The sequence below is a fragment of the Zalophus californianus genome, chromosome 4 (assembly GCF_009762305.2).
Source record: "Zalophus californianus isolate mZalCal1 chromosome 4, mZalCal1.pri.v2, whole genome shotgun sequence".
Classification (NCBI taxonomy): domain Eukaryota; kingdom Metazoa; phylum Chordata; class Mammalia; order Carnivora; family Otariidae; genus Zalophus; species Zalophus californianus.
This window is the reverse complement of record NC_045598.1, coordinates 106,114,007-106,186,095: the sequence shown is the minus strand read 5'-3', so window position 1 is coordinate 106,186,095 and position 72,089 is coordinate 106,114,007. Positions and strand designations below refer to the sequence as shown.

General features: G+C 41.1%; 1 protein-coding gene and 1 pseudogene across 1 annotated transcript; both read left to right on the top strand.

Annotated features, from left to right (window-relative positions):
• The first annotated feature begins 19,527 nt into the window (after positions 1-19,527).
• On the top strand, positions 19,528-22,746 carry TCHHL1 (trichohyalin like 1). The gene is made up of 2 exons (XM_027588345.2): positions 19,528-19,665; positions 20,173-22,746. Exons 1-2 carry the CDS (start codon positions 19,528-19,530, stop codon positions 22,744-22,746), a joined length of 2,712 nt encoding a protein of 903 aa, XP_027444146.2.
• Positions 22,747-49,360: 26,614 nt separating this feature from the next.
• LOC113914258 lies at positions 49,361-50,485 on the top strand (annotated as a pseudogene).
• Positions 50,486-72,089: the final 21,604 nt, after the last annotated feature.

The following is a 72,089-nucleotide window of genomic DNA, read 5'->3' as shown; positions in this document are numbered from 1 at the left end:
TCCAGAGTTCGAATTTTAAAACTGTCTACTGTAGTCTGTAGTGCTCAGTTCTTTTCCCCCAGTCTTTGATGGGTTTGAGAATATTACTACCTTTGTTCATTTTAACTGAGAGGAAACCTGCTCAGGATCCTGTAAACATCTGTTTAGCTCTAGAACCAATAAGAGATCACAGCATTTTGGGGGAGGGAAAGGGAAAATTTGTGAACAGAAGGGCAAGTTCCTAGAGGCCCTTAGGTGAGAGTCATCAGCCCACAATCCTTTGAGGCCTATTGATACTACTTTGGAGACATTCTTGTTGAAATGATTGGACTGTGTAAAAAATAATAAATGTTTGGCAATTATTTTTGTCTGTTTTGATTATGCATCAAATCATAATTCAAAATCTAATGGTCTGTAACTGATATAAGCTCCCACATAAGGGTATTTGGCTACTATTGTCTATGTCTAAATATGAAAAAGGAAAAATATTTTCCCCAACCATTTTTTCCCTGTTGGTTGAACCCTACATTATTTCCACCTCCAAGCTACAATTCTCTTTCCAAGTGTTTTTATTCTTGACCCCACAGCTTTCTATCCTTCCAGTGACTCACTAGTCATGACATTATACAAAATTATTTGTATAATGTGTTTGTTAATTCTTCCCTCTGAGAATACAGCAGCTTCTTGGTCTCTGGTGTCTGATAAGCCAAGAGTAAAAAATGGCCTGAAAGTTCAGCTCAGTATTACAGAAATTACAGATGACCTGTAGACTTAAGGAACATAATCCATGAGGTGACACAGAAGATGCTTAATACTGGGGCACGTGGGTGACTCAGCCGTTAAGGGTCTGCCTTCGGCTCAGGTCATGATCCCAGGGTCCTGAGATCGAGCCCTGCATTGGGCTCTCTGCTCTGGGGAAGCCTGCTTCTCCCTCTCCCACTCTCCCTGCTTGTGTTCCCTCTCTCGCTGTGTCTCTCTCTGTCAAATAAATAAAATCTTTAAAAAAAAAATGCTTAATACTAATCAGGCCAAAGTATAAAACTGTTATCTAATAATCCAAACACCCCTATGCCACCTGCTGAAGTTTATATTCAGCATTCATATCTTAGTAACGAGGAATAAGTCCAAGAAGGCCCTGATTCAGGAAAGGATCATTTCTAATTATGAGGGTCATGGGAGAGAAGATGTTCTAAATTACAGACACTTAACATTTTGATCAATGGTAGAGACAATAAAGTGAAGCCTATAGCTCCTGAGAATCATTCCGATAGAGTAAGGTGACATTTTCTTCAAGGAGCACCAGCCTCTCACTTTAACACAAATAGCAGATACCCACAAAAGACAGAACCTGGGAACCCCCTGATACTACCTTGGAACTTCATCTCTTTCAAATGATTTCTAACTGCAAAACTATTTTTCTCTTAAAGCAAGTGTAAACTTTTCCTTAATCTTCACAGAAACCCTAAAAGAGCTGCAGTGGCTTTCCCCAGGATCCTCTCAATGGGCACTCGGTTCAGAGCCTCCTTACAAATATCAGCCCCAGGATACTCCTGAAATATACACTCATCTAAGCTACAGTTCAACTGTAATAAAAACGATCAAAGCCCTTCAGACTTCTTGTAGCACGTTACAAGATGAGGAAAGGGCCAATTTCCAAAGAAGAAAGTATGGTTTCATCACAGTTATAATAACATGTAGTTAGAAAAAAAAAAAAAAAGTCAGCCAGTCCATGCCCTGTGGCTCTTCTTTTAGTGGTTGGCAAGAGAACAGGCTGGCAAGCCAACCTTCCTGCTCCATCTGAATAATGTACATGCATGGGCAGAACCTTGAGGCTGTTTGGGCAACTGGCTGCTTAACTATAAACTGGGAGCTCTATTAACATCAACTGGCTGCTACTGCGGAATGGGATTGAGAGTTTAATACATATGATCTATGTTGGAAAAGCTGGTCTCCATGTTATGGGCTGAATTATGTCCCCTCTACAGGTTCATATGTTGACGTTCTAACCCTCAGCACATTATAATGTAGCCATATTTGGAGATGCAGTATTTAAATAGGTAATTAAATTAAAATGAGGTCACTAGGTAGGCCCTAATCCAATACGAATGTTGTCCTTATAAGAGGAGGAAATTTGGACATAGACATGGAGGTAGGAAAAATGATACAAAGACACAGGAAGAAAATGGCCATCTACAAGCCAAGGATAGAGATCCTTGGAACAGATCCTTTTCTCATGGCCCTCAGAAGAAACCAACCATCCCGGCTGGGCGGAGCAAGATGGCGGAGGAGTAGGAGACGCGGATTTCGTCTGGTCTCAGGAATTCAGCTGAATAGGGATCAAACCATTCTGAACACCTACGAACTCAACAGGAGATCAAAGAAGAGAGTAGCAACAACTCTCTGAACAGAAAAGCGACCACTTACTGGAAGGTAGGACGTGCAGAGAAGTGAATCCGAGGCGATATACAGGAGGATAGACGGCGGGGGAGGGGGCCTCCGTCGGCCGCTTTTGGCAAGTGATAGAGCAGCAGAGCACAAAATCGGAACTTTTAGAAGTTGGCTCCACTGAGGGACGTCGCTCCAGTGGCTAAGCTGGGGGTGGAAACCTCGCGGGACAGTGTGGTCTCAGGACCCTCGGGGTCACAGAAACACGGGGGTGCCTGAGTGCGGCAGACCTCCCAGGTATCGGAGCGGGGAAGCTGGGTGCAGAGACGGAGCCGAGGCATGGGCTTTTACCTCAGGGTTGCCATAAACTGTGATCCGCAGCCCAGTCGGGCCACTGCCCCTGCAGCAGGAACCCAACAAGCGGCAGAGCCGGGGAGACTCCCCTTCCTTCCCGGGGAGGAGCGGCACGGAAGCGCACCGCAGGGATCTGCTGGGTTTGGAGACTCCACACGGGGTCAGGTGCCAGAGATAGCAACGCTCGATCACAGGCCGGGTGAGCACGGAGTGCAGCCGGAGACCAGGGACATGGGAGTGACTGCTTTTCTCTGGGGGCGCACTGAGGAGCGGGGCCCGAGTTCTCAGCTCCTCCGGGCAGAGATTGGGAGGCCATCATTTTCACTCTGGTCCTCCAAAGCTGTACCGAGAGCTTGCAGGGAACAAAAGCTCCTGAGAGCAAACCCGAGCAGACTGCTTAGCCCGGACGACAAGGGCGGGGCAGTGCCGCCTCCGGCAAAGACATTTGGGAACCACGGCAACAGGCCCCTCCCCCAGAAGATCAGCACGAACAGCCAGCAAGCCAAGACCAAGTTTTACTGATCAAGGAGAACGAGAGAACTCCAGCGCTAGGGGAATACTGCACATAGAATTCATGACTTTTTTACCATGATTCATTAGTTTTTCAAAGTTAATTTTTTTAACTGTTTTTTTTTTGAATTTTTCTTTTTCCCTTTTTCAACCATCTTATCAATCCCTTTTTTTAAAAAAAACTTATTTTTCATTTTTATAAACATATTTTATCCCTTCATAGTAGTTACCCCTATTTTTGTGATATATATATATATAAGTTGTTCTCTTTTTAAAATTTTGAGATACAGTTTCTTCTAACAGATCAAATTATACCCTAAATCACTAGGGTATGGCTTTGTTCTAGTCTCCTGCCTGATCACATTCTCTCCCTTTTTTTTCTCTTTTTTTAATCTTATTTCTTTTTTCAAACAACTTATCAATTCCTTTTATAAAATCTTTTATAATTTTCGTCTTTACAGTCATCTTCCATCCCTTCATTGTATCAACCCTTATTTTGTACATATATAAGTCTTTCATCCTTTAAAATTTTAGGAGGCACTTTCTTCTAACAGACTAAAATACACCCAAAATCTAGTGTGTGGCACTGATCTATGCACCAGCCTGATCATATTTGATCATATTCTGGGTTTTTTTTGTTTTGTTCAGTTTTTGTTTTTATCTTTTTCTTCTTCTTTTTCTTTTTTTTCTCTTTCTTTTTTCTTTCTTTCCCTTTCTTTTCCCCTGGTTTCAGGTCTTTTCTGATTTCTATAGAGTATATTTGCTGGGGACATTGTTGACGTGTTAGCATTTTGTTCTCTCATTCATCTATTCTCCTCTGGACAAAATGACAAGACGAAAGAATCACCTCAGCAAAAAGAACAAGAGGTAGTACCGTCAGCCAGGGACCTACTCAATACGGACATTAGTACGATGTTGGACCTAGAGTTCAGAATCATGACTTTAAAGATACTAGCTGGGCTTGAAAGAAGCGTGGAAGTTATTAGCGAAACCCTTTCTGGAGAAATAAAAGAACTAAAATCTAACCAAGTCGAAATCAAAAAGGCTATTAATGAGGTGCAATAAAAAATGGGAGCACTAACTGCTAGGATAAATGAGGCAAAAGAGAGAATCAGCGATATAGAAGATCAAATGATGGAAAATAAAGAGGCTGAGAAAAAGAGAGATAAACAACTACTGGATCATGAGGGCAGAATTCGAGAGATAAGCGATACGATAAGACGAAACAACATTAGAATCATTGGGATCCCAGAAGAAGAAGAAAGAGAGGGGAGACGGTATATTGGAGCAAATTATAGCAGAGAACTTCCCTAATATGGGGAAGGAAACAGGCATCAAAATCCAGGAGGCACAGAGAACCCCTCTCAAAATCAATAAAAATAGGTCAACAACCCGACATCTAAGAGTAAAATTTACCAGTCTCAGAGACAAAGAGAAAATCCTGAAAGCAGCTCGGGAGAAGATATCTGTACCTACAATGGTAGAAATATTAGATTGGCAACAGACCTATCCACAGAAACCTGGCAGGCCAGAAAGGACTGGCATGATATCTTCAGAGCACTACATGAGAAAAATATGCAGTCAAGAATACTATATCCAGCTAGGCTGTCATTGAAAATAGAAGGAGAGATAAAAAGCTTCCAGGACAAACAAAAACTAAAGGAATTTGCAAACATGAAACCAGCCCTCCAAGAAATATTGAAAGGGGTCCTCTAAGCAAAGAGAGAACCTAAAGGCAGCATAGATCAGAAAGGAACACAGACAATATACAGTAACAGTCACCTTACAGGCAATACAATGGCACTAAATTCATATCTTTCAATAGTTGCCCTGAATGTAAATGGACTAAATGCTCCAATCAAAAGACACAGGCTATCAGATTGGATTAAAAAACAAGACCCATCGATATGCTGTCTGCAAGAGACTCATTTTAGACCAAAAGACACCCCCACATTGAAAGTGAGGGGGTGGAAAACCATTTACCATGCTAATGGACACCAAAAGAAAGCTGGGGTGGCAATCCTTATATCAGACAAATTAGATTTTAAAACAAAGACTGTAATAAGAGATGAAGAAGGACACTATATCCTATTTAAAGGGTCCATCTAACAAGAAGATCTAACAATTGTAAATATCTATGCCCCTAACATGGGAACAGCCAATTATATAAGGCAATTAATAACAAAAGCAAAGAAACACATTGACAACAATACAATAATAGTGGGGGACTTTAACACACACCCCCCACTGAAATGGACAGATCATCTAAGCAAAAGATCAACAAGGAAATAAAGACTTTAAATGAAACACTAGACCAAATGGACTTCACAGACATATTCAGAACATTCCATCCCAAAGCAACGGAATACATATTCTTCTCTAGTGCCCATGGAACATTCTCCAGAATTGATCACATCCTAGGTCACAAATCAGGTCTCAACCGGTACCAAAAGATTGGGATTATTCCCTGAATATTTTCAGACCACAATGTTTTCAAACTAGAACTCAATCACAAGAGGAAAGTCGGAAAGAACTCAAATACATGGAGGCTAAAGAGCATCCTACTAAAGAATGAATGGGTCAACCAGGAAATTAAAGAAGAATTTAAAAAAATTCATGGAAACCAATGAAAATGAAAACACAACTGTTCAAAATCTTTGGGATGCAGCAAAGGCAGTCCTAAGAGGAAAGTATATACCAATATAAGCCTTTCTCAAGAAACAAGAAAGGTCTCAAATACACAACCTAACCCTACACCTAAAGGAGCTAGAGAAAAAACAGCAAATAAAGCCTAAACCCAGCAGGAGAAGGGAAATAATAAAGATGAGAGCAGAAATCAATGAAATAGAAACCAAAAGAATAGTAGAACAGATCAACGAAACTAGGAGATGGTTCTTTGAAAGAATGAACAAGATTGATAAACCCCTGGCCAGACTGATCAAAAAGAAAAGAGAAATGACCCAAATCAACAAAATCATGAATGAAAGAGGAGAGATCACAACCAACACCAAAGAAATACAAACAATTATAAGAACATATTATGAGCAACTCTATGCCAGCAAATTAGATAACCTGGAAGAAATGGGTGCATTCCTAGAGATGTATCAACTACCAAAATTGAAGCAGAAAGAAATAGAAAACCTGAACAGACTATCACCACTAAGGAAATTGAAGCAGTCATCAAAAATCTCCCAAGAAACAAAAGCCCAGGGCCAGATGGCTTCCCAGGGAAATTCTACCAAACATTTAAAGAAGAAGTAATTCTCCTATTCTCCTGAAACTGTTCCAAAAAATAGAAATGGAAGGAAAACTTCCAAATTCATTTAATGAGGCCACCATTACCTTGATCCCCAAACCAGACAAAGACGCCATCAAAAAGGAGAATTACAGACCAATATCCTTGATGAACACGGATGCAAAAATTCTCACCAAAATACTAGCCAGTAGGATCCAACAGTACATTAAAAGGATTATTCACCACGACCAAGTGGGATTTATCCCTGGGCTGCAAGTTTGGTTAAACATCCGCAAATCAATCAACGGGATACAATACATTAACAAAAGAAAGAACAAGAATCATATGATCCTCTCAATAGATGCAGAAAAAGCATTTGACAAAGTACAGCATCCTTTCTTGATCAAAAGTCTTCAGAGTATAGGGATAGAGGGTACATACCTCAATATCATAAAAGCCATCTACGAAAAACCTACAGCGAATATCATTCTCAATGGGGAAAAGCTGAGAGCTTTTCCCCTAAGGTCAGGAATGTGGCAGGGATGTCCACTCTCACCACTACTATTCAACATAGTATTAGAAGTCCTAGCCACAGCAATCAGACAACAAAAAGAAATCAAAGGCATCCAAATCAGCAAAGAGGAAGTCAAACTCTCACTCTTTGCAGATGACATGATACTGTATGTGGAAAACCCAAAAGACTCCACCCCAAAACTGCTAGAACTCATACAGGAATTCAGTCAAGTAGCAGGCTATAAAATCAATGCACAGAAATCAGTGGCATTCCTATACACCAAAAACAAGACAGAAGAGAGACAAATCAAGGAGTCGATCCCATTTACAACTGCACCCAAAACCATAAGATACCTAGGAATAAATTTAACCAAAGAGGCAAAGGATCTGTACTCAGAAAACTATAAAATACCCATGAAAGAAATTGAAGAAGACACAAAGAAATGGAAAAACATTCCATGCTCATGGATTGGAAGAACCAACATTGTGAAGATGTCAATGCTACCTAGAGCAATCTACACATTCAATGCAATCCCCATCAAAATACCATCCACTTTTTTCAAAGAAATGGAACAAATAATCCTAAAATGTGTTTGGAACCAGAAGAGACCCCGAATAGCCAGACAAATATTGAAAAAGAAAAGCAAAGCTGGCGGCATCACAATTCTGGACTTCCAGCTCTATTACAAAGCTGTCATCAAGACAGTATGGTACTGGCACAAAAACAGACACATAGATCAATGGAACAGAATCGAGAGCCCAGAAATGGACCCTCAACTCTATGGTCAACTCATCTTTGACAAAGCAGGAAAGAATGTCCAATGGAAAAAAGACAGTCTCTTCAACAAATGGTGTTGGGAAAATTGGACAGCCACATGCAGAAGAATGAAACTGGACCATTTCCTTACACCACACACAAAAATAGACTCCAAATGGTTGAAAGACCTAAACGTGAGACAGGAGTCCATCAACATCCTAAAGGAGAACATAGGTAGCAACCTCTTCGACCTCAGCCACAGCAACTTCTTCCTAGAAACATCGCCAAAGGCAAGGGAAGCAAGGGCAAAAATGAACTATTGGGATTTCATCAAGATAAAATGCTTTTGCACAGCAAAAGAAACAGTCCACAAAACCAACAGACACCCGACAGAATGGGAGAAAATATTTGCCAATGACATATCAGATGAAGGGCTAGTATCCAAAATCTATAAAGAACTTATCGAACTCAACACCCAGAGAACAAATCATCCAATCAAGAAATGGGCAGACAATATGAACAGACATTTTTCCAAAGAAGACATCCAAATGGCCAACAGACACATGAAAAAGTTCTCAACATTGCTCAGCATCAGGGAAATCCAAATCAAAACCTCAATGAGATACCACCTCACACCCGTCAGAATGGCTAAAATTAACAAGTCAGGAAACGACCGATGTTGGCAGGGATGCAGAGAAAGGGGAACCCTCCTACACTGTTGGTGGGAATGCAACCTGGTGCAACTCCTCTGGAAAACAGTATGGAGGTTCCTCAAACAGTTGAAAATAGAGCTACCATACGATCCAGCAATTGCACTACTGGGTATTTACCACAAAGATACAAATGTAGGGATCCGAAGGGGTACGTGCACCCCAATGTTTATAGCAGCAATGTCCACAATAGCCAAACTGTGGAAAGAGCCAAGATGTCCATCGACAGATGAATGGATAAAGAAGAGGTGGTATATATACACAATGGAATATTATGCAGCCATCAAAAGGAATGAGATCTTGCCATTTGCAACGACGTGGATGGAACTGGAGGGTGTTATGCTGAGTGAAATAAGTCAATCAGAGAAAGACATGTATCATATGACCTCACTGATATGAAGAATTCTTAATCTCAGAAAGCAAACTGAGGGTTGCTGGAGTGGTGGGAGGTGGGAGGGATGGGGTGGCTGGGTGATAGACATTGGGGAGGGTATATGCTATGGTGAGCGCTGTAAATTGTGCAATACTATTGAATCACAGATCTGTACTTCTGAAACAAATAATGCAATATATGTTAAGGGAAAAAAAGAAGAAGAGGAAGATAGCAGGAGGGGAAGAATGAAGGGAAGTAAGTCGGAGGGGGAGACAAACCATGAGAGACGATGGACTCTGAAAAACAAACTGAGGGTTCTAGAGGGGAGGGGAGTGGGGGGATGGGTTAGCCTGGGGATGGGTATTAAAGAAGGTACGTTCTGCGTGGAGCACTGGGTGTTATGCACAAACAATGAATCATGGAACACAACATCAAAGACTAATGATGTAATGTATGGTGATTAACATAACAATAAAAAATTTTAAAAAAAAGAAACCAACCATCCCAACATCTTGATCTTACACTTCTAACATCCAGAACTGTAAGAAAATAAATTTATGTTGGTTAAACCACCCAGTCTGTGGCACTTTGTTATGATAGCTCTAGCAAACTAATATACCACGTAAGGTGAGGTAATGTTGCTAGGGAAACATCTGTATTATAATGTGATGATCTTTATTTATCCTTTGACATTTTACAAGCAGATCCTGGTGCTTCAAAGACACTTTACCAAATCTGCCATAGTTTCTATGGTGCAGTAGAAAGACTGCTACAAGGAATCAGAAGCTTGGAGTTCATTCATCCATTCAATCAGCAAATATTTATTGAGTTCTTGCTATGTGCAAAGCATTTTAAGGCACTATGCATACAGTAGTGAAATAGTCCTTCTCACCTGTTCCTTCACTTTACTATCTGTGTATCCTTGTGCAAATCACTTAGGCTTTCTGGGCCTCGTTTAGTATTTTGAACTATGAGGTTGAAATAGCTATCACCAAGGTTATTCCTAGAACCAGAAAAAAATTAATTCTTACATTCAGTTTGTTCAACTGAAACTCTAAAAGCAGGTCAAATAATGCCTCACCCCAGTTTCTACCTTGAGCTAAGAGAAAGCAGGAAAAAGAATTAACTGATGGTGATCATCAGAGCCTAGTTCTAGCTTCAAAGATCTTGCCTTTCTAGCCAATCAGATATGAAGTTCCTTCCATTTATCTCCCAAATTCCTCTCCAGAGTGGTTTCCTATCATCCCAGGTTTATTCATTAAGGGAGAAGACCCTAAAACTACCTCATTTTCTACGATCCTTGTTCTACTAAAGACCATTAACCTTCTGATTTATGAACTTCACATATACATTTAATTACTTCTACTCGTTTCAGAGGAGAAATTAAGTCCTGGAACTCGGTTCCACTCAAAGTAAAAGTCAGTGGCCATTAGTTAAGTGTGAACCCATCTCTGTTCCATCTTCTGCACTAATTACATATTGTTAATATTTTCATTCAGTCACAGTAATTAGTCTGTTCAGCAAGTGTACTGGTACTATAAGCCTCTGAAGATTGTGATTTATGTAATATATAATAAGCACATTTCCCTTGTTAGTTAAGAGCTGACAGTGACATGCAATAACCTAAAATTAATGCAAAAGATAGATTTCTGAATAGGTTATCATGTTCTGAACCATCAGGACATCCATGGCAAGCACTAGAATTACAAAAACTTGTAAAATTTTATTTCTATTTGTCATCACTCCCCTTTAAAAGAAAAAATGGGTGTGGCATTTTCTGCAAGATAAAGTCTAAGATCTTCAGTTTGGAATTTAAGGTCCTCCACATTCTCCTGATAATACACCTTTTAACCCTGGCCTCCTCAATATCTCTTGAACCAACCATGTTGTTAAAAGCAAACTAAGTCTATGTTGTCATCAGGACACCTTATGATTGTCTTTCCTTCAAAAACTTATTGGCATAATTTTATCTATTTGGAATGTCTCCTTCCCTATCTACCTGGATACTTTCTACTCAGTTTAAAAGACCCAGGTTGAGTCCCACCTCTTTCCTAAAATCTTCCCTAATCATTTTGACACACATTCATTCACTGAGATTCTAAGATATCTATCATCCTTACTACTCATTAATTGATTACAACATTCTGCCTTAGTTGGCTTTATACTTGCTTCATCTCCCAAATAGATTGTAAAGATCTTGAAAGCAGAGACTACAATTTGGCATTCTTTATTTTGTATATTCTTTCCATGATAAACAATAGGCAATAGAACTCTATGAAATTCTGATGAAATATGTGGACTCACTAGAAAAATATACATACTCAAAAATTTCACCTAGGATTTCAAAAGTTCCTAGTCCCTATGAAGCCAAGGAGTTGTGAGAATGTAGGCATTCAATAAATATTTGTCACATGAATTACTATAACCCTTATATTTCATTTAGTCCAAGGTTTCTACTGTCCATCTAACATATCATCCCTCCCTTCTGAATACTGAAGCCCTAAGTCCCTTCTTGTATTTTGAAAATTCCTCAATGTTGAGCATTACTAAATGTTCATGAAGGGGAGGAGAAAGGCTGGATAGGGTTTTGGGCACAAGGCAGGATTTCATAAAATAGGAGAGACTTGAGCAGATGTAAATGCTGATGGGAAGGAACCAATAAAGAGAGACTGCAGTATAGAAAATAGAGGGAATTATCAATATAGAAGATTTCTTGAAAAGGGAGGAAAAAACAGGATCCAGAGAGAAAGAGAGATTAGGCTTAGATGGATACCCTCTCTAATGTCATAGAAAGAAACCATGCATGTAAATAGATGCCAGTTTGTAGTTTGGTGGAAGAAAGTTAAGGGATTCTCCTCTGATGACTTTTATTTTCTTTATGAAGTAAACAGGCAGGACCATCTTCCAAGAGTGGAGGGGGAGGAGGTTGTCAGATAACTGAAGGGAGTGAAGATGTTTTAAAATAACTGTTGTATTACAAAGCTCTAGTGATCAAAACAATATGGAACTGGCACAAAAATAGACACATAGATCAATGGAACAGAATAGAAAATCCTGATATAAACCCACAATTATATGGTCAATTAATCTTTGACAAAGCAGCAAAGAATATCCAATGGGATAAAGACAGTCTCTTCAACAAATGGTGTTGGGAAAACTGGACAACATGCAAAAGAATGAAACTGGACCACTTTCTTACACCACACAAAAAAAACAAATTCAAAATGGGTTAAAAACCTAAATATGAGATCTGAAACCACAAAAATCCTAGAAGAGAACACAGGCAATAACTTCTTTGACATTAGCCATAGCAACTTCTTTCTAGATATATCTCCTGAGGCAAGGGGAAAAAAAGCAAAAATAAACCCTTGGGACTACATCAAAATAAAAAGCTGCACAGCAAAGGAAACAATCAACAAAGCTGAAAGGCAAACTTCAGAATGGGAGAAGATCTTTGCAAATGACATAGTCGATAAGGGGCTAATATCCAACATATGTAAAGAACTTATAAAACTCAACAGCTCAAAACAAATAATCCAATTTAAAAATGGGTAGAAGATGTGAACAGACATTTTTTCAAAGAAGACATCCAGATGGCTCCAGATCCATGAAAAGATGCTCAATATCACTCATCATCAGGGAAACACAAATCAAAACTGCAATGAGATACCACCTCACTGGTGGTATCTATCAGATACCTGTCAGAATGGCTAAAATCAGTAACACAAGAAACAGTAAGTACTGGCGAGGATGTGGAGAAAAAGGAACACTAGTACACTGTTTGTGGGAATGCAACCTGGTGCAGCCACTGTGGAAAACTGTACAGAGGTTCCTCAAAAAGTTAAAAATAGAACTACCCTAAGATCCAGTAATCTTTTGAACCCCAGTCTCATTCCTCAGAGAAAGACTCTCTTTAAAAAAAATTTTTCTGTTGATCTTCTGGTAGTAACCTCTGGTAGTAAAATTTGTCCATTTAAAATGATATATCCACGATTGGGATGCCTGGGTGGCTCAGTCGGTTAAGCATTAGCCTTTGGCTCAGGTCATGATCCCAGTGTCCTGGTATCACGTTCCACATTCGGCTCCTTGATCAGTGGGGAGCCTGCTTCTCCCTCTGCCTGCCACTCCCCTGATTGTGCTCACTCTCTCTCTGACAAATAAATAAATAAAATCTTTTAAAAAAATAAAATGATATAGCCGCGATGAAAAGGGAGGATTTAAATCACTTACACTGCCTCTCTTCTCCACCCCCTTTCTCAGTGTTTAATGTTTATTATTCTAATCTTCTATTACCTTTCTAACTCAATATACTTTTCCTTTTCCATCAACTTCTGACAGTATCACTTCCACTTTTACATTTCCAACCACACAAATATACCATGCTTTGTACATACACAGACTCTAACACTTGGAAACCAATAAATAGCTACATTGTTATGTTAAGCACATAGGCACAGAAGCAAGATTGCCTAGAAGCAAAAACTGGGTTTACCACTTAATAGATTTGTAGCCTTGGGCAAGACACTTGACCTTTCTTTTCCTTATCCTTGATGCTCTGAAATTTCCAAGGATATATCTAGATGAACATTTTGTGGACCTTTTAAAATATGAAGTCTCTAGGAAACCTTCATTTAATATTTTGATAAATTAATCTTTTATCTCTCTGTTTTATCTTTCTGATGTTCCTATTAGTAGGCTTTCCTAAGTTGACTATATATGTTTCTTACCTCTTCTCCCACTTTCTCTTTTTGCTTTATATTCTAAAATTGTACTATCCAAAGAGGTAGCCACTAGGTGAATGTGGCTATTTGCATTTAAGTTAAATTAATACATATTAAATAAAATTTAAAATTTAGTTTCTCAGCCACACTAGCCACATTTCATGCCACATAAATAGCTAGTGGCCATAACACTGGACAGTGCAAATATCTAAAGTTCTATTGGATAATGCCATTCTAAAGGACTTTGTCAACATTGTGAGGTTTTTTTAAATTCTATTGTTCTTTTTTTATTTCATTTCACTTTTTATTTAATTTAATCTATAAATACCATTTTATTCTCTGATTTTTGTTCTCTGATTGCTCTTTTAGAGCATCCTGGTCTTGCTTCAATTAATCTCTTTGGAGTATATTAATTAGCATTTTTTTTTAATTTCTCTTCTGCTTCCTGAATTATATCTATTTCCTCTGGGGTCAGTTTGTCTGTTTATCTTGTTCTTTTTTTTTTATGCTGCTGATTTATTAATATGCCTGAATATTCTTAGTTGCCCCTTTATATCAATGAAAAGATCTGAGTTTCTTCTGATTTGAATAAATAGGTCTGTTTTCACACCAACTCTCTTACTTAGATGGGAACTTGTGGCAGACTAGAGGAAAAACCTGTCAATTTGCAGAGAAATGGCTGTCAGGCTGCAGACCTGCCCTTTCCCCGCCCCCCAACTAATGTCATATGGAGAGGCTTTTCCTGGAGCATTAATATCTATACTAGATGCCTTAGCTTTCAGTCCATCTATTAATCAACAAATATGACAGAGCACCTACTATAGTACAGATACTCATACAGCTTCTGAGGATAATATGGAAAATAAGATACAGAGTTTACTCTTAGCACTTCTAGGAATTTTGTTCAATATATTTAGGGAAGAGCCATTTGGGGTTTTGCTACGAAGGTTAGGCAGTATATGCTCAGATGTCTATATTCTATGCTCCAAAGTAGAGGAGGGATATGGGAATGGCTGCTAAGACAGAAGTTTCTCACATAAACTCTCAATTACTCTCTCTATTTAAAGCGCCACTTCCCACTCCCACCTCCATCATATCTGCTAATTCTGAGTCCAGAGCTTCTCCAGGTTTTGATGGCTGGACCTGCCTTCACCTCTGCCCCTCCTTCATAACATATTCTGGGCTGTGCCTTTCTCCAATTGTTTCTATTATGAACATTCAATCATCCATTTTTCAACTTCCATAAATTTCCTAAATCTAAGCCATAATTCTCGAGTTCCATTTATAATTCTGGTTCATCTTTTTCTTCTTGTATATTTTTATTTTAGAAGATTCCCACAGATACATAAGAATATACATTTTTTCAGTCCACCATCATCTTGAACACTTTTATAATAAGAAAAAAGATAACGAAATTATAAATTAAACTGAAGTCTTCTTTTTTGCTTGCCACATTTTCCAGTATTACCAAGAATCATTAAAAATTGCTTTATTAGCAGGGTGCCTGGGTGGCTCCCTCAGTTAAGCATAGGACTCAGTTTCAGCTCAGGTCATGATCTCTGGTCATGAGATCCAGCCCCACGTCTGGGCTGCACACTCAGTGCAGAATCGGCTTGTCTCTCTCCCTCCTTCTCTGCCCCTCCCCCACTCACACGTGGCTCTCTCTCATAAATAAATAAATCTTTTTAAAAATTGCTTTATCAGCCATCTTTTCCAAAGTAGCCATCATACCGGTTTTATTTGGAGCTTTCATTGAAGACTTCGGTTATGACCTTTGAAAAGTAAGAAGCTCTTAAACATAGTTCTTTATTTGTATTTATTTATGTATTTATGTATTTATTTATTTATTTAAGAGAGAGAGATAGCATGCACATGAGAGGGGAGGGGCAGAGAGAGAAAGAGAGAATCTCAAGCAGGCTTCAGCTAAGCTGGGGCTGCATTCCAGGACCCTGAGATCATTACCAACCCAAAATCAAGAGTTCAGTGGTATCGTTTCTCAGCCTTTTGGCTAAGATCAAGTGAAGAGTCCAGCGCTTAAGGGACTGAGCCACCCAGGCACCCCAGACATAGTTCTTTATTAATCCATTTCTTTTCACTCTGTCTCTCTCCCTTTCTTCATTATCCCTATGCTAAATTAGGAGGGAGAGGACATCATGGAGGGACTATTAGAGATAACTTTTTAGAAGAAGAAAGGGCAGCCCCGGTCTTTTCTTTGGTAATAGTAGAAGAGTTTGTGGTTTATTGTATAGCAATCTAAAGAATTTGTTTAAACAAAAAAATTAGGGGCGCCTGGGTGGCTCAGTTATTAACGGTCTGCCTTTGGCTCAGGTCATGATCTCAGGGTCCTGGGATCGAGCCCCACATGGGGCTCCCTGCTCTGCGGGAGGCCTGCTTCTCCCTCTCCCACTCCCCCTGCTTGTGTTCTCTCTCTTGCTGTCAAATAAATAAAATCTTAAAAAAAAATTATTCTTATCTTCTCCCATCTCTCTCTTGCTTCTGCCATCCCTTGAGTCACTACCCACCCTGAAGAATGGGTATTAATTAAATGGTCTTAAGTAAGCTCTGAAAGAGTAGGAATGCCTGTAAAAAGGCTGGGGAGCCAGCCCTTACATTGTTCAAGATCCAAACCGGACCTTCCAAATAGAAACTATAACCTAAAAACATAGACATTTAGGGTTGAAAGAGTTCAATGCTCTTGCCTGTAAGCCACTCTGGCCTTGCCTCCTGCTGTGGCAGGACTCCCCCATAACCTAGCCCGTGGATTGTGATTCTGCCCCTATTTGACAGTTCCAGTAACAGGGGTCTTGTTACCTTAGGAATAGTCTGCATCGTTGTCAGACAACACTGTTCTTTAAAGAGTTCTTAATAAAAACTAAAGACTTCTTTTAGAAATTGTCAATCACTGATTCTAGCTCTATTCTCTGGCATTACACGGAATAAGGAATTCAACATAATGGAGATACCCATGAGCTCAGAGATATTCTTGAGGAATTTCAATTCTAAATCCAGGCTTGCCATTTACTGGGCACATGGCCATAGGCAAGCTATTTAACAGCTAAGAGGCTTAACTTCCTTATCTGCTAAAAGAGGATAATAACTACCTAAAAGGTCTATGAGGATTAAGTAAGAAAGCCCATGTAAAGTACCTGACATGTCTTAAGTGTTCAATGAATGTAAGTTCCTTTCTCTTCTCATCCCATTCCTTATCCCCATGAAAACTCTTCAAATATTTGAAAAACAGCTGTTATCTTTCCCCTAAGTCTTTCTTTCTAATACAACCTTGACGATTCTCAGTTTCCTTCAACCATTTCTCATGAAACTGGCCTGTGACCTCCAAGGCAGGGAGACAGAATTTATTCAACTTTAAACACTCCAGTGCCGGGCATAGTGGCTGAGAAATAGTTGGTACTCAGGAGATCTTGACTGATCAGAATTAAGATGACCTTCACATGCCAATCCCAATTCTCAGGAGGAAGCTTCTGCTTTTTAGGACAATGTTGAGAAATTTTTTTACAGGTGGGAACTATCAACATGGATTCCCCCCAACCCCAACATTCAGTTCGCCTGTACTTGCTTTGATTATCAGGAAGATCAGAACAAGGTTTTGCTCCATATCAATGCTGCCCTTAGCCTCAGTCTTCTTGTAAAATTAGCTCTCCATCTCCACCCCTCCATTCTCTTGGTCTTTGCCTTTTACAGTTGTTTTTATGGGTCTATTTCTTACATGCTTTTACAAGCAGGCAAGAATGTTTTAAAACATACCCTGTTCTCTTTTTAAATATCTAATAAAACAATTAATCTAATTCTCCTGTTAGTTAAATATTCTTTTCCAAAGAGGGACCCAGATCTAGAAGGTAATAAAAACATTTACCAGTTTAGCATCTCAGGATCTCTCTTACCTGTCCTCAGATTGGTGTTTTCTAGGTCTCCCTTTTCCCTTTACAGAAAGAACATAGGAATATGGATGCCCATTTCTAAGCTCCTTGGATTATAAAAGCACCTTTAAAGAGCAGATATCAATCACTATTTTTTAAAATAGCACCTTCTAGGTAAGCAAAGTTCTGCACACCCAGCAAGATTTTATTTTCTAACTCTGCCTCTGGGCAAGGAGAGCAGGCATTGAAACACCTGAATCAACTAGTATCTCCACTCTTGTCACATGACTCAATGGGGCCTCTATTTTTAAACACATGATGACACCCATCTGTCCAGCTGGGTCAAATACAGTCCATCCTGTGGGCAGAGGAAGGAATCAGATGACTTCTGAGGTCCCTGCCAGCCCTATGATTTGCCAAACAGAAATGTAATTGTGTTCTCAGGTTGGAAAAAAAAAGCCAACACCACCCCAAAGATCCTTCAAAACTATAACCTGCAAGTCAGTGAATGAAACAAAATATCCCCTCTTCTTCCCTTGGATGAGGCTGAAGCCAAGACTTAACTGAAGCTGCCTAAAGAAGGAAATAAAAATAAGAGAAGCTGAGAGTAGACAAAGAGGGGAGACTAGGTTTGGTGGTGATGAATCAGGGCATTAGACCCGGAGGGTGTCTCCTTCCTAACTGTGCAATTAGGGACTCAATAAAAGGTTTCAGCGCCTGCTGTCAGCTCACAGCCCGCTGCCAATTTTATTCTACTTGCTCTCATTCGTGAACAAGGTAAGTCTCATAGACCATACGCTTGAGCATACTTGGGATCTCGGTTGTTGTTCTGCTTATATGTGAGATTGTGTAAGGATTCCAGAGAGACATAACCCAAGTCTAAATTGACCACTGTTAATCCCACTAAACTAGGAGCTCCAGCCCCCAGATGCATTCTTTGTTTTGGAACTTCTTTGATCCTTGTCTTCTTTAAAAAATATAAACTGTATGACATAGGCATGAATACTATTTAATAAGACATGGGACTCAGAGCTATAATAAAATGAAAGTACAGAGTCATTTAAATGATGGGTAATGACTGAGGGGTCAGGATTCTATTTGTTTTACCGGTGAGTTCACTGAGCCATGTCTTCTTGGTAAAAACAAGTTGCCTCAGCCTGCATTTATAGGGGTTGATTTTCTTGGCATTACTTTTCTTTCCTCTAGAAGATTTACTAACTTTAAAAATTATACTTTTCTGGGGCACCTGGGTGGCTCAGTCGTTAAGCGTCTGCCTTTGGCTCAGGTCATGATCCCAGTGTCCTGGGATTGAGCCCCACATCATGCTCACCAGGTAGCCTGCTTCTCTCTCTCCCTCTCCCTCTGCCTGCCTGCCTGCCTGTATGCCTACTTGTGATCTCTCTCTCTATCTGTGCCAAATAAATAAATAATCTTAAAAAAAATGTGTTAGGGGCACCTGGGTGGCTCAGTCGTTAGGCATCTGCCTTTGGCTCAGGTCATGATCCCAGGGTCCTGGGATGGAACCCTGCATTGAGCTCCCAGCTGGGCGGGAAGCCTGCTTCTCCCTCTCCCCCTCCCTCTGCTTGTGTTCCTGCTCTCTCTATCTCTCTCTGTGTCAAAGAAATAAATAAAATCTTTAAATAAAATAAAAAATAAATAAAAATTATACTTTCCCAAGAAGAGGAGTTAGACTGACCCAAGGTAGGAGAAACAGGTGGACACTCTCAGTTAAGGCTGGAAGGATTGGTCCCATCTGTTGACATCATTTGTGCATTTCAGTACTTACATTTGCATTCTTTTTCCACTTCCTTTTGCAATAAAGCTTTCTCTGAAGACACGAGCGTCATTGTTTTCCACAGGGTGGGATCAAGTGTCGCTTCTAATACCTACCTGTGCCAGGTCTGATCTCACTGACATTATCTGGTACAAAACTAAATCATTGAAATTCAGATGCAATATCTTAATAGAGATAGATAGGCAGAATAGAGCAGATGATGCCAGTGGAACTGTGGGAGGGACAGAAAAAAGGATGACCTCAGTATCTCCTTCCTGAAGGACCCTTCCTAGGAAATGAACTTTGTTTGTTCTTTCTCACAGTCTCCTACGTTGGCAAAGATGCCTAGGCTCCTGAAAGATGTCCTCTGTATAATCAAGACATTCCATAAGTATGCCCAGGAGGATGGTGACAAGGCAACACTGACCTGCACAGAGCTGAAACAGCTCATCCAGGGCGAGTTTGGGGACATTCCTCAGGTGAGGTGTTCACAGAGCTGTGGAAATTCTCCCCCACTTACCCTTTCTCCATAATCTACGCAAGATAGGCGGAGGTGATCCCTGCCTGTTTTACATTTAGCTACCAACTCTCGGCACTCACTGATTTTGAACAACTTTTTTCAGTCTCAGCTCCCTACTCTGTGCAATTGCTTAATCAGTCTTACAAAGGAAAATAAGGTTTTCCTCACTGGGGCTATGCTTCAGCAAAGTAGCTGAAGCATGACTCCTCTCATGCCTCTCCTCCATGAGAGGAGTGATGAGCCAGTATACATCAAAATTCAACTCACAGTGATGTAAAACTTCCTTCTTAGCATACCTTTCTGATGAAAAATAGCATCCAGAATCACAAATTCTTACTGTTTGGGGAAATTCCACTAGTTCCTGAGGAATAAGGTTAAAAAAAAAAGGATTCTTGGGAGACATGCAGACACTCAGGGTGCTTGACCACATATAAATAGGCTGATTCCTCACTGTGTTTTCATGCAGCCATGTGCCATTCACACTGTGGAGAGAAACTTGAACCTTCTGGATATTGACAGCAAGGGCACCATCAGTTTTGATGAATTTGTTCTTGCAATCTTCAATTTGTTGAACCTCTGCTATCTTGATATACAATCATTACTAAAATCAGAACCAAGACAAGTGTCTAAGCCAGAGGAGAAACCAGATGATATGGATTTTCAGGTGACCAGTGGCACTGGCCAGTGGACAGAGCAAACTCCACCAACTCAAGACAGAGTGGTGCCTCCTCCTTCAGGAATGACATCATCAGCTCAGCTCAGCCCTATGGAAAGGGAAGCAGTTGGACACAATGGGGTTGAAAACACCAAGACTTGCAAACTGCCAGTAGAAGCACCTGGGCACAATGACCCTAAGAACCAACACCTAGTTGGAGATCAACAAGATGTACCAGCAACAGGAGACAATGGGACTCAACTTGAGACAAATAAGCCAACAGCAGAATCAGAACAGATCGACAGTCCCACAAAGCAGGAGGGACAGGATAAGGAGAGTCCCATGGAGGGAGATAAGCCAGTTAAGGAGCAAAGTGGCACTAAGACAAGGGATCGATTTGGAGAACAGGAAGGGAACCTAAGAACCCAAAGTTCTCCACCAGAAAAAACAACACAGAGACCTTCCAAAGATCAAGAAGTTGCAGCAGTAAAGGGTATTAAGGAACATTCTAAAACACAAGAACTATCGCTGCCAGGAAAATATGAGCCCGGTTCAGAGCACCCTGACCTGCCAAAACAAGCTACTGTCCAGAAACCATTGCAGACAGAGAAACCAACTGATCCTGAGGATGATGGTAGAACATCTGAGACCCAAGGACAAGGAGAGGATGTCAACAGGACACTACCTGAGACAAAGAATCCAGCTGAACCTGGAGATGACTTTAGAGCATCTGAGACCCAAGAACCACCAGCACAAGAAAAAGAACAGGAAACAAAAGACCTGCCTGTCCAAGGTGATAGCAGAAATGTTTCAGAAACACCTGATATTAGGGCTGTAAGGAAACAGAGGCGAGGCCCTGAGGCCCATGGAACAGCAGGGCAGAAAGAAAATGGGAGAAAAATTCAGCTACTAACCCTGGAAGATCAACCACAGGATGGGAAGTATCAGGAACTCCAAGAGTCATCAAAAGAAAGGGACGCTGAAGAAGGTTCTAAAACACAAGAGTTAAGCTCAGAAGGAGGAGATCAGAATCATCCTGAAATTGAAAGAGCAGTCACCCCAGGAGATGAGGCAAGACATGCTAAGGAAAGCACAGCAAAAGCACTTATGAGCAGCAAAAATGCCCCTGCAGCAGAAGGGACACCAGGAGCAAGAGAAAGAACACAGGAATTAGCACCACTCGAGAACCAGTCTGGAGAAGAAAATAAGAGGGTCACCAAGACTCATAACAAGCCAGTCAAGGATGATGATGGTTACCAGGGAGAGGATCCTGAGCCCACTGTCACACAGAATGATGAGGGTTCTTCCGAAATTCCCAACAGCCTGACTCCAGAGGAGGGTGATAGCAGCTCAGAGACAACCAACCTGCCTGTGCAAGGGGATTCCCAGAATCAAGTAGACCATCTCAGAGAGTCTGTAGAAAGAAGTCACAATAATAACTCAGACACTGAGAAACAGTTAGCACTGGGTGAGGAAAGAAGAACTCAGGAGGCAGTGGTGCTGGCAGCCAGAGGAGAGGATAAGCAGCTCACCAAAGAACCGGAATGGGCTGCCAGAAAAGAGTACTGGAGTCCGGGCTCAGGGACGAAAGGCCCAGTTCCAGCTGTGCAACCCGATGGACATCCAAAGGCACAGGAGTCCACAGCAAGAGGTGAACACAAAAAGTCCCTGGAGACAGAGATCCCTGGTACCCTGGAGGCAGACTTCATTGACCTGTTTTCCATAAAGCAGCTTCCAACAAAGGAAGACAGCAGAAAAAAGCTAAAGGTCCAAGGCCCAAGTACCAAAGGAGAGGAAGGTAGAGCACCAGAGACCCAGGAGGCTCCAGTAAGAAATCTAGATGAGGACAATTCAGTATCCCCCAGAACACACCTTGAAAGAGAGGAATCTACAACATTGGAAGAGGATGAAAGCCCCCAAGAGTTGGCAGAAGTCAATGACCAACAAAATCCAGCCAAGAAAAGATATGATGTTTCAGTCCCCCAGTCCGGCCTTGAAGAGAAGATGCAGACGGATGAAGAGCTTGGTTTTGTGGAGAGGGGTACAGTCTCTTCCAGTCCTTTGTACCAGTACCTGCAAGAGAAGATACTGCAACAAATGGACATGACCCAAGTGGAGCAGCAAAATCAAGCTCAGACAGCTAGATCAAGCCCAGAGCTCCTCAACAACCAGTCAAGTGTATCCCTCACCCGTGAGATCTCAGATTGTCCTGTCATCTTCAGTGACAGACAAGCATTACAACATTACACCAGGGATCATCTGCCTGATGCAGATCCTTCTGAAGCAGAGCAAACATCAGCTCCCCAAGCCTCAGAAGATAAGCAGGGCTACCCTCAGGAAAAGAAACCAGTATTACAAAAGGAGGCAAGCACCAAAAAGCAATGAATCATTATCATGATCCCAGGAGAGTTCCAAGGAACTTCATACATCTCAACATGTCCCAGACTTCTTCCCTCCCAATCACCCTCAAAGCTCACATGCACACATTCAGATGCAAATTGATAATCCTTTAAATTCCCTTCCTAGGGGCACCTGGGTGGTTCAGTCTGCCTTTGGCTCAAGTCATGATCCCAGGGTCCTGGGATCAATCCCCGGGCTCCCTGCTCAGCAGGGAGTCTGCTTCTCCCTTTGCCCTTCCCCCTTCCCCTGCTCATGCTTGTGTGCTCTCTCTCCTCTCTCTCTGAAATAAAAAAATCTTTTTAAAAAAAATTTTAAATTCCCTTCCCAGATTTCTACAAAAGCAAATAAGAAAGTATTCAGCAGTGGGAGCTGCCACCAAAGAAATATCACACCAAACATCCTACCATACAATGCTACTTCCAAGTACCAAAATGGATTTTCTCATGAGACAGTTTTTCACAATTTACCTATCACTAAAAATAGAAAATTTCCTTTCATATCTTTAACAGATGCTAATTTCTTCAATTGATTTGTTGCCTTTTTATAATGTGGCAATAGTGAGTATGAGACTCTGCAATACCACCTTATAATCATAAAATATAATTAATTCATAGATGCAGATTATTCTGTTTCATGACGTACCTAACAGAGTTAAAGTTTATCCTTCAGGATAATCTCAGATATCACCATAACTCAAAATAATTATGACTTTCTAGCACCCAATCAGAGTAGATTCATAATTTTTTGCTAATGTCCAGGTGCAACTAAATCTATGCCATAGATTCATTCATTCGTTGATTCATTCAGCAAATTTCTATTAAACCCCACTCCTTACACAGTGTTTTCAGAGTTTCTGGCTCAAATAAGCAATCAGAATAATTATGACAGAGACACAGAATACAAATCCAATGTATTCTTGATTCCATAAGAAGCTCTTATGATCCACTTATAAGATCATAACTTATGATCTTATAAGTCTACGAAATGTTTACCCATATGGTTTGCTGATAGCATTGCATCAAAAGTAGGAAATAAATAACCTCATGATCAATATCTTTTGTTGGCTCTTGTTGTTCCCCTTTATTCTCCATCTAGCCTTGGAGACACTGATCAGAAACAAAAACAACCTTAGGTGATTTGTGGTTATTTTTAAAGACTGTAATTAGGGGCGCCTAGGTGGTGCAGTCCATTAAGCAGCCCACTTTTGGTTTTGGCTCAGGTCCTGATCTCAGGGTTGTGACAGCAAGCCCCACATGGGGCTTTGTGCTGAGTGTGGAGTCGGCCTAGAGCTTCTTTCTCCCATTCCCTCCAGCCCTCCCCCTGCACTCTCTTGCTCTCTAAAATAAATAAATAAACCTTTTAATAAATAAATAACTGACTCTAATTAAAGGATGATGCCTCAGAGCTAGTAATAACCCAGAAAAGGAATAAAATAGATATCATAAAATGTTTCCTGAAGCCAAAATGCCCCATCTCCCATTGCATTCTGCCTTTGAGGTTCAATATTCTTCCACTTCATTGCACACCTCTTCCAGAATTCTCCTATATATTCTCTCCCTCCACCATTTTCAGCTTTCCTCATTCTACCTTTGATATGAATGAATATCCTTATCTAAATATATATATGTTTTATACATATTTATATTTTTTGTTTTATATAACAACATAACATTTTATATGTTTTATATATATTTATTATACATATATGTTTTATATATATATAAAATCTCTTTAATGACCAGGAGACATAAGACAACTCACAAAAAAGAAAATTATATACTAGAGCTTAAACTCATCAGCCTTTTTCACAAGCAACTGGCAATATATATCAGGAACCACAAAAATGACAAAAGTTATAAATAACAAATTTGCAAGAGAACCTATACAGATAGCCAATAAATATATGAAAACCTCACTAGACTTGAAGGAAATGCAAATTAAAAATAGTTTTTTCACTTACCAAGCTATTAAATGTTACTTGTTTGTTTTTAATAATCACACAGTGATTTGAGTGTGGAGAAACAGAAACTCTGAAATACAGATAACAGACATATAAATGAAGTACAACCTTCCCAGATGGCAATTCAATAAGATTCACAAAAATATTTTTAAATATTTCTCAGATGGCATTATAAGGAAATAATCAGGGATGTATATAAAAGTTCATCTACAAAGATATTAGTCATAGCATATTAAAAACAGCAAAACCCAGAAACAACCTAAATGTTCATCATTACAGGAAATGTTAACTAAATTATGGTCACTGGATACTGTGGAATGCCAAAAATCATTAGAAATTATGAGATTATATTATAATTATAGAACTATAAGATTTTATTTAATTAAGTGAGGAAGGATTAATAAAATACTAAGCTTTGAATGATTATAAAGTGGTATATGGAGTATGATTCCACTTAAAGATTAACAGATAACTAGGCAGAGTATGACAACAAAATCTTAACAGCAGTTATCTCTAAGTAGGGTAACTATAAATGACGTTTATTTCCTGATTTGAGATTTTCTTCATTTTCCAAATGTTCTATAATGAAAGGCAATACATTTGCAACCAGAAAATAAATGTTATTTTTAATAACTAACTCTAACCTCAAGAAATAATGTAAAATAGAAAAAAATTTTTAAAGATGTTCACACCATTATTCATAATAATGAAAAGTGCAGAAAATCAAATTTTAATAGGCTTTGAAAAGCATATTTATCCCCTTGATGTCTATTATATAGTCTCTAAAATGTGCATTTATGAAGCATCTGCACCCATATGGAAAATTCCTTATTTTGAAAAGCATGATACCATTCTGTGCTTACAACAGGATATCAACTATATATGTGATGAAGAGAAAATACACCTAAGTATCTACACTGTTCATCTCTTAGTGATAGAATTATAAGCGACGGGGACATCTGGGTGGCTCAGTCAGTTAAGCATCTGCCTTTGGCTCGGGTCATGATCCCAGGGTCCTGGGATCGAGCCCCACATTGGGCTCCTTGCTTAGCCGGGAGCCTGCTTCTCCCTCTGCCTGCTGCTCCCCTTGCTTGTGTGCTCTCTCTCTGTCAAATAAATTTTTTGAAATTTTTTTAAATAAATAATAGTTTTTAAACATTCTCTTCACATTCAAGCAACCATCCAATTTTTCTCTCCCCCTTTCTGCCCTCTGTTCTATCCTTACCACAAAGCAATGTTTGTTTCATCATCCTATAGAAATTCTTCCTTTGAAGATGACATTGCCCTCTATCTGACAAGACTAGAGACTGCTAACCTCCATGTTTTCAGACCTCTTGTGGCAGTTCATACTGATGACTGCCTCTCACTTCACTGGTCCTTCCCCACCTCTTGTGGATTCCTCTCATCCAGTTCCCTAGACTTCGGGCTCTTTCCAAGGGATCTTTTTTCCTGGACTTTCTCCCCTCTGAGAAACTGTCCTTGGCCCAAGTTACTAGTGTCTCTACAATGGTGAGTCTCAACTCACCTTGTTCAGACTTGAACGTGCACTTCAATCCAGTCTGTGCCATTGCTGACAAGATATGACCCCTGAGACTGCCAATCACTCCCCATTAAACTAGCTTGTCTTCTCAATTTCACTCATTCTGTCCTCCTCTCCATCCCCATTCTATCAGGCTTCAAAGGCACAAATTTTGGAATCATCATTTGCTTTCTCTTATTCTCCATATCTAATCTACTTCAGTAGTTCCATAGTCTTCCATAAGTCCATTTTCCAGATCCATCTTTCATTCTCCACTCCCCATGGGCCTTCAAGTACCCTACACCTAAAATAGTATCTCTCCCTCCCCTTTTATTGAATGTCCAAATCCTACTTATCCTATGGGATCCAACTTCAATGTCATTTCATTCATTTATTCCAAAATTTTTATTAAAAAATTTGTTAGTTCCAAATACTGAGCAAAGAATTAGAAATACAGAACTGACAAGACAAATAAGTACTCTCTATCATGGAGCTGGTGTTCTAATGAGGGAGGGGAAAGACAAACAGCAGACAAGTACAACCATAAATAAACGAGATAATTCCAGATAATAAAGCAAGGAACATGATAGAGAGGGATAAGGGATCAGGAAGGCAGAGGCAGGTAGAAGTGCTGCTATAGAAGACTACGTGAGCCTTCCCTGATGCCCCAGCAAAATGGATGTTGTCCTCCCCTGACTCCACAGTCTTCATTGTGCCTCTTTTTCAAACTTCCTCCCATAAGTTACAGTTGTTTGTGTGCTTGTCTTACCTCTCCTCTCAGACTATAAGCTCCTTGACAGCAAGGATCACGATTTACATATCTTGCTATCCTTCATTAGCATGGAGCTTAGCACCAAATGTGTATTATGTTTTCAATAGGTGTTTGTTGAATAAGTAAATAAATCCTGGTATCATTGCAACAGCCTCTTAGCTGGGCCTCTGCTTCCAGTCCATCCTTCATTTAATCACTCAGGAATTTTGCAAAATATTGTTTTCATTTCATCTCTTTCTGTTCAAGACCTCTCAGTGACACCTTACACTTTCCTCTATGCCACATCAAGTCTAAACTGATCAAACTCGGGGCGCCTGGGTGGCTCAGTCCTTAAGCGTCTGCCTTCGGCTCAGGTCATGATCCCAGGGTCCTGGGATTGAGCCCCGCATCAGGCTCTCTGCTCCGTGGGGAGCCTGCTTCTCCCTCTCCCACTCCCCCTGCTTGTGTTCCCTCTCTTGCTGTGTCTCTCTCTGTCAAATAAATAAATAAAATCTTTTTTAAAAAATAAATAAATAAACTGATCAAACTCTATAATAGTTCCCTCCAATTACAATTTACCACTAGTTTCTTTAGAAATCCTGCTGAGGACATCACGTTGGTCATCTAATTTAAATCCTTACCTGGATCATTTAAATCCTATTCTAAGTTGAAAGGAATATTGTTGGGATTGAATGCATTCTTTCATTTCATTTAAATGTATTTATTAAACACTTGCTATGTGCCAGGCACAGTGGTGGGCCACTGTGGTGGGCACTGGACATGCCCTGGTCCCTGCCCTCATGAAAGATGTAGTCCTACATAAGACAACTGTGAAGTCCTGCAAAGAACTATTCAAAGGCAAGGAGTTAGTCACATTATTTCTTCCATCTCCATGCCTGCCTCTGCTCTTGTGGTTCACCTTCCCTGAAATGTGTTTTCATTTCTTGTACTTCCCCAAGTATACCTGTCCTTAAAGTCCTAGACTAAATCCTACCTCTGCTAGGAAGCTCATTCAGCCTATACCAACCAGATTAATACTTTAATACTTACTTGCTAGTATTACTCACCAATTGTTCTCTGAGTGTTATTTCCCCAACTAAACAGATTATAAGTCCCCAGAGAGAAGCAATAATTCTTACATTCTAATACTTCACATGTCCACCAGCAACTGACTTAACCTCTCTGACCTCTGTATCTGCCTGTGTAAAGTGTCATTATAATAACTCACAGGGCTATTGTGAAGAATTTAAAAAATTCAAAAATACAAAACAACAACAAAAAACAAACCAGAGCCAGTATCTGGAATATACATAGAATCCCTATAAGTCAATGGGTAAAAGATAACCTAACTTCTAAAAAAAAGTAAAAGACATGAACAGGCACTTCAGAAAAGAGGATATCAAAAACGCCAATGAAAAAATACTCCACCTTATTGGATATCACGTAAGTGCCAGTTAAACCACACTGAGAACCACTCAAATCTACCAAATATGTGAAATTAAAAAGTGATAATATCAAGTGTACGCAAAGAGGTAGAGCAACTAGAGCTCTCAGCCTGGTAGCAGGAGCATAAATTGATAAAATAGTCATTGTGGAGAACAGTAGGGCAATATCTACTATAGCTGAATACATGCGACCCTATGACCAGGTAATTCTACTCCAGGTATATAACCCAAGAGAAATGCACCAAAGGACATACATATTTAAAAATATTCATAGCAGCACTGCTTGTAACAGCCCCAAAGAAAAGATAACCCAAAGGTCTACCAACTGAGAATAAAGCAATAATGTGTACTATATTCATATAAAGGAGCACATTTAAAGGATACAGCAAGGAGACTGAAAGAACTACAACCAGCAATGTACAATCAGCATAGTGACTGTAGCTACTAAAACTGTAATGTGTATTTGAAAGTTGCTAAGAGAGTAGATCTTAAAAAAATTGTTAACTAGGGGAAAAAATTGTTAACTGTGTGGTGACTTATGCTAACTACACTTACTGTGGTAATCATTTCACAGCATATACAGATTGAATTACTATGTTGTACACCTGAAACTAATATAACATTATATGTCAATTATATGCCAATTATATCTCAAAAAAAAGAATTATACGGGTGCCTGGGTGGCTCAGTCCATTAAGCATCTGACTCTTGATTTCTGCTCAGGTCATGATCTTAGGGCCATGAGATCGAGCCCCACATCAGGCTCCTCACTCAGTGGGGAATCTGTTTGAGATTCTCTCTCTCTCTCTCTCTCTCTCCCTCTGCCCCTACCCCTGCTCTCTAAAATAAATAAATAAATCTTTAAAAAAAAAGAACTATAGCCACACGCAATAGCATACAAGAATTTCCTAAGCATAATGTTGAGGAAAATAAATCCAGACACAAAAGAATTCATACCAAATGACTGCATTTATATCAAGTTCAAACAGAGAAGAAACTAACCAATGGTATTAGATGTCAGGATAATGGTACCACTGGTCTGGAGGGGGATAGTAGAGTACAGGCAAGAGAGGGACTTCTGGGGCACCAGTTAATGCTCTGTTTCTTGATTTGGGTGGTGGTTACTTGGGAGTGTTCACTATGTGATAATTCATCAAGTGTACACTTATGATTTGCATATTATACTTCAATAAGAAAGTTTATTTTAAAAAAGTAAACAAAATAATATACATAAAAATGCCCAGCAAACTGCCTGACCTTAGTAAGTGTTCAATACATATGTGTTTACTATTTACCAGTGAATTTAGAGTAGTACCAATCCATGGGAGGCATTTTTTTCAACTATTAATTCAACAATTGACCATCTACTGAACTATGTATACAGTGTATATAGTGATGAACAAAACAGATATAATTCTTGACCTCCTAGAATATACAGTTTGATGGAGGAAGAGAGTCATTTAAAAAATTAACACAAAAACTATGCATAATTACAAACTGCTAAGTGCTATGAGAAAAAAAACAACAGGGAGTCCTAATTTAAATTGAGTGGTCACAGAAGACCTCTCTGAGAAAGTGGCGTGTCTTCATGATTGATTTCTGAATCTCTGGACAGCAAGATTGGGAGGATCAACCCTTGGAGGTCAATGTCCCACAAAGCACTTGAAGGTGGGTCTATACCATTCAAGAAGCATTACTCCTACTAGTTATTATGGCAAGGGTAAATAAAAATTCACACTTCTTCCTCAATATGCCAGGAGAGAAGTATCTAAGAAGTGAGGAAATGAAAAATAAAGGATGGAATAGTGGTTAAGAACATGGGCTCAGGAGTCAGCCTATACCCAGGTTATAATCAAGGTCACTCACAGTGTGTCCTTAGGCAAATTACTTAACCTCTCTGTGCTTCTGTTTGTGCATCTGTTAAAAGCAATTCACAAATTCTCAGGAAGTTCATCAATTAGTCTTGGGCATAGGTTAGGAACTCTTTTTAGGGATTCCTGAATTTTAGAAAGAGGAGGTCAGCTCATAGTCTGCAGAAAGGCTGCTTGAGACCCAGAGAAGGGAGGTGACTTGCCCAAGGTCACTCCAGCCCTCTTGGGAAAGGCAGTCTGATACATACAGTCTTTTGATCCCCACTTGACCACATAAGAATGGGTCTTGGACCTGGAACACTTCCTCACCAAAAGATAAAGAGCTCACACAGACTGTACTGTGCTTATCATCTTGTGTGGGAATATCTTTTCCTGTTTCAGATTTAGTATGTACTCTTTTATTCTGCTCAAGCATGTGCATCATATGGCACCTGGCCCACTGCTCTATCTGTCCCCTGTGAAGAAGGGATAGCATCCTCCTTCATTCTCCAGCATAAGTGGGGTACATGCAGGCCAATGGCCCTATGTCAGCTGCCAGAGCCAGGGCTAGTCCACTGGCCTCCTGAGGTCCCAGCCTAGGCTCCTTCCAGACCTCTAACATTGGCCTCTGGGCATGGGATAATATCTGCTCTTACTTCATTGTTACATCCCGGGGAGAACATGCAGGTTCTGGGTCCATAAATCTAAACAAACAAAAAGACAGAGTAGTCTAAAGGAAACAGCTGCACAAATGCCACCTTTTCCTCCAGCACAGCATCCCCGTCCCCTCCCACTGCCCAGGAGATGCCATGCTGAGTCAGCGACTGCACCTGGGTGCAGCCGGGGATTTTTTTTCATTTAAATTTAATTTAGTGGGACGCCCGGGTGGCTCAGTTGGTTAAGCATCTGCCTTCGGCTCCGGTCATGATCCCAGGGTCCTGGGATCAAGTCCCACATTGGGTTCCTCGCTCAGCGGGGAGCCTGCTTCTCCCTCTGCCTCTGCCTGCCGCTCTCCCTGCTTGTAAGAGCTCACTCACTCTCTCTCTCTCTCTCTCTCTCTCTCTTTCTCTGACAAATAAATAAATAAAAGATTTTATTTATTTGACAGAGACACAGCAAGAGAGGGAACACAAGCAGGGGGAGTGGGAGAGGGAGAAGCAGGCTTCCTGTGGAGCAGGGAGCCCGATGCGGGGCTCGATCCCAGGACCCTGGGATCATGACCTGAGCCGAAGGCAGACGCTTAACTGACTGAGCCACCCAGGCGCCCCTACTGGAGCTCCCACTCCCCCTGGTGCTCCCACACCCAGGCGCTCCCACTCCCCCTGCTTGTGTTCCCTCTCGCTGTGTCTCTGTCAAATAAATAAAATCTTTAAGAATAAATAAACAAATTCAATTTAGTTAACATATACTGTATTATTAGTTTCAGAGGTAGAATGTAGTGATTCATCAGTTGCATACAACACCCAGTGCTCATTCCATCAAGCACCCTCCTTAATGCCCATCATCCAGTTACCCCATCCCCCCACCCCCATCCCCTCCAGCAACCCTCAGTTTGGTCCCTATAGTTAAGAGTCTCTTGTGGTTTGCCTCCCTCTCTGTTTTTATCTTATTTTATTTTTCCTTCCCTTCTCCTATGCTCATCTGTTTTGTTTCTTAAATATCACATATGAGTGAATATATGGTATTTGTCTTTCTCTGACTGACTTATTCACTTAGCACAACACCCTCTAGTTCTATCCACGTCATTGCAAATGGTAAGATTTCATTCTTTTTAATGGCTGAATATATTCTACATTTTCTTTATCCATTCACCTGTCATGGACATCTGGGTTCTTTCCATAGTTTGGCTATTTTGGTTATTGCCGGGGATTTTTGACACTATAGGTGCCCTCCGCTGAATAGTGGTGGATAATCAAAGCCTTCAAACAGGGTGGACAGGGTTGGTTTCCCAAAGCCAATCAGAATCACCTCGCCATTAAATGTTATAGTGCTACGTGCCCGGCTGGTCCACACAGAAGTACAGGCTGCTTTCCAGTACTTCTGACACCGATTATGGTAAGGAGTCTATTAATTAAGAGAAAGACTGCCCTTGTGGCCCCTGTCTACACAGAGATGCACGGTCTTTTATGCAGGTGAGAAGACTGCCTCAATTTTCCTAATGTCCCCCTGCCTGACACCTGCTCCTCGGGTTTGTAGAGTATGAACACCCACCCTTCCCCTCAGTGTCGAGGGAGTACCAGCATGCCATGCTCATCAGGGAGGATGCCCAGACACTCCTGCTGAGGAAGTGGTGTTTATGTACCAAGCTTAAATGGCCTTCAACAATGAGTTGTTTTAGAGTCACATACCCAATTTTTTTATACCCATTGAATAGCAACTCCCCATTCACATCCTCAATTTTTGTCAAAACTACAAGAAATAGGGGCACCTGGGTGGCTCTGTCGGTTAAGCCTTCGGCTCAGGTCGTGATCCCAGAGTCCTGAGATCAAGCCCCATGTTGGGCTCCTTGCTCAGCGGGGAGCCTGCTTCTCCCTCTGCCCGCTGCTCCCCCTGTTGTGTTCTCTCTCATCGTCAAATAAATAAATAAAATCTTAAAAAAAAAAAACTACAAGAAATAGATGTGAAATTCATCACTGCTCTGGCTGTCAAAATACTGTTGAAAGTTTTGTCCATTTCATCATGAGGTGTCCACCTTTATAAAGTCCTCCCTGAGATATTCTTTTAGAATTCAATTCTAATAAATGCTTCTTTCCTCATAAAAAGAATGACAGTTCTGCTTTCGATCCTGAGGGCCCTGTAATTGATGGTACTTTCTCTTGAGAACTGCTGCCAGAAAGCTTGAAGTGCAACAACAGTCATGCTGACCCTATTTACATGGTGTATTTGAATTCTTATTTTTCCTAGTTCTATTTTTCCACTCCTCATAAATGTTACTAGTTCATTGTCTATGTATTTTATTGTAAGCGCCTTTCAAATCTAAAGAGGATATCAATAAATAACTTCATTTAAAAGGGAAGAATAGGGGGGCGGAGCAAGATGGCGGAGGAGTAGGAGACCTAGATTTCGTTTGGTCTCAGGAATTCAGCTGAATAGGGATCAAACCATTCTGAACACCTACGAACTCAACAGGAGATCAAAGAGGAGAGTAGCAACAACTCTCTGAACAGAGAAGCGACCACTTACTGGAAGGTAGGACGTGTGGAGAAGTGAATCCAAGGCGATATTCGGGAGGATAGACGGCGGGGGAGGGGGCCTCCGCCGGCCGCTTCTGGCAAGTGATAGAGCCGCGGAACACAAAATCGGACCTTTTAGAAGTCGGCTCCGCTGAGGGACGTCGCTCCAGTGGCTAAGCGGGGGTGGAACCCTCGCGGGACAGTGGGGTCTCAGGACCCTTGCGGTCACAGAAAGACCGGGGGAGCCTGAGTACCCAGAGCTCCCAGGTATCAGAGCGGGGAAGCCAGCTACAGAGACAGAGCTGAGGCGCGGGCTCTCAGCTTGGGGTTGCCATAAACTGTGATCCGCGGCCCAGTCGGGCCACTGCTCCTGCAGCAGGGACCCAACAGGCGGCAGATCCGGGGAGACTCCCCTTCCTTCCCAGGGAGGAGCGGCGCGGGAGCGCACCGCAGGGATCTGATGGGTTTGGAGACTCCACACGGGGTCGGGTGCCAGACATACAAATGCTCGGTCACAGGCCGGGTGAGCACGGAGTGCGGCCGGAGACCAGGGACAAGGGAGTGACTGCTTTTCTCTGGGGGCGCACTGAGGAGCGGGGCCCCGAGTTCTCAGTTCCTCCGGGTGGAGATTGGGAGGCCACCATTTTTGCCCTGGTCCTCCAAGGCTGTACGGAGAGCTTGCAGGGAACAAAAGCTCCTGAGATCAAACCCAAGCAGCTTGCTTAGCCCGGACCGACAAGGGCGGGGCAATTCAGCCTCCGGCAAAGACATTAGGAAACCACAGCAACAGGCCCCTCCCCCAGAAGATCAGCACGAACAGCCAGCAAGCCAAGACCAAGTTTACCGATCAAGGAGAACGGGAGAACTCCAGCGCTAGGGGAATAATGCACATAGATTTCATGGCTTTTTTTTTTACCATGATTCATTAGTTCATCAAAGTTAATTTTTGTTAACTGTTTTTTTTTTCTTTTTTTTTTCTTTTTCCCTTTTTCAACCAACATCTTATCAATCTCTTTTTTAAAAAAAAAAATTTTTTTTTATTTTTCATTTTTAGAGTCATATTTTATCCCTTCATAGTAGTTACCCTTATTTTTGGCATATATATATAAGTTGTTCTCTCTTTAAAATTTTGAGATACAGTTTCTTCTAACAGATAAAAATATACCCTAAATCACTAGTATATGGTTCTTTTCTAGTCTCCTGCCTGATCACATTCTCTCCCTTTTTTCTTTTTTTTTAAATCTTCTTTCTTTTTTCAAACAACTTCTTATCTTATCAAGTCCTTTTATAAAATCTTTTCTAATTTTCATCTTTACAGTCATCTTCCATCCCTTCATCGTATCAACCCTTATTTTGTACATATATGTCTTTCTTCCTTTAAAATTTTAGGAGGCACTTTTTTCTAACAGACCAAAATAAGCCCAAAATCTAGTGTGTGGCACTGATCTATGCACTAGCCTGATCATATTTGATCACATTCTGCTTTTTTTTGTATTGTTCTGTTTTTGTTTTTAACTTATTTTCTTTTTTTTTCTTTTTTTTTTTTTCTCTTTCTTTTTTCTTTCTTTCCCTTTCTTTTGCCCTGGTTTCAGGTCTCTTCTGTTTTGTATACAGTATATTTGCTGGGGATGTTGTAAACCTGTTAGCATTTTGTTCTCTCATTCATCTATTCTCCTCTGGACAAAATGACAAGACGAAAAAAATCACCTCAGCAAAAAGAACAAGAGGTAGTACCGTCAGCCAGGGACCTACTCAATACGGACCTAGAGTTCAGAATCATGACTTTAAAGATACTAGCTGGGCTTGAAAGAAGCGTGGAAGTTATTAGAGAAACCCTTTCTGGAGAAATAAAAGAACTAAAATCTAACCAAGTCGAAATCAAAAAGGCTACTGATGAGGTGCAATCAAAAATGGGGGCACTAACTGCTAGGATAAATGAGGCAGAAGAGAGAATCAGTGATATAGAAGACCAAATGATGGAAAGTAAAGAGGCTGAGAAAAAGAGGGAGAAACAACTACAGGATCACGAGGGCAGAATTCGAGAGATAAGTGATTCGATAAGACGAAACAACATTAGAATAATTGGGATTCCAGAAGAAGAAGAAAGAGAGAGAGGGGCAGAAGGTATATTGGAGCAAATAATAGCAGAGAACTTCCCTAATGTGAGGAAGGAAACAGGCATCAAAATCCAGGAGGCACAGAGAACCCCTCTCAAAATCAATAAAAATAGGTCAACACCCCGACATCTAATAGTAAAACTTACGAGTCTCAGAGACAAAGAGAAAATCCTGAAAGCAGCTCGGGAGAAGAGATATGTAACCTACAAGGGTAAAAATATTAGATTGGCAACAGACCTATCCACAGAGACCTGGCAGGCCAGAAAGGACTGGCAAGATATCTTCAGAGCACTAAACGAGAAAAATATGCAGCCAAGAATACTATATCCAGCTAGGCTGCCATTGAAAATAGAAGGAGAGATAAAAAGCTTCCAGGACAAACAAAAACTAAAGGAATTTGCAAACATGAAACCAGCCCTCCAAGAAATATTGAAAGGGGTCCTCTAAGCAAAGAGAGAGCCTAAAAGCAGCAAAGATCAGAAAAGAACACAGACAACATACAGTAACAGTCACCTTACAGGCAATACAATGGCACTAAATTCGTACCTTTCAATAGTTACCTGAATGTAAATGGGCTCAATGCCCCAATCAAAAGACACAGGCTATCAGATTGGATTAAAAAACAAGACCCATCCATATGCTGTCTGCAAGAGACTCATTTTAGACCCAAAGACACCCCCAGATTGAAAGTGAGGGGGTGGAAAACCATTTACCATGCTAATGGACACCAAAAGAAAGCTGGGGTGGCAATCCTTATATCAGACAAACTAGATTTTAAAACAAAGACTGTAATAAGAGATGAGGAAGGACACTATATCTCACTTAAAGGGTCTATCCAACAAGAAGATCTAACAATTGTAAATATCTATGCCCCGAACATGGGAGCAGCCAATTATATAAGGCAATTAATAACAAAAGCAAAGAAACACATTGACAACAATACAATAATAGTGGGGGACTTTAACACCCCCCTGACTGAAATGGACAGATCATCTAAGCAAAAGATCAACAAGGAAATAAAGACTTTAAATGACACACTGGACCAAATGGACTTCACAGACATATTCAGAACATTCCATCCCAAAGCAACGGAATACATATTCTTCTCTAGTGCCCATGGAACATTCTCCAGAATTGATCACATCCTAGGTCACAAATCAGGTCTCAACCGGTACCAAAAGATTGGGATCATTCCCTGCATACTTTCAGACCACAATGCTTTGAAACTAGAACTCAATCACAAGAGGAAAGTCGGAAAGAACTCAAATACATGGAGGCTAAAGAGCATCCTACTAAAGAATGAATGGGTCAACCAGGAAATTAAAGAAGAATTTAAAAAATTCATGGAAACCAATGAAAATGAAAACACAACTGTTCAAAATCTTTGGGATACAGCAAAGGCAGTCCTGAGAGGAAAGTATATAGCAATACAAGCCTTTCTCAAGAAACAAGAAAGGTCTCAAATACACAATCTAACCCTACACCTAAAGGAGCTGGAGAAAGAACAGCAAATAAAGCCTAAACCCAGCAGGAGAAGAGAAATAATAAAGATCAGAGCAGAAATCAATGAAATAGAAACCAAAAGAACAGTAGAACAGATCAACAAAACTAGGAGCTGGTTCTTTGAAAGAATGAACAAGATTGATAAACCCCTGGCCAGACTGATCAAAAAGAAAAGAGAAATGACCCAAATCAACAAAATCATGAATGAAAGAGGAGAGATCACAACCAACACCAAAGAAATACAAACAATTATAAGAACATATTATGAGCAACTCTATGCCAGCAAATTAGATAACCTGGAAGAAATGGGTGCATTCCTAGAGATGTATCAACTACCAAAACTGAACCAGGAAGAAATAGAAAACCTGAACAGACCTATAACCACTAAGGAAATTGAAGCAGTCATCAAAAATCTCCCAAGAAACAAAAGCCCAGGGCCAGATGGCTTCCCAGGGAAATTCTACCAAACATTTAAAGAAGAAGTAATTCTCCTATTCTCCTGAAACTGTTCCAAAAAATAGAAATGGAAGGAAAACTTCCAAACTCATTTTATGAGGCCAGCATTACCTTGATCCCAAAACCAGACAAAGACCCCATCAAAAAGGAGAACTACAGACCAATATCCTTGATGAACATGGATGCAAAAATTCTCACCAAAATACTAGCCAATAGGATCCAACAGTCCATTAAAAGGATTATTCACCACGACCAAGTGGGATTTATCCCTGGGCTGCAAGGCTGGTTCAACATCCGCAAATCAATCAACGTGATACAATACATTAACAAAAGAAAGAACAAGAATCATATGATCCTCTCAATAGATGCAGAAAAAGCATTTGACAAAGTACAGCATCCTTTCTTGATCAAAACTCTCAGAGTATAGGGATAGAGGGTACATACCTCAATATCATAAAAGCCATCTATGAAAAACCTACAGCGAATATCATTCTCAATGGGGAAAAGCTGAGAGCTTTTCCCCTAAGGTCAGGAATGTGGCAGGGATATCCACTCTCACCACTGCTATTCAACATAGTATTAGAAGTCCTAGCCACAGCAATCAGACAACAAAAAGAAATCAAAGGCATCCAAATCAGCAAAGAGGAAGTCAAACTCTCACTCTTTGCAGATGATATGATACTTTATGTGGAAAACCCAAAAGACTCCACCCCAAAACTGCTAGAACTCATACAGGAATTCAGTCAAGTAGCAGGCTATAAAATCAATGCACAAAAATCAGTGGCATTCCTATACACCAACAACAAGACAGAAGAGAGACAAATCAAGGAGTCGATCCCATTCACAATTGCACCCAAAACCATAAGATACCTAGGAATAAATCTAACCAAAGAGGCAAAGGATCTGTACTCAGAAAACTATAAAATACTCAGGAAAGAAATTGAAGAAGACACAAAGAAATGGAAAAACGTTCCATGCTCATGGATTGGAAGAACCAACATTGTGAAGATGTCAATGCTACCTAGAGCAATCTACACATTCAATGCAATCCCCAACAAAATACCATCCACTTTTTTCAAAGAAATGGAACAAATAATCCTAAAATTTGTATGGAACCAGAAGAGACCCCGAATAGCCAGACAAATATTGAAAAAGAAAGCAAAGCTGGCGGCATCACAATTCCGGACTTCCAGCTCTATTACAAAGCTGTCATCATCAAGACAGTATGGTACTGGCACAAAAACAGACACATAGATCAATGGAACAGAATCGAGAGCCCAGAAATGGACCCTCAACTCTATGGTCAACTTATCTTTGACAAAGCAGGAAAGAATGTCCAGTGGAAAAAAGACAGTCTCTTCAACAAATGGTGTTGGGAAAATTGGACAGCCACATGCAGAAGAATGAAACTGGACCATTTCCTTACACCACACACAAAAATAGACTCCAAATGGTTGAAAGACCTAAACGTGAGACAGGAGTCCATCCAAATCCTAAAGGAGAACACAGGTAGCAACCTCTTCAACCTCAGCCGCAGCAACTTCTTCCTAGAAACATCACCAAAGGCACAGGAAGCCAGGGCAAAAATGAACTATTGGGATTTCATCAAGATAAAAAGCTTTTGCACAGCAAAAGAAACAGTCCACAAAACCAAAAGACAACCGACAGAATGGGAGAAAATATTTGCAAATGACATATCAGATGAAGGGCTAGTATCCAAAATCTATAAAGAACTTATCAAACTCAACACCCAAAGAACAAATAATCCAATCAAGAAATGGGCAGAAGACATGAACAGACATTTTTCCAAAGAAGACATCCAAATGGCCAACAGGCACATGAAAAAGTGCTCAACATCGCTCGGCATCAGGGAAATCCAAATCAAAACCTCAATGAGATACCACTCACACCAGTCAGAATGGCTAAAATTAACAAGTCAGGGAATGACAGATGTTGGCGGGGATGTGGAGAAAGGGGAACCCTCCTACACTGTTGGTGGGAATGCAACCTGGTGCAACCCCTCTGGAAAACAGTGTGGAGGTTCCTCAAACAGTTGAAATTAGAGCTACCATTCGATCCAGCAATTGCACTACTGGGTATTTACCCCAAAGATACAAATGTAGGGACCCAAAGGGGTACATGCACCCCAATGTTTATAGCAGCAATGTCCACAATAGCCAAACTGTGGAAAGAGCCAAGATGTGCATCGACAGATGAATGGATAAAGAAGAGGTGGTATATATACACAATGGAATATTATGCAGCCATCAAAAGGAATGAGATCTTGCCATTTGCAACGACGTGGATGGAACTGGAGGGTGTTATGCTGAGTGAAATAAGTCAATCAGAGAAAGACATGTATCATATGACCTCACTGATATGAGGAATTCTTAATCTCAGGAACAAACTGAGGGTTGCTGGAGTGGTCGGGGGTGGGAGGGATGGGGTGGCTGGGTGATGGACATTGGGGAAGATATGTGCTACGGTGAGGGCTGTGAATTGTGTAAGACTGTTGAATCACAGATCTGTACTTCTGAAACAAATAACGCAACATATTTTAAGAAAAAAGAAAAAGAAGAAGATAGCAGGAGAGGAAGAATGAAGGGGAGTAAGTCAGAGGGGGAGATGAACCAGGAGAGATGATGGACTCTGAAAAACAAACTGAGGTTTCTGGAGGGGAGGAGGGTGGGGGGATGGGTTAGCCTGGTGATGGGTATTGAGGAGGGCACATTCTGCATGGAGCACTGGGTGTTATGAACAAACAATGAATCATGGAACACTACACCAAAACAAATTATGTAATAGATGGTGATTAACATAACAATAAAAAATTAAAAAAAATAAAAAAATAAAAGGGAAGAATAGGTCTTCTCTCAAATATTATAAATAGCAAATAAACACATATGCTGGTTTATTTACAGCAATACATACTACCAGTTTTACAGTCACCCTTAATGACAGGAATATGTTGAACAGAATCTAGATTAGGATGGAGGAAGGAAGATCCAAGGACGTTGAAACATCAGTCAGAGATGTCACACCCCTGCAAGGAGGACTATGAATTTCACATAAAGGACTCAAATGCACCAAATCCACTCTGTCCTTAGGGTCAATGTGACCCCACCAGGGACTGCCATCACTGATTAGTCATCAGTAGCTGTTGCTGACCACACTGGCCTCCACTATGAGAAACCTCTAGTCCTTTCATGGGTATAGATAAACAAACAAATAATTACTAATGGAATCCAACAGCATTTGAAGTGTTAAGTCATTAAAAAATAAAAGTAATAAAATTTGGTCTCTATGACCAAATAGCTTACACTATAATTAAGTAAATAAGACATACTCATGAAAGAGTTGGAGAACATGCGGTTAAGTGATGAAGGCCTAAATAAGGCCTCATCTTTAGCTCTGACAAGTGCCTCAGTACAGGCCTAGTGAGCATGGCACAAGTAAATCAGTGTAGAAACTATTAAAAAGAACAAAATTATGGTAGTTAACATCACTGGTTTATTCACTCAACAAATATTTGCTGCATACCTACAACCTGGTAGGCATTTTCTAGGTATTAGGAATACAACAGTGAACCAAATACACCAAGTCCCTGCCCTCATGGAGCCTACATTCTAGTGGGAAAAATAGAAAATAAATAAGCAATTATATAATATGTCATATGGGATCATCGTTAGGAAGAGTAAAAAGCAGAGTGAGGGGACGAGAGAGGGAGGCAGAGGAAGCAAAAGTGTCGCCCTTTAAGACAGGGAGGTCAGATGATACTTGGGCAGAGAGCCGTAGGAGGTGAGGAAGGGAGCCGTTCAACAGTTACTAGGGGAAAAGCATTCCAGCAGGGGAAAGAGCATGTGCTAAGGCCCTGAGAGAGGTAAGCCTAGCATGTCCGAGGAATAAGGAGGATAGTGTAGCAGGAAGAGGGAGCAATGATGGCACAGTGGAAGAAAACGTGGACAGAAGCTGTTCAAACTCAATCAAATCCCTAGGAAGGCACCTAGGAGAAGATAGTTTCAGCTAGCCGGGAATTTGGCTGGTTCCTCTCAGGCCAAAGGGAACACCATGAACAAAGGCTTGGAGGCATGGTGTGAGAGAGCTCAGAGTATGAAGTCAACCTGATTCCAGATGTGGGCAAACATGAGTGAAGTTTGAATGGTGAGGAGGGGTCTGTGATAAAAATTTCTGGGGAGCTTTTCAGGAAGCACTCAGGCAGAGTAGCAACCCCAGCGATGTCCTTTCCACAGGGACCCAATATGGGCCTCACCCAGGCACCATTTTGAGGAAAGAGGAAAAAAATTAGAAAGAACATAGAAAGATTTAATACAAAGATAGAATCTTTCCATAGGTGTCTGGGGGCACATATGTTGCCTGAAGGAGCAATTAGAGTCAAAAGAATTTTAAAGCTGTTCCAGGAACCTCCAGAAAACATCACAAACATGTTTTCCTGCCCTTTATAAACCACTGAATGAGAAACTAGGAGGGTTTCAGAGCCAGTGCTGAGGTTGGCTGACTAGATACAACTACCCCTGAAGGGGTCTCCATGAAAATGAAGGAAAAGAGTCTTCCTTCATGTCTGCTTCTGGGAAAACAGAACATAATGACAACATCCAAGAGTCATGAGGCGGATGAAGAGACAACAGAAAGACTCTTTCATCAGCAATGTTTCAATTCTTTGAAGAGTGTATGAATAAACGTTAATCCCTTTGTGTCAAGCTGAAAGTTAAAGGTATTGTCAAAAAGCCATAAGAGAATGTTGTGATTTCTCCTGGGTGAGGTGGGGTGGTTTTGAAACACAGAATCCGGAACACTTCCTAGCCATGTTACTAACTCTACTGGAATAAAATGTTGTACAGTTGTTTCTCTCAAACACCAAGGTTTTAGATGACTATTCCTCACCATTCCCCACCAATATACAAACCTCTCTGCCAGGCTTGGGAATGGGGTGGAGAGGGGTGGAGTCAGACCAAGCAGAAGGAGACAAAACTAAAACATGGGGGAAATATGTGGAGACCTGTACACACACATCCTCTTGGTTTTCTCTGTCTATAAAAATGAAAAGGCAAAGAAAAGATATGAAAGCAAAACACCAACTTGATAATGGTTGTGACCTCTTCTGAGAAGAGATAAAAGGGACCAGGAGTCAGTACTCATCAAAGAAGTCTTAGATTTTTATCTGTAATGTTTTAGTTTTTCAAGAATCAAGAATTTAGGGGTGCCTGCGTGGCTTAGTCGGTTAAGCATCTGCCTTTGGCTCAGGTCATGATCCCAGGGTCCTGGGATAGAGCCCCATGTGGGGCTCCCTGCTCAGCGGGGAGTCTGCTTCTCCCTCTCCCTCTGCCCCTCCCCCCTGCTCGTGCTCTCCCTCTCTCAAAGAATTAAATAAAATCTTTTTTAAAAAAGAATCAGGAATTTATACATAATTTGTGTGTAAATAAAAATGACTTTGAGATCCATAATTACAGCAATATGTTTGAATTACAAGAAAGAAAACCATACCCCCTACCAGTCTGGGTCTTATTTAAAATCCTTAACAAGTATAGTTTCAGAAATAAGTCTTGATACATAAAAGAAGTTAAATGTCACGATTCTTTGGTCACTGAGTTTATTATCTTCTTCCAAGAAGATGCAAAGGACTAGAGTTTTCTGTTTCTTTTCCATTTTCTGGTCAAGAAAAGCTTGGCTGGGCTATGCAAGAACATGTCAGGGACCTTGGAGTCCACCTCATGCCCCCATTCATTCAGCTACACCCCTTCCTCATTGTGAACATGGATGGGGGAAGTCTTAAATTTCTGTAATTACTGGCCCAAGTGTATTTAAAGGCACCTTTTTCAGATGGAACAAATGCTTCACTTTTAATCACGCTGAGCCCCATAATAAGGATAATAACTGGGATTTGTAAAGAGCTTTTCCCCAGATGAGTTTAAAACACACCATAATACAGCATTTCCTTGAGCCGCACAATATCCTAGTGATGCACCCGAGACATGATGAGCACCTGATCTGGCTGCTGTGGCTCAGAGAGATTTCATAAGTTGTCTGAGGTTGCCCAGCAGGAGAGTTGGAATGGGCACTGGGTTAGCCACTCCCAGCAGTGACTTCTCCAATCACTAACCTTCTCCCACAGAGGACTCAACACCTTGAAATGACCTGGTAGGCTCCTGTCATCTGAACCATGACTGTGGACACACCTAGGAGTTCCTCCCTCGATGCTGAGGGGCCAAGGCCACACCACCAGCAGGCTGTCACAGCAGAAGTTATTCTAACACCAGTTGGCCATGGACTCTGGGTCAGAAACTGCCCTCTTCATGAAGGCAGCTTGGGTGGTACAGTGGGAAAAGCACCAGCCCTGGCACAAAACAGACCAGGGGTGAAGCCCAGCCTCCTTGCTGTGTGACTGTGGCAGGCTCTCCATCTCCTGGGACAACAGAGTGGATGCTCAGTAAATGTCACTTTCCCTTCTGACTGCAGTAACATGACATATCAGTTTTCAGGGTGCTCTGCTTTTATCTTCCCTGATGGGGAAAAATAAATTTTTGACCAAGAGGATAAAAGAGAAGACCAAAACGAAGATTTTCAGATATTCTGGAACAAATGGGGTAGCAATGCAGGGGCCGGGTTGGAAGACACAAAAGGCAAGAAAAGGCACAGAAAAAAAAGGACAACAAGAAACAGACTGAAATGTTGAACGGAGGGGAAGACAAAAGGAAGACAGAAAAGAGATCATCGGAAAATGAGAGAGCAACCCCAGGGACTAGATAGACCAAACTCAGAAGAGGTCAAGCAGCCCTTGATCACACACAAAACCCTGCGGCAGCTGGTCTGGCTGCCAAAGACTGGTTTACCAAGAGGGTGGGAAGACATTTACACAAAGACAATTCCTCTTGAAAGAAAAGTTTTTCAAAGCAAGAATTATAATTATTTGTATTACTGTTAATGATCACCCCAACAATGGCACTTCTGGCTGCAGGGAGCCCATTCATCAGGCCCCTGCCCCCTAGGCACACAGGGCTCTGGCTTCTCCTGGGTCACAGGGGGTCAGGCCTCCCTCTTCCTCCTCCAGTAGTGGGGAAAATAGTTCAGCCAGTGTCTGGGGACCCTCTGAATATGGGCCCAACAGTTTCCTACACAAACTCAAAAACAGTGGGATATTATTGAGTCACATACCTAGAATACCTCTTTTCAAAAGCTGTTTTTGTTTTCTTTTAATAAATAATATACTTAGGACATTCCCTAAAATCAATTGCCCACAGCCATGGAGATGTTCAGGGGAGAAACTGGGTAGAATTGACATTTCTTGTTTTTGTTACAGACTTTGGGGAAAAAACTCCAGGTGTCTTTATCACACACAATCTTAGAAATCACATAAGAGACTTAAAAACAAACCAACCAAATTAGAGGTAAAAAGATTTGGGACCGAGGTCTGTGATTCACTGTTTCTTTAGGAAAACAACCACCTCTTGTGGCCTCAGTGTTTCTTTCCTTTTTTTTTTAAAGATTTTATTTATTTATTTGACAGAGACACAGTGAGAGAGGGAACACAAGCAAGGGAAGTGGGAGAGGGAAAAGCAGGCCCCCACAGAGCAGGGAGCTGGATACAAGGCTCGATCCCAGGACCCTGGGATCATGACCTGAGCCGAAGGCAGACTCGATGTTTCTTTCTCTGACACAGAGATGAAGGTGCACATGGAGCTATTCTCAAAGTCAGTGTAACTAGCAGAAAAGGACCATCATGTTCCCCAGAAAATAAATTCACCTGTATTCACTTTAATTGATTTTATAGTTCTTATCAGTTTGTCATTTCCACAAGGCTATTACAGGTTTCTCTGATACGGTTTACCTTTTGCCATTAACAAGTTTATTGGCCTAGCTATCTCTAAGAGAAGACCACAAATTTCTGCAATAAAGACAAGTAGAAATTATTTTTATTGTCATAAAAGTTTCTGTGAGAGCGCAGCCACCTATACATAATTCCTTTGAAACTAAGGAACAATATATGAGCTGGTGAAATTGGCAAATGGTCTTTATGTCATGATCTCAGGGTCGTGAGATTGAGCCCCACGTGGGGTTCTGCTCTGAGGGTGGAGCCTGCTTGAGATTCTCTCTCTCCCTCTGCCCCTCCCCTTTCTCTCTCTTAAAAAAAAAAAAAGGAATGAAGAAAAGAAGGAAAGAAAGAAAATGGTCTTTAATAATGAAAAAAAACCCACTTCTGGGGTGCCTGGGTTGCTCAGTTGGTTAAGTGTCTGCCTTTGGCTCAGGTCATAATCCCAGGATCCCAGATCGAGCCCCGCAGGGAGCCCACTTCGCCCTCTGCCTCCCACCCAGCTCATGTTCACTCTCTCTGTCTCAAATAAATACATAAAATCTTTAGAAAAACAAAAACAAAAAACGCTTCCTTCTAGGCTCACAGTAGTGAAAGTGAATAGAACCAAATAGAAAGAGTCCCCGGCTGGCGAAATTCTACAAAAAGCAGTGAAATTTCAACAGACCACCAACTCTGCAGCCCACAGATCCTCTCCTGGGTCCATGATTTTGCTGCTAGAAAAGCATTATCTCTACTGCAGTGCTAGCATCTTATGCTTGCACAGCACATGGACAGAGGGAGCAGGATCATGAGGGGGAGAGTCACCAGCATGGGGAACAGGCCAGATGGCAGTTAAGACAGACGCACGTTTGTGTGCACCATCACATGAAAGCAAGCATGTAATGTAACTGGATTATTAGTCCAACATGCAGATGTGCTGTTTATGAATGGTGAGAAAGACCTTACTCAGGATTAAAATGGCTCAGATCAAGAATCAACGTATTTTACTTCCAGGAGGTAAGGCCACTCTTGGTTCACCAGGTTTTTCTTGAGCGTACTTCAGCACTCTGTCAGCACACTCTGGTGGTGCTATGGCCTTACAGTGGATGTAAGGTACACCTGTCCCTCAGGGGTCAAGCTGTGGACAGAGAGAGAAGGCAATAGGAACGGCATTCAAGGAAACACGGAGATTAAAGGCCCGCTGGAGAAGAAACAGGTGGAATGGGGTTTGGTTGGCAATGAATCAGTCCATTAGACACCAGGGCATTGTCTGCAAAAGATGTCTGGCTAAAGGGTGCAATTAAAACACCTATATAAGCACCAGGATCCCCAAACCAGTATTTCACAAGCTCTCAGCCTAAGTCCTCCATTTCTCTTGGCAACCTAGGTGAGTCCTTCAAGAAAAAATTCTATTTGTCTTTTTATACCTGTTTCTCTTTCTTAGCACTCTTACATAGACAATTAAGATTGTGCAGATTGTGTAATTTTGCCTTTCTGGAGAATTCTATGACTTTCCCAACCATGACATGTTCTTATTCAAATGAGAGAAGTAAAATCCTAGTGGACTTCACCCAAAAGCTAATATTTTCAGAATCCTCTATTGTCTTCAAGAAAGGAAACATCTGAAGAAATGTTCCTGTCTTAGTCTCCAACCACTGGGTGTCCATTATTGGACTGTACTGTGTAACTTTGTATCTCCTCCTCCAGGCTTTGAGTTCCCTGAGGAAAGGAACAGTTTCTTATTCATTCACATTCCCAGAATACACCACTGCAATGGCACAAAAGAAATAGTTAACTGTTGAATCAATTAATTTATTACTTTTGACATCAGAGCATCCTGTAGCGGCAAAGGACTTCAGAGATCAGGTGGCCAATGGTTCTCAAAGCTGCATCAGAATCAGCCAGGAGCTTTTTAAATGCAGAGTCCAGGGTCCACCACAGACCTAGTAAACCATATCTCTGGAGGTGGGACCTGGAGTCTATTTCTCTAAAGATCCCCTGGTGATTCTAAAGTACAGCAAGGCTTGGGAACCACAGACCTAATCCAACATACCACTCAAATTAGGAATCATTCATTTGTTCATGCATCCATCCATCAAACATTTTTTGAACTTCTACTATATTCTAGGCACTAGGAAAAATATAAAAAATAGAAATAAGACATGGTCCTGGCCTTTAAAGAACAATCTTTAAAGGAGTAAGATAAGAAACAAGCAATTCATATACAATGTGACATGTAGCATAACAGGGGTAAATTCAAAGAAAAAGATAATCTGATGGAGATTGTCTAGGCCTGCTCTTTACTTCTTGGGCCAGGTAGTCTAGTACAGTCTGGAACCCTCCCATCAGCACGTCCACAGAAGACACTTCAGATGTGGAAGGAAAGGCCATGCTATCTTCATTCCAGATGACTTCTACATGATGCATTCAGGGCTACAAAGCCAAGGGGACCTGTTTAGTTTCTGTCCTCTTCTTTCTGGGAATTATAGTAAAAGCATTATCATTGGAAATGAAAGATGAAGTAAAAATGCCAAATTTCACAAATTACGCAGGCCAGGTAGACATCTGGCATTATGAATAGGTCAGATTTTTACATTGTTGTCTGCCTTCCAAGAAATGAAAAAAAGAAGAAATTGTAACAGTTCAGGACTATGAAACAAGTTGAGTATTCCTTGTCACATCCTAAGTGTACTTCTGGCAAAACAAGATGCCTCACTGTCTTCTGAGAAGCATCATCAGTATCACCAATGTTTTCCACAAGCACGCAAAGAGTGATGGACACTGTCAGAGGTTGCTCAAGAAGGAACTTAAGACACTTCTCCAGCAAGAGTTTGGAAATGCTCTGGAGGTAAGAAGAATAGTCACTCTCCTTGCCCATGTACTCTGGTACTTGGGACTGTCTTCTTGGCTCCAGTGGTACTACTCTCTCCTGCTGTCCTCCTACCTCTCCAGCTATTTCTTCTCAGGGTTATTTCAAGTTCCTCTTTCTATGCTTTGTCATTTAAGGGCTGATGTTCTCTGGGATTCTATTCTCACTCTGTGTGCTCCCCCTGGTAATTCTTCTAACTCTCTCTGCTTCAACCATTCTCTGGATACTGTGCCTTTCAGTCAACTCACCAGTCAGGGTCTCTCTCCTAAGCTTCAGACATGTCAAATATCCCATGGATATTGCATAAGCATCGCAAACTCAAACTTTGCAGAAATCCACCCTCAAATCTTGTTCTCCTTCTACATTCCATTCCTCAACAAATACAGCAGCAAAGACCCACTCACTTGTCTAATCCAAGAATCTGAACACTAGCCTTGACAACTCCATCTCTGACAACTAGACCTATTCTATCACATCTAATTCAGTCACCAAGACCTGCTTCTTCTGAGTTCTAAATAAATCTCTCCCAGACCTGGCCCCTTCTCTCCTTAACTGCTGTCCCTGCACTGGTTCAGGCCACTAGCATCTCTACCTGGATTATTGCAAGAGCCTTCTAATTGTTTTCCCCACCGCATTTCTTGCCTCTCCCTATTGCCACAACCTACTGTTACCTGACTGCAGCCAAAGTGATCGGGTTTAGGTGCTTGTCTCACTGGCTCCCATTTCACCCTGTGGAACACAGTGTGTAGTAATTGCCTGTTTACTTGTCTGTAAAGGCAGCAACCATGACTGCCATGTTTTCCTTTGTATTTCTAGCACCTGGCACCATTCTGGCACACATTTATCCACTCACTCATTCAACCAATATTTATTTAGCATCAGTTATATGCAAAGTGTATTTCTAGGCTCTGGGGAAGATTAATGAGCAAAATAGACATGCTTCTTGCCTTCAAAAAGTTTACAGACGGTTCCATTGGGCTGGTTGGCTCTTACTGGTGCAGTGGTGATGCACTTCATCCTGTCTTTCTCAGACTTCTAACATCTGGAGGTCTTCCTACTCTCCTCAGCTCTTCCACCTAGATCCATAAGCCTGGGCCTTTCTTGTAATCTCGCTCTTCTTTTCCCCCTGTCTACCCTCAACTCACCAACATGAGTGCCGATCCAGCTCTGCCCCAATGCCCGCCTCGCCCCCGAAGCACCCAGTTCTAGAGACTCTTCTCCAATGCCTGAGATTTATGGGCCTGAAGAAAATTATGCGTCCCTGCAAATGTGATCTGCTGAGACACCCCATGCGGAGACCATCTCTCCTCTTCCTGCATCCAAGGATCTGCATGTTCAGGACAGCCCTGATTCCTCCACCAGTCCCAGGGTAAAAGTACCACCCACTTCTGGGGAGGAGAGAACAGTGAGGAAGGAAGATTACGGCCCAGGGCAAGAAACAGAAGATCAGGACCGTGTCCTCTCAGGCCCAACCCTGTGTCCTCAATGATCGATTTCAGAGACAGAAATACCTCAGTCTCCAGCAAATGCAAGAACTTTCCAACACTCTGAACCTTAGCTATAAGCAGGTGAAGACCTGGTTCTAGAACCAGAGAATGAAATGTAAGAGGTGGCAGAAAAACCATTGGCCAGAGGAGAGCAAGAGTGTGACTCAGAACAGCACAGCAACCGCAGAATACCCAGGCTTCTATTCCTACCACAAGGGATACCTGAGGAACAGTTCTGGAAACCTTCCATTATGATGATCTTTTTTTTCAAAGATTTTATTTATTTATTTGAGAGAGAGAGAATGAGAGATAGAAAGCACGAGAGGGAAGAGGGTCAGAGGGAGAAGCAGACTCCCCGCTGAGCTGGGAGCCCGATGTGGGACTCGATCCCGGGACTCCAGGATCATGACCTGAGCCGAAGGCAGTTGCTCAACCAACTGAGCCACCCAGGTGCCCTGGAAACCTTCCATTATGGAGCAACCAGACCTGGAATAACCCGAATTGGAGCAACCACTCCTGGAACAGCCAGTCTTGGGGCAACCATTCCTGGGCCAGTCAGACCTGGTACCCCCAAGCCTGGAACAATCAGCTCCAGAACTGTGGAGAGGAATCCCTGCAGCCCCAGGTCCAGTTCCAGCAAAATTCCATCAGCGATTTGGAGTCCATCTTAGCAACTTCTGGGGAAAGCCATAGTGTAATACAACAATCCGCTAAGTATTTTAGTACCCAGCAAATAATGGATTTGTTCCCAAATTACTCTATGAACATAGAGCCTGAAGATGTGTGACGATGAGTATATTATTCAATCTCAATTTGGGTGGTGGCTGTATTACTTCTCCTAGGCTTTGTCATTTAGGGTCCTATAGATCTCTGCCTCAATATTCTGTTTCCCATTATTCTTATTGTGTCCACTGAGGGGGTACAATTGGAGTCAAAGAGGTTTCAGAAGCAGTGGCTGCTCTGGACAACATGAGAAAAGGTGTTTCTGACTATAGGTGACTAGATACAATCCTAATGTGGATCTCTTTAGGCTCTAGAATCTAACCTCAAGAATAGGAAGTTAAGATACAAAGATGTGTGATGAAGGATAATTTGTATTTTCTGAGATTGTAAGGCTTTTCTTGTTAATAACCTCAATTACTACCGGTGAGGGGTTAAGCTATCATGTGCTTCATTGATTTCCTCTGTCCCTTGTGATGTTTTACTAGCACTGTTAATTTGTTCATTATTCTAGGATTTGTAGAAAGATGTTTTGTATTTTAATGTATCATGATAATAGTACCCGTTTGGCTGATTGGTTTATAGGTTTAAGTACAAATAAATAAAATACCCACTTTACCCTTAAAAAAAAAAAGTTTACAGACAATAAATAATCGTAAAACTATTGGTTAAAAACAATGATAAATGTTATGCTCTACTGGGGAGTCAGAGAAGATTCTTTGAGGAAGTGACATTTAAGTTAAGACTTAAAGAAAAAAATAAGTTAAGACTTGAAGGATGTGTAGAAGTTGGCAGGGCAAAGAATGGTTAGAAGAGAGTTCCAGGAAAGAAGAGTATAAAAAATCCTTGAGTCAGGTAATAGCTTCATATGTTCAAGGAACTGGAAGAAGGCAAGTGTGGCTAGACAGAAGAATGGCAGGAGGTGAAGGTGGTGAATGGGGCCAGGACTGAATCATGAAGAGCTTTGTAGACCATGTTAAGGCATTGAATTTTTTTTCCCCTAAACATAACAGAAAGCCATTTTAAAAAATTCTGAGTGGAGGAATAACAAGACCTAATTTACAGGTTTTTTTAAGTCATTTGACTTCTGAGTGGAGAACAGATTGTAAGGGGACAAAAGAAGAAGCCAACAGACCTATGAGAAGGCTACTACAACAGTGCAGGCAAAGATGATGGTAGGTTAGATTGGGATCCAAGCAATGAGAAAGAAAATGAATAAATGAGCTGCTAATTACATTTTGGAGGTAGAAACTGAAGGCTTTGTGGTCAACTGGATTGGAAGGTAAATGAGGAAAGAATCAAAGACAGCTACCAAGCTTCTGACTTAAAAACTGGAAAAGATGGTGGTGCCATTTACTGAGATGGGGAGGATGAGAAGCAGACATGGGGGAAAAGTCAAGAATTCTGCATTGGATATTGAACTCTGAAGCTGGAAGTTGAATTTCTCCTATTTGTGATATATCACAGAGAAGATGTCACCAAAGCAGTTGAGTATATAGGTATGGAATTCAGATGAGAGATCTGGTCCAAAGATAAAAATCTGACTATCATCTTCTGATTTATGGTGAAAATCTACAAGAATGGGTGATAAGGCAACAACATAGAATAGGAAGACTCTCCAAGATTAAATCCTGAATAACTCCAATAATTAGAAGTCAAGTAGAAGAGGAGAAATGAGAATAGAAAATGGACAAGGGGGCCAGAGATGTCGGAGGAAAACAAGGAGAGTGGGATGGTCATGGAATCCAAGAGAAGAGAACATTTGCAAAGGAAGGATTACTTAGTTGTGTGAATTGAAGCTGAGAGGTGAAATGAAATGTCAATCGAAAAGCGTCCATTATATTTGGCATTAAGGAAGTCACTACCAAGTGGTAGTGGTAAATAGTGGTAAATATGAACGCCAGGGTGACATGGCCTAAAGGGTGAATGAAGAGTAAAGAAGTAGAGATATTTGCAAATAATAACTCTTTCAAGAAGCCTGGAGATAAATGGTAAGAAAAGATAATGGGTAGTAGAGAAAGAAAGAAAGAAAGAAAGAAAGGGAGAGAGAAAGAAAGAAAGAAACGGGCAAAGATGGTGCACAAAAATATTTTAAAATATGATACCTAATAAAGCAACTGTTGCAGCATGATGGCCAGTGAAGACTAAAATATCGAAAAATCAAGAGAAAGAGGGATTGTCAGAAGGTATTGTGTCATTTAGAAAGTAAACGGCATGGACTCGATAACCAAATAACAAAATCCAAATAGAAGGATTTGCCTTTGAAATAGATGAACTTCCTCTATTGTCTTAGAAAAAAAGAGTATACAACAATGTAGATTTGATCCTTTGCTTGGATAGATGAGAACAGTTACTTTAGTAACTCATGTTTTATTTTTGAAATATGAAATCAGAGCTGGGGGAAGAGAGAGGGTGTTAGTGATTAATAAATATTTCACAAAATTATGTTTTACCTTAGTAATACTTGTTAGGAATAATTATTTCATTCACTGGGATTTCAAAATATAAAACTATGCATTTATCCAATGGAAAAAATATATTATTCAATGAGGTACCTAACAAAAAGAACAAAAAGAAATAGAAAAGAGAATGGCTACATGTCTCCTAAGAAATATTCTAGGTAACAAAAAAAGACATAAGAAAAAAAGTGACAAATACACTACTTCCTTTTTTGATTTTTTTTTCTCATAGAAAACAAATAAGTCTGAAACAACAGAAAATATCCTCCAACAGCTGGATCAAGATGGTGACAAAACAGATGATTTCAGTGAATTCACTTTGCTCATATTTGGACTGACAAAGGCTTATTATACATGCATAAAACTTAGTCTCTATCCTGAGTTAAATGAAAGGGAAAGAAGAACAGAAAGTCAAGAACAACAAGCAACGGAGCTAGAAGGTAGGCAATTGCAGATAGAAAAATTCCAAAGGAGGGAATTCCAAGAGTCCCAAGATAGTCAGACAGATGAAGTGTGACACCAGATCCCAACACCCAGTGATGATGAGAGTCATGGAGTGAGAGACCAAAGCCTAGAATCACAGCATGGGGGAAACCTGAGCCCTGAACCACAAGATATAAGAAAACACCAAGTGAGAGACCAAACCCAAACACCAAGGGATGATAGGAGATACCAAGAAAGAAACCAGAGCTTAAGATACCAGGATGTTGGGAGACACCAAGTGAGAGACCAGATGCCAATACCAAGGCAAGATGGAGAGCATCAGATGAGAGACTGGAACCCAGAAACCCAAGTTGTTCACAGGTACCACACAAGAGACCAGAACCCAATACCAGGAGATACTGAGAGTGATCAAATGAGAGGTCAGAGGCAAGATTCCCAAGAGGGTCAGAAACACCAAGTGAGAAACCAAATCTCAACAGCAAATGATGATGGGCAACAACAATTAATAGACCCAAGCCTAGAAACCCAAGACTCTCAGAGATGCCATGAGAGAGACCAGGTCCCAAGACAAAATGATTACAGGAGTCTTCAAGTGAGACACCAGAGGTTGGCATACCAAGATTATTCAAGACAGTCTGGTAAGGAGCAGATCCTAGAATCAAGAGTTGAGGAATGTCACCAGCTAAGTATCCGGAGCCCAACACCAGAGAACATTGGGAGGCTTCACATGGAAGAAGTCAATATTCTAGTATCTCAGAATGTTGCAAGCCAACAAGTGAGAAACCAGCTTCCAGCTCCAAGCAATGGTGGGAGATATCAGGTGCAAGACTCACAGACCAGAACCACAGGATCAATCAAGGCAACAAAGTGGTAGGCAGACACTAGAATCACAAGTTGATGAGAATAGCAAATTGGGAGACCAGATTCCAAAACTAAAGGATGTTGGAAGGTATCAAGTGAGAGACCACAGCCCAGAATTCCAGTGTATTACAAGGCAACAAGGTAGGGAGCAGACTCCAACACCAAAAGCTGCTGAGTGTCACCAATTAAAAAACCAGAGCCCAGAATTAAGTAACAGTGGGATTCAGACTGGAGGACAGAGACCTTCACCAAGAAAGAACAAGATACAGGAAGTTAATGATCAAACTGAAGTACAAAGAAATGATGAGAGAAGACACCCAGTGAGAGGACTAAGTCCACTACCCGGAGGTGGTAAAGCACAACAAACTAGAGAACAAAGACCAGAAGTGAAAGATGATGAGAGACAACAAACAAGTGCTCAGACCTCAGCACCAATGGATGAAGAGAGACATCCAGTGAGAGGGCTGAGCTCAGATATTCAAAATAGTGGAAGACAGAAAACTAGAGAGCAGAGACCATCTCCAAGAGAGGATGAGAGACTGGGAGCTAGTAATCAAACTGCAATACCACAGGAAAATGGAAAATACAAGGTGAGGATTCATACCTCAGTAACAAAGAATGATGAGAAACACCAAGTGAGAGACCTGAGCCCAGAGCCTAGGAATGATGAGAGACACCAAATTAAGAAGCAGAGCTCAGAACTTAGAAATGACGGCAAACAGGTAAGAGACCTAGGTCCACAAAACATGAATGATGGGAGAAACTGTTAGGGATCAGAGGACAGCTTTAAGAAAATATGAAAGAATCCACCATAGTGACCAAACTATAGCACTAAGTGATGATAGGAGACATCAAGTAAGAGACCTGAGCCCAAAACCCAGAAATGATGGGAGACACCAAGTTAGGGAACAGAGATTAGCTCCAACAGAAGATGAGGGCCACCAAGTGAGAGACCAAACAGCATAAAGGGATGATGGGAGATACCAGGAGAGAGATGTGAAACCAACACTCAGGAATGATGGGAAAAGCTAAGCTAGGGAGCAGAGACCAGTTCCAAGACAGTATGAAAGACTCCAACATAAAGACGAGATCCCTGCATCAAGAAATGATAAGAGAAGCCAAGTGAGAGGCCTGAGCCCTGAACCCAGAAATGATGAGGGATACCAAATTAGGGAGCAGAGACCAGCTCCAACAGAAGATGAGAGAGACCAAGTGAGAGACCAAACCCCAGCACCAAGGAATGGTGGGAGACACCAGGAGAGAGACGTAAAACCAACACTCAGATATGATGGGAGAAGCCAAATTAGGGAGCAGAGACCAGCTCCAAGACAATATGAAAGATTTCAACATAGAGACCAGTTCCCAGGACTAAGGGATGAGGAGAGAAGCCAAGTGAGAGACCTGAGCCCTGAACCCAAGAGTAATAGGGGATACCAAGTTAGGGAGCAGAGACCATTTCCAACACAATATGAAAGATCGTAACATAGAGACCAGATTTCCATACCAAGGGATGGTGAGAGAAACCAAGTTAGGGAACAGAACACTGAACCCAGAAATAATAGAAGATATCACATTACAGAGCATATACCAGTTTCAAGACAATATGAAAGATTCCAGTATAGAGACCAGATCCCTGCACTAAGGGATGATGAGAAAAGCCAAATGAGAGACATGAGCCCTGAGCCCAGGAATGATGGGGGATACCCCATTAGGGAGCAGAGACCAACTCTAACAGAATATGAGAGACACCAAGTGAGAGACCAAACCCCAGCACCAAGGGATAATGGGAAATACCATATTACAGAGCAGAGACCAGCTCCAAGACAATATGAAACTATCCAACATAGACACCAGATCCCTTCACCAAGAGGTAGTGAGAGAAGTCAAGTGAAAGATCTGAGCCCTTATCTCAGGAATGATAGGGAACACCAGGCTAGGGAGAAGAACCCAAAACCCAGGAATGAAGGGAGACAGCACATTAAGGAGCAGAGACCAACTTAAACAGAAAATGAGAGATACATAGTGAGAGACCTAATCCCAGCACCAAGGGATGTTAGGAGACACCAAGAATGAGACATGAGACCAGAACTCAGGAACGGAAGAAGTCAAGCTAGAGAGCAGAGACTGACTCCAAAATAATATGAAAGATTTCAACACAGAGACCAGATCCCTATACTAAGGGATGATGAGAGAAGCCAAGTAAGAGGCCTGAGCCCAGAGCCCAGTAATATGGGGGACACGAAATAAGGGAGCAGAGACCAGCTCCAAAATATGAACCATTCCAACGTAGAGACCATATCCCAGTACTAAGAGATGACGAAAGACACCAAGAAAGGGATGTGAGCCCACAACCCAGGAATGATGGAAGACACCAAGAAACAGGCCTGAGCTCAGAACCCAGTGATGATGGGGAACATCAAGTAAGAGACCTGAGCCCAGAACCCAGGACTGACAAGAGACTAGAGGTTAGAGAACAAAGGCCCCCTTCAAGAAAGGATGAGAGTCATCTCGCAGGCAACAATGAGAGAAACCTTAGAAGAAGCACATCTCTGAGGGAACCTGATTATGAAACAAAAAAGCAGCTTGGGAAAGAACAAGATCAAAAGCCTTTTCCTAGACAGGAAAAAGCTGAGCTTGAAGATCTAGATCCTCAGGAATCAGCACCTACCAGAAAAATTGGGCCATTCACTTGTGAGGTATACTTTTTTCCCAAACAGAAAGGTAACTGGTTATGCTATTGCCTACATGACCCATCTGAAACGGGAAATACAAGAAATCAGCTCACTTATACAGGTTTGGGGATGTTTAAGGATCAAAGGAAGGGAAGAAGCTATGGCTGCGCCCCAACTGGGGATCCAGAAGAAGAATGTTTGTACCAAGACAAGGGAGAAAGATACAAAGATTGTGTTGATGACCGGCAGGACAAACACTACCATGTTTGGAAATCTGGCGACCACAAGTATGAGAAGAGCCCTGGGGTCTCAGATGAGCCTGACTCCACTGAGGATGAATTTTGAAATCCCTTCCAGATGCTCCAAGAAATTCTACCTCCCCAGCTGGCTGAGCTGGTTGATTAGGCATTCTTGGCTTTTTCTTTCTCTATAAATCTTAGACATCTAGTTTTAATCTATATTAGGTAGAATTCCACAACTTTTGGCTTCTGGGACTCTAACATTTTTTAGGAATGGCTGATAATAGAAAAAAAATTAAATGTTATATAATATCCAATAACCCTACGATTTTAACTTTAATGAATCATAACTCTCGAGGCTTATTTGAAGAGCTTGCATATTCAAATTATAAACCTTATAAAAATTAGTAATCAATTAGCATTGATTTTCCTTGGTTTCCTTCTACTTTTTTTTTTTTGAAATTCATCACTCTCAGATTGAAAGCTGAGATGAAGATGAAAAATAGAAAATAAGTAAGTTCATAGGAAATTTGTTTAAAGTAATGGTGAAGACAATGAACTCTGGCGGCAAACCAATCAGGGTTGAACTTCTGGCTCCACCATACTAACTAGCTTTATGGTGCTGGGCACTCAAACCTCTTTTTTTTTTTTTTTTTTTTTTTTTTTTTTTAATTTTTTATTGTTATGTTAATCACCATATATTACATCATTAGTTTTTCGTGCAGTGTTCCATGATTCATTGTTTGTTCATAACACCCAGTGCTCCATGCAGAACGTGCCCTCCTCAATACCCATCACCAGGCTAACCCATCCCCCTACCCCCCTCCCCTCTAGAACCCTCAGTTTGTTTTTCAGAGTCCATCATCTCTCATGGTTCGTCTCCCCCTCTGACATACTCCCCTTTTCTTCCTCTCCTGTTATCTTCTTCTTTTTCTTTTTTCTTAAAATATGTTGCATTATTTGTTTCAGAAGTACAGATCTGTGATTCAACAGTCTTGCTCAATTCACAGCGCTCACCGTAGCACATACCCTCCCCAATATCTATCATCCAGCTACCCCATCCCTCCCACCCCCAACCACTCCAGTAACACTCAGTTTCTTTCCTGAGATTAAGAATTCCTCATATCAGTGAGGTCATGTGATACATGTCTTTCTCTGATTGACTTATTTCACTCAGCATAACACCCTCCAGTTCCATCCACGTCGTTGCAAATGGCAAGATCTCATTCCTTTTGATGGCTGCATAATATTCCATTGTGTATATACACCACATCTTCTTTATCCATTCATCTGTCGATGGGCATCTTGGCTCTTTCCACAGTTTGGCTATGGTGGACATTGCTGCTATAAACATTGGGGTACATGTACCCCTTCGGGTCCCTACATTTGTATCTTTGTGGTAAATACCCAGTAGTGCAATTGCTGGATCGAACGGTAGCTCTAATTTCAACTGTTTGAGGAACCTCCATACTGTTTTCCAGAGGGGTTGCACCAGCTTGCATTCCCACCAACAGTGTAGGAGGGTTCCCCTTTCTCCACATCCCCGCCAACATCTGTCGTTCCCTGACTTGTTAATTTTAGCCATTCTGACGGGTGTGAGGTGGTATCTCATTGAGGTTTTGATTTGGATTTCCCTGATGCCAAGCGATGTTGAGCACTTTTTCATGTGCCTGTTGGCCATTTGGATGTCTTCTTTGGAGAAATGTCTGTTCATGTCTTCTGCCCATTTCTTGATTGGATTATTTGTTCTTTGAGTGTTGAGTTTGATAAGTTCTTTATAGATTTTGGATACTAGCCCTTTATCTGATACGTCATTTGCAAATATTTTCTCCCATTCTGTCGGTTGTCTTTTGGTTTTGTGGACTGTTTCTTTTGCTGTGCAGAAGCTTTTTATCTTGATGAAATCCCAATAGTTCATTTTTGCCCTGGCTTCCCGTGCCTTTGGCGATGTTTCTAGGAAGAAGTTGCTGCGGCTAAGGTCGAAAAGGTTGCTACCTGTGTTCTCCTTTAGGATTTGGATGGACTCCTGTCTCACGTTTAAGTCTTTCAACCATTTGGAGTCTATTTTTGTGTGTGGTGTAAGGAAATGGTCCAGTTTCATTCTTCTGCATGTGGCTGTCCAATTTTCCCAACACCATTTGTTGAAGAGACTGTCTTTTTGCCATTGGACATTCTTTCCTGCTTTGTCAAAAATAAGTTGACCATAGAGTTGAGGGTCCATTTCTGGGCTCTCAATTCTGTTCCATTGATCTATGTGTCTGTTTTTGTGCCAGTACCATACTGTCTTGATGATGACAGCTTTGTAATAGAGCTGGAAGTCCGGAATTGTGATGCCACCAGCTTTGCTTTTCTTTTTCAGTATTCCTCTGGCTATTCTGGGTCTCTTCTGGTTCCATACAAATTTTAGGATTATTTGTTCCATTTCTTTGAAAAAAGTGGATGGTATTTTGATGGGGATTGCATTGAATGTGTAGATTGCTCTAGGTAGCATTGACATCTTCACAATGTTGATTCTCCCAATCCATGAGCATGGAACGTTTTTCCATTTCTTTGTGTCTTCTTCAATTTCTTTCCTGAGTATTTTATAGTTTTCTGAGTACAGATCCTTTGCCTCTTTGGTTAGATTTATTCCTAGGTATCTAATGGTTTTGGGTGCAATTGTAAATGGGATAGACTCCTTGATTTGTCTCTCTTCTGTCTTGTTGTTGGTGTATAGGAATGCCACTGATTTCTGTGCATTGATTTTATATCCTGCTACTTTACTGAATTCCTGTATGAGTTCTAGCAGTTTTGGGGTGGAGTCTTTTGGGTTTTCCACATACAGTATCATATCATCTGCAAAGAGTGAGAGTTTGACTTCCTCTTTGCCGATTTGGATGCCTTTGATTTCTTTTTGTTGTCTGATTGCTGTGGCTAGGACTTCTAATACTATGTTGAATAGCAGTGGTGAGAGTGGACATCCCTGCCGCGTTCCTGACCTTAGGGGAAAAGCTCTCAGCCTTTCCCCATTGAGAATGATATTCGCTGTAGGTTTTTCGTAGATGGCTTTTATGATATTGAGGTATGTACCCTCTATCCCTATACTCTGAAGAGTTTTGATCAAGAAAGGATGTTGTACTTTGTCAAATGCTTTTTCTGCATCTATTGAGAGGATCATATGATTCTTGTTCTTTCTTTTGTTAATGTATTGTATCACGTTGATTGATTTGCGGATGTTGAACCAGCCTTGCAGCCCAGGAATAAATCCCACTTGGTCGTGGTGAATAATCCTTTTAATGTACTGTTGGATCCTATTGGCTAGTATTTTGGTGAGAATTTTTGCATCCATGTTCATCAAGGATATTGGTCTGTAATTCTCTTTTTTGATGGGGTCTTTGTCTGGTTTTGGGATCAAGGTAATGCTGGCCTCATAAAATGAGTTTGGAAGTTTCCCTTCCATTTCTATTTTTTGGAACAGTTTCAGGAGAATAGGTATTAATTCTTCTTGAAATGTCTGATAGAATTCCCCTGGGAAGCCATCTGGCCCTGGGCTTTTGTTTCTTGGGAGATTTTTGATGACTGTTTCAATTTCCGTAGTGGTTATAGGTCTGTTCAGGTTTTCTATTTCTTCCTGGTTCAATTTTGGTAGTTGATACATCTCTAGGAATGCACCCATTTCTTCCAGGTTATCTAATTTGCTGGCATAGAGTTGCTCATAATATGTTCTTATAATTGTTTGTATTTCTTTGGTGTTGCTTGTGATCTCTCCTCTTTCATTCATGATTTTGTTGATTTGGGTCATTTCTCTTTTCTTTTTGATCAGTCTGGCCAGGGGTTTATCAATCTTGTTAATTCTTTCAAAGAACCAGCTCCTAGTTTCGTTGATCTGTTCTACTGTTCTTTTGGTTTCTAGTTCATTGATTTCTGCTCTGATCTTTATGATTTCTCTTCTCCTGCTGGGTTTAGGCTTTCTTTGCTGTTCTTTCTCCAGCTCCTTTAGATGTAGGGTTAGGTTGTGTATTTGAGACCTTTCTTGTTTCTTGAGAAAGGCTTGTATTGCTATATACTTTCCTCTCAGGACTGCCTTTGCTGTATCCCAAAGATTTTGAACAGTTGTGTTTTTATTTTCATTGGTTTCCATGAATTTTTTTAATTCTTCTTTAATTTCTTGGTTGACCCATTCATTCTTTAGTAGGATGCTCTTTAGCCTCCATGTATTTGAGTTCTTTCCGACTTTCCTCTTGTGGTTGAGTTCTAGTTTCAAAGCATTGTGGTCTGAAAATATGCAGGGAATGATCCCAATCTTTTGGTACCGATTGAGACCTGATTTGTGACCTAGGATGTGATCAATTCTGGAGAATGTTCCATGGGCACTAGAGAAGAATGTGTATTCCGTTGCTTTGGGATGGAATGTTCTGAATATGTCTGTGAAGTCCATTTGGTCCAGTGTGTCATTTAATATCTTTATTTCCTTGTTGATCTTTTGCTTAGATGATCTGTCCATTTCAGTCAGGGGGGTGTTAAAATCCCCCACTATTATTGTATTGTTGTCAATGTGTTTCTTTGCTTTTGTTATTAATTGGCTTATATAATTGGCTGCTCCCATGTTCGGGGCATAGATATTTACAATTGTTAGATCTTCTTGTTGGATAGACCCTTTAAGTAGGATATAGTGTCCTTCCTCATCTCTTATTACAGTCTTGGTTTTAAAATCTAGTTTGTCTGATATAAGGATTGCCACCCCAGCTTTCTTTTGGTGTCCATTAGCATGGTAAATGGTTTTCCACCCCCTCACTTTCAATCTGGGGGTGTCTTTGGGTGTAAAATGAGTCTCTTGCAGACAGCATATTGATGGGTCTTGTTTTTTAATCCAATCTGATAGCCTGTGTCTTTTGATTGGGGCATTTAGCCCATTTACATTCAGGGTAACTATTGAAAGGTATGAATTTACTGCCATTGTATTACCTGTAAGGTGACTGTTAACTGTCTGTTGTCTGTGTTCGTTTCTGCTCTTTGCTGCTTTTAGGTTCTCTCTTTGCTTAGAGGACCCCTCTCAATATTTCTTGGAGGGCTGTTTTCGTGTTTGCAAATTCTTTTAGTTTTTGTTTGTTCTGGAAGCTTTTGATCTCTCCTTCTATTTTCAATGATAGCCTAGCTGGATATAGTATTCTTGGCTGCATATTTTTCTCGTTTAGTGCTCTGAAGATATCTTGCCAGTCCTTTCTGGCTTGCCAGGTCTCTGTGGATAGGTCTGTTGCCAATCTAATGTTTCTACCATTGTAGGTTACATATCTCTTCTCCCGAGCTGCTTTCAGGATTTTCTCTTTGTCTCTGAGACTCGTAAGTTTTACTATTAGATGTCGGGGTGTTGACCTATTTTTATTGATTTTGAGAGGGGTTCTCTGTGCCTCCTGGATTTTAATGCCTGTTTCCTTCCTCACATTAGGGAAGTTCTCTGCTATAATTTGCTCCAATATACCTTCTGCCCCTCTCTCTCTCTCTTCTTCTTCTGGGATCCCAATTATTCTAATGTTGTTTCGTCTTATCGTGTCACTTATCTCTCGAATTCTGCCCTCGTGATCCTGTAGTTGTTTCTCTCTCTTTTTCTCAGCCTCTTTATTTTCTATCATTTGGTCTTCTATATCGCTGATTCTCTCTTCTGCCTCATTTATCCTAGCATTTAGTGCCCCCATTTTTGATTGCACCTCATCAATAGCCTTTTTGATTTCGATTTGGTTAGATTTTAGTTCTTTTATTTCTCCAGAAAGGGTTTCTCTAATAACTTCCACGCTTTTTTCAAGCCCAGCTAGTATCTTTAAAGTCATGATTCTGAACTCTAGGTCCGACATCGTACTAATGTCCGTATTGAGTAGGTCCCTGGCTGACGGTACTACCTCTTGTTCTTTTTGCTGAGGTGATTTCTTTCGTCTTGTCATTTTGTCCAGAGGAGAATAGATGAATGAGAGAACAAAAGGCTAACAGGTTTACTACGTCTCCAGCAAATATACTGTATACAAATCAGAAAAGACCTGAAACCAGGGGAAAAGAAAGGGAAAGAAAGAAAAAAGAAAGAGAAAAAGAAAAGAAAAAGAAAAAAAAGATAAAAACAAAAACAAAACAATTCAAAAAAGGCAGAATATGATCAAATATGATCAGGCTAGTGCATAGATCAGTGCCACACACTAGATTTTGGGCGTATTTTGGTCTGCTAGAAAAAAGTGCCTCCTAAAATTTTAAAGGAAGAAAGACATATATGTACAAAATAAGGGTTGATACAATGAAGGGATGGAAGATGACTGTAAAGATGAAAATTATAAAAGATTTTATAAAAGGACTTGGTAAGATAAGTTGTTTGAAAAAAGAAAGAAGATTTAAGGAAAAAAAAAAAAAAGGAAAAAGGGAGAGAATGTGATCAGGCAGGAGACTAGAACAAAGCCATACACTAGTGATTTAGGGTATATTTTGATCTGTTAGAAGAAACTGTACCTCAAAATTTTAAAGAGAGAACAACTTATATATATATGCCAAAAACAAGGATAACTACTATGAAGGGATAAAATATGACTCTAAAAATGAAAAAAAAAAAATGTTTTTTTTTTTTTTAAAAAAAAGGGATTTATAAGATGTTGGTTGAAAAAGGGAAAAAGAAAAATAAAAAAAAGTCAACAAAAATTAACTTTGATGAAATAATGAATCATGGTAAAAAAAAAAAAAAAAAAAAAAAAAAAAGAAGCCATGAATCTATGTGCAGTATTCCCCTAGCGCTGGAGTTCTCCTATTCTCCTTGATCGATCAACTTGGTCTTGGCTTGCTGGCTGTTTGTGTTGATCTTCTGGGGGAGGGGCCTGTTGCTGTGGTTTCCAAATGTCTTTGCCGGAGGCGGAATTGCCCCGCCCTTGTCGGTCCGGGCTAAGGAAGCTGCTCCAGTTTGCTCTCAGGAGCTTTTGTTCCCTGCAAGCTCTCGGCACAGCTCTGGAGGACCAGGGCGAAAATGGCGGCCTCCCAGTCTCCGCCCGGAGGAGCCGAGAACTCAGGGCCCCACTCCTCAGTGCGCCCCCAGAGAAAAGCAGTCACTCCCGTGTCCCCGGTCTCCGGCCGCTCTCCGTGCTCACCCGGCCTGTGACCGAGCGTTGCTATCTCTGGCACCCGACCCCGCTCGGAGTCTCCAAACCCAGCAGATCCCTGCAGTGCGCTCCCGCACCGCTCCTCCCCGGGAAGGAAGGGGAGTCTCCCCGGATCTGCTGCTTGTTGGGTCCTTGCTGGGGGAGCCGTGCCCCGACTGGGCCGCAGATCACAGTTTATGGCAACCCCGAGCTGAGAGCCCGCGACTCTGCTCCGTATCTGCAGCCGGCTTCCCCGCCCCGACACCTGGGAGCTCTGCCGCACTCAGGCACCCCCGGTCTCTCTGTGACCCCAAGGGTCCTGAGACCACACTGTCCCGGGAGGATTCCACCCCCCGCTTAGCCACTGCAGCGACGTCCCTCAGCGGAGCCGACTTCTAAAAGGTCCGATTTTGTGCTCCGCGGCTCTAGCACTTGCCAGAAGCGGCCGGCGGAGGCCCCCTCCCCCGCCGTCTATCCTCCCGAATATCGCCTCGGATTCACTTCTCCGCACGTCCTACCTTCCAGTAAGTGGTCGCTTCTCTGTTCAGAGAGTTGTTGCTACTCTCCTGTTCGATCTCCTGTTGAGTTCGTAGGTGTTCAGAATGGTTTGATCCCTATTCAGCTGAATTCCTGAGACCAGACAAAATCTAGGTCTCCTACTCCTCCGCCATCTTGCTCCGCCCCCACCCACTCAAACCTCTTTAAATCTTAATTTCCTCATCTGTAAAATGGAAATGATAAAAATAAGATTACCTCCTGAGATAAGGTTATTAAACAATAAAATGCTTCATACAGTATCTAGTTAACACTTTTTAAAGTATTTTTTATCTTATAGGTATATATGAATCTACACACTTCAGAAAATGCACGTACCTTTTTTAAAAGGTTTTACTTATTTATGAGACAGAGAGAGCATGAGCAGGGGGAGGGGCAGAGGGAGAGGGAGAAGCAGACTCCCCAGTAATCAGGGAGCCCAACTTGGGGCTAGATCCCAGAACCCTGGGATCATGACCTGAATTGAAGGCAGACACTCAACTGACTGAGCCACCAGGTGCCCCAAAAATGCACATAGTTTTAAGCACCCATAAAAGATTTATAAAAGCTAACCAAATATGATGAAAATTCCAAAAAGCATAAATGCTGCAGATCACGTTTTTTATGATAATGCTAATAAAACTACAAATTGATAATAAAGGAATATATGAAAATATTTGGAATTTTAAAAGCATTCCTCTAAATAACTTAGGTTAAGAAAGAAAGCAAAATTGCAATTAAGGAAATTTTTTATTTTTTTTATTTCTTTAAATTTTATTTATTTATTTGAGAGAGAGAGAGCATGAGTGGGGAAGAGTCAGAGGGAGAAGCAGCCTCCCCACTGAGCAGGGAGCCTGATGTGGGACTCGAACCCGGGACTCCAGGATCATGACCTGAGCCGAAGGCAGTCGCTTAACCAACTGAGCCACCCAGGCGCCCCAAGGAAATTTTTTTAAAAACCAATTAAAAAGTCACAAAATATCAAAATCTGAAGCTGTAGCCTTAAGCATTTTATTAACAACAAAGAACAAAAAAGGAATAAACTATAATCAATTCAATAACTTAGAAAATTAAAACACAACAGACTTAAGAAAAGCAGGAAGAAGGAAACTATAAACATGTAAGCATGTAAGTAGAAAACAGAATAGCCACATAACTGATCAATAAATAAGAGAACCCAAGATATTTGGAAAATCATTAAAATAATTAAGAAAGAAAAGAAGAAATATAATTATGCTGCAACCAAAAATATTTATCTACAGGGGCGCCTGCATGGCTCAGTTGGTTGAGGGTCTGCCTTCAGCTCAGGTCATGATCCCAGGGTCCTGGGCTGCTTCTCCCTCTCCCTCTGCCACTCCCCCTGCGTGTGTGCTCTCTGTCAAATAAATAAATAAATGAAATCTTTTTTAAAAAAATTAAGCTACAGACAGATACAGAAGAATAACGTTTTAACAACTAAGAGGAAAAAAGAAAAGAAAGAAAGTCTGGGAGGAACACAGATGATTTTTCTAGTAAAATTGATTCCAAAAAAGGTATAACATAACCCTTAGAAAAAAATTGAGAAGGTTGTCAAATAACTGCCCTCTCAAAAGCTTTAGGCAATATTGTTTCACAGCTGATTATTTTCAAAAATTCATAAAATAATTCCTACACTATTTAAACCGTATCAGAGACTACAGATATAAAGAGAGCTTTATCATTTTCTTCAAAGGTAGCAGAACTCCAATATCAAAATCCCAGAGCCCCCTAAAACTACAGATCAATCCCATTGATAAATATAGATGAAACCTCTAAACAAAATACTAGCCAAGAGCAGTTTCTCTTTCCACTTGGATGCCAGGAAAAAATGTTAACTACGTACTGCTAGATGGTATGGTTCACTTCTGGGAGGTCACAGCTCACTAAGAGAAACCCATTCATACAGATCATCTTGGAACCTGGCAGCGAAAACCTATGTGATCATCTCCAAGGAGATGTAGATTATTTTTTAATCTATGTTTGGTTTTTCTGTAATTTAAAATAGTGAAAGGAAAAATTTATCTAGATAAATCAACACCTGGTGAGTGTCTGACTCTTAGTTTCAGCTGGGGTCAGGTTCATGGGATCCTGGCTCAGTGGAGAGTCTGATTCCCCTCGCCCTCTGCCCCTCCCCCCATGCACATGTGCGTGCATGCGTGCAGGCTCCCTTTCAGATAAATCTTTAAAAAAATAAATTAAATAAATAAAATAAACACCTGGCATTGTGCTTAACCATGAAACACAGTATGCCATTAATGTTAGGAAAGTCCCTTCATTCCACAAGTACTTACAGAGCACCTACTATGTGACAGGCAGTGGCAAGGGGCACCTGGGTGGCTCAGTCAGTTGGGCATCCAACTCTTGATTTCGGCTCCAGTCATGGTCTCAGGGTCTTGAGATCAAGCCCCACATCAGGCTCATGCTCAGCAGGGAATCTGCTTGAGATTCTCTCTCTCCCTTTCCCACTACCCCTCTTCTCCCACTAGTGCACTTTCTCTCTCTCTCCAATAAATAAATAAATCATTTTTTAAACGAAATGAAGGTGCAGCTATTTTAATCACATCAAGTATCATATATCTAAGCTAGAAGTACTTTCAATCTTAGAGCAGGACAGAGAACGGCAAAAAGCCCATGCATAAGTACAAAATGAGAGATATGAAAAAATGAAAGTATGGACTGCCTATCTAACCTGGGCATATTTGTTGTGAGCTTTAGCCATGATCCAGTCCCAAAGGAGTGGTCTGACATTGAGGGAGTGCCCCAACTGAGTAACAGCTCTGACCAGTTCCTTTCGGAAAGCACACAGTCACAGTCAGACATATCTTGGATTTTATGCTCATTGAGGGATCATACCAGGTTATTTAGGAGGAAACCTTACAGGGAATCTTAAGATCAGTGGCCATCCTAATGACATGTATGCCCATTATGTGCCCAACAAGAATACAAGTATTAAAAGAACAGATAAAACAGGAAGAGCCTGGGGACGCCTGGGTGCTCAGTCCATTCCAGTCTGCCTTCGTGAAATAAGTCAATCAGAGAAAGACATGTATCATATGACCTCACTGATATGAGGAATTCTTAATCTCAGGAAACAAACTGGGGGTTGCTGGAGTGGTTGGGGGGTGGGAGGGATGGGGTGGTTGGGTGATAGACATTGGGGAGGCTATGTGCTACGGTGAGCGCTGTGAAAGTGTGTAAGACTGATGAATCACAGACCTGTGCCTCTGAAACAAATAATACTTATATTAAAAAGAAGAAGAAGAAGAAGAAGATAGCAGGAGGGAAGAATGAAGGGGGGAAATCGGAGGGGTAGACGAGCCATGAGAGACTATGGACTCTGAGAAACAAACTGAGGGTTCTAGAGGGGAGGGGGGTGGGGGGAATGGGTTAGCCTGGTGATGGGTATTAAAGAGGGCACGTTTTGTATGGAGCACTGGGTGTTATGCGCAAACAATGAATCATGGAACACTACATCAAAAACTAATGATGTAATGTATGGTGATTAACATAACATAAAAAAAAAAAAAGAGTCTGCCTTCGGCTCAGGTCATGATCCCAGGGTCGTGGGATCGAGTCCCACATGGGGCTCCTTGCTCAACAGGGAGGCTGCTTCTCCCTCTGGCTGCTGCTTCCCCTGCTTGTGCTCTCACTCTCTCTCTGACAAATAAATAAATAAAATCTAACAAAACGAAAAAATAAGAAGAACCTGATTTCTGAGCCCAATTCCATTATGGCCAAGGTATTGGTGTCTTGGTGTCTAGCCAGCTAGCCAGGAGGCAGGAGTTTGTCCCTCCCCATAGTGTAGCCACAGGCAATATGTTGTCTCCTGAGCACTCAGACAAGGCACCTTGTATGACAAGGGTCATACTATTCAGGACATCTCTGAAAAAGAAAAAGAACAGGGGCACCTGGGTGGCTCAGTCAGTTAAGTGTCTGCCTTCGGCTCAGGTCATGATCTCGGGGTCCTGGGATCGAGCCCCACATGGGGCTCCCTGCTCAGCGGGGAGCCTGCTTCTCCCTCTCCCTCTGGCTCCGCTTGTGTTCCCTCTCTGTCTTCTAGCTGTCTCTCTCTCTCTCTCTCTCTCTCTGTCAAATAAATTAATTAAATCTTAAAAATAAAAAAGAAAAGAAAAGAAAGAAAGAAAAGAAAAAGAACAGGTAAGAAACAAAAACCAGGGGCAGAAAAAACTTACCAAGTCAAACCGACATTCTTGGATTCCCTCCATAATCCCTATATGGGCCACCAAATATACTGTGGAATCCTTGAGTGGGAGGGTCAGGAAAGGATTCTTGAGGCATTTTACAGTTCAACTTAGTAAATTTCTCTAAGTAGCACAGGGACAGGACCTGGGGGCACAAAGAACTGCACTTTTGCTACATGAAGCTGGTGGTTATATGCTTAGTGCTCAAGGGGGAGGGGACATGCAGAGAATGTCTAAGAGTATTAGATCAAAAAGGTCTTCTTCAAATTTCTACTCATAAAACGACTTTTGCAAGATTTCTCTGGTGATTATCATTCAGTTCCATATTAACTATGAGTGAGATTTACAGGCAGTCACGAGACCCTTTAAGAATGTAGCAACCAGAGGGTGCTCAGGTAGCTCAGTCAGTTATGCATCTGACTCTTGGTTTCAGCTCACATTATGATCTCAGGGTCATGAGATCAAACCCTGCATAGAGCCCTGCATCTGGCTCCATGCTCAGTGAGAACTCTGCTTGAGATTCTCTCCCTCTACCCCTCCCCTGCTTACTCTCTCTCTAAAGGAAATAAATAAGTTTTTAAAAATAAATGTAGCAACAAGCAAAACTATGGAGGCTACAGGTGAGCCTTCTGGACAGTAGATGACCATTTTTCTGCTTCTTCCTCATCAGTCAGCACTGATAGATCCCTTCCATTCTCCTGAGGAAGCAAACCTGCCTAAAACAACAGATCCTTTGCTAATAATTTTCTCTTTTCTGCTCCCATTCTACCTATTCTTTTTAGAGAGGGAGAGAGAAAAAGAGAGGCTGGGGGAGGGGCAGAGAGAGAATCTTAAGCAGTCTCCACGACCAGCATGGAGCCCAACTCGGGGCTTGATCTCACAACCCTGTGATCATGACCCCAGCCAAAATCAAGAGTCAGACGCTTAACTGACTGAGCCACACAGGTGCCCCTCATTCTACCTTTAAAGACCTTTCCTTGGGGTGCCCAACTGGCTCAGTCAGAAGAGCATGTGACTCTTGATCTCAGGGATATGAGTTCAAGCCCCACACTGAGTGTAGAGATTATTTAAATAAACAAATCTTTAAAAATAAAACCTTTTCCTTTTCTGTAGCCCTTTGGTGCTCCCTTCTACTTGCTAGTCAGGATGCTGGCCGATTCATGCATCGATTAATAAAGTCAATTAAATCTTTAAAATTTACTCGGTTGGGGCACCTGGGTGGCTGAGTCATTAAGTATCTGCCTTCGGCTCAGGTCATGATCCTGGAGTCCCGGGATGGAGTCCCACATCGGGCTCCCTGCTCAGCAGGGAGTCTGCTTCTCCCTCTGACCCTCCCCCCTCTCAAGCTCTCTCTATCTCATTCTCTCTCAAATAAATAAATAAATAAATAAATAAATAAAAATCTTTAAAATTTACTCGGTTGAATTTTTTGTTATTTAACACTATCTTATTCTCTACCTATATCCCCTACATCTAGCCAGTTGTAGGCTTTATTTAATATATATTGTTATTTTAATGATTGACTCCTGACTTCTTTCCCTAGTCATGCTGCCCAAACCCTCCTCCAGCTATTCCATGGAGTCCGTGTCTTCACCTGGCTCAGTGGGCTCAGCCACAGCATTAGATGCTGTGATTAGATACTCATGAATGGCCAGTTAGATGCTCATGAATGGCCATCCACAAAAGACCACATCCTTGCAGCTGATGGACCTCTGAACTTCATGCCTGGTGCCCGTGCGCCATCTTGTGGTGACTTTCTTGCATGTCCCCAGTAGACCCATCGTTAGGCAATAGGAAATGGGAAAACCTCACTTTGCTGCCATGGTCCTGGGCTAACCGTGAGTAGTTAACACCTTGTGTTCTTTCTTGGAATTTCAAATGGACAGGAGATTCTCCCCTTCTTATGTTCATCAGTACCTGGGGCTGTAGAGCAGAGAGTGCTACACAATTCTTAAATCCAGATGCTTTCTGGAGAGGTGGTGTTACGCCGTCATTATTCTATGACACTGTGGATTATAAGAGGAACCACTGATTAAAAAGCAGCATTTTCACGCAACCATCAAAAAAAAAAAAAAATGAAATCTTGCCATTTGCAACGATGTGGATGGAACTAGAGGATATTATGCTAAGCGAAATAAGTTAATCAGAGAAAGACAATTATCATATGATCTCACTCATATGTGGAATTTAAGAAACAAGACAGAGGATCATATGGGAAGAGGAAAAAATGAAACAGGACGAAACCAGAGAGGGAGACAAACCATAAGAGACCCTTAATCTCAGAAACAAACTGAGGGTTGCTGGAGGGGAGGGGGAGTGTGGAGATGGAGTGGCTGGGTGATGGACATTAGGGAGGGTATGTGTTGTAATGAGCACTGGGTATTATATAAGACTGATGAATCACAGACCTGTACCCCTGAAACCAATAATACACTATATGTTAATTAATTGAATTTAAATTTTAAAAAATGAAAAAATAAAAATAAAAAGGAGCATTTTTGTTGAGGGGCAGAGAAAACACTATATTAAATGTGCATTTCAATTTTAAGACACATCTGAATTTCAAAATTGTTGTAACATCAATAAATAAGTCTTCGAATGTTGCTTTCATCTGAAAAATCTCCTGGATAGGAAAGGTAGTGCCCACCCACACATGAAATGAACTACAGGTTCATTTCAGTATCTATCACTCTGTACCACATCACAGCCAACTCTGGAGGGCCAGGCCAGCACAGTTGACCCTTGAACAACACAGGTTTGAACTACATGGGCCAACATATAAATGGATTTTTTTTCAATATATTATTGGAAAATGTTTTGGAGATTTGTGACAACTTGAAAAACTCACAAAGTGGGTAGCCTAGAAATACAAAAAAAAAAAAAAATTTAAGAAAAAGGTATGATTGTAAGAATACAGTATCTAGTACATACAACATACAAAATATGTGTTAATCAGCTGTTTACGTTATCGGTAAGGCTTTTGGTCAACATTAGGCTATTAGTAGTTAAGTTTGGGGGGAGACAAAAGATAGAAGGGTTTTTTTTCAAATGTGTGGGGGAGAGGGGTGGGCCCCCCAACCCCAGTGTTATTCAAGGGCCAACTGTATTTTAAATATCACCACCCAGAGGAGCCCCCATGCCAGCCACCCTGCAAAAAAAC

Excerpts from the sequence above, each read along its gene's own strand:
- TCHHL1 (XM_027588345.2), top strand. The coding sequence starts at position 19,528 with ATGCCTAGGCTCCTGAAAGATGTCCTCTGTATAATCAAGACATTCCAT. Across the intron at positions 19,666-20,172 it reads AGTTTGGGGACATTCCTCAG|CCATGTGCCATTCACACTGT; the intron begins GTGAGGTGTTCA and ends GTTTTCATGCAG.